General features: G+C 33.1%; 5 protein-coding genes across 9 annotated transcripts; 3 read left to right on the top strand and 2 right to left on the bottom strand.

The window, feature by feature from the left end:
- Positions 1–18,582: 18,582 nt before the first annotated feature.
- LOC114391786 (class V chitinase CHIT5-like) lies at positions 18,583–20,886 on the bottom strand. The gene is made up of 2 exons (XM_028352742.1): positions 19,605–20,886; positions 18,583–18,826 (listed from the first exon to the last, which is right to left on the bottom strand). Exons 1-2 carry the CDS (start codon positions 20,734–20,736, stop codon positions 18,804–18,806), a joined length of 1,155 nt encoding a protein of 384 aa, XP_028208543.1. The 5' UTR covers positions 20,737–20,886; the 3' UTR covers positions 18,583–18,803.
- A 4,486-nt stretch (positions 20,887–25,372) lies between these two features.
- Positions 25,373–34,847, top strand: LOC114391716 (vacuolar protein sorting-associated protein 32 homolog 2-like). The gene is made up of 3 exons (XM_028352681.1): positions 25,373–25,430; positions 34,411–34,517; positions 34,656–34,847. Exons 1-3 carry the CDS (start codon positions 25,373–25,375, stop codon positions 34,845–34,847), a joined length of 357 nt encoding a protein of 118 aa, XP_028208482.1.
- Positions 34,848–49,494: 14,647 nt separating this feature from the next.
- Positions 49,495–51,143, top strand: LOC114392028 (zinc finger protein 3-like). Its single transcript, XM_028353068.1, has one exon. The coding sequence runs from the start codon at positions 49,635–49,637 to the stop codon at positions 50,619–50,621; it is 987 nt and encodes a 328-aa protein (XP_028208869.1). The 5' UTR covers positions 49,495–49,634; the 3' UTR covers positions 50,622–51,143.
- A 4,475-nt stretch (positions 51,144–55,618) lies between these two features.
- On the bottom strand, positions 55,619–64,546 carry LOC114394080 (uncharacterized protein At2g39795, mitochondrial-like). Of its 5 annotated transcripts, none has more exons than XM_028355643.1 (4): positions 64,253–64,546; positions 63,790–64,118; positions 57,668–57,831; positions 55,619–56,019 (listed from the first exon to the last, which is right to left on the bottom strand). In XM_028355643.1, the coding sequence occupies exons 1-3, from the start codon at positions 64,466–64,468 to the stop codon at positions 57,672–57,674; spliced, it is 705 nt and encodes a 234-aa protein (XP_028211444.1). In that variant the 5' UTR covers positions 64,469–64,546; the 3' UTR covers positions 55,619–56,019; positions 57,668–57,671. The 5 variants fall into 5 exon arrangements, 4 of the variants coding, with proteins under 4 accessions (XP_028211444.1, XP_028211446.1, XP_028211445.1 ...); XM_028355645.1 differs by lacking the exon at positions 55,619–56,019 and adding an exon at positions 56,465–56,785; XM_028355644.1 differs by lacking the exon at positions 55,619–56,019 and adding an exon at positions 56,852–56,870.
- Positions 64,547–68,150: 3,604 nt separating this feature from the next.
- LOC114393814 (deSI-like protein At4g17486) lies at positions 68,151–71,306 on the top strand. The gene is made up of 3 exons (XM_028355271.1): positions 68,151–68,734; positions 69,293–69,580; positions 70,238–71,306. Exons 1-3 carry the CDS (start codon positions 68,596–68,598, stop codon positions 70,459–70,461), a joined length of 651 nt encoding a protein of 216 aa, XP_028211072.1. The 5' UTR covers positions 68,151–68,595; the 3' UTR covers positions 70,462–71,306.
- Positions 71,307–72,089: the final 783 nt, after the last annotated feature.

The following is a 72,089-nucleotide window of genomic DNA, read 5'->3' as shown; positions in this document are numbered from 1 at the left end:
TTCTACTAATGATTGAAACATAATAATAGTTATTTAGTTCTAAAAGCCTAAACAGCAAAGTAAAAACAAAAGACTTTATAGCTAATGCAACAATCTTTGCTCCATTTTCCAACTAGTAAGTTCACTTTACCCTTGGTCAATTTTCTATTCTCTTTTAGTCCATTAGTAAAAACGTAAGTACCACATCTAGTGTCTAATACTTATGATGCTAAAGTGAATGTACAAATTAACCTCAATAACATAAATACCTAAATTGAGAGAAAGATTCACCTCCATTTTTTTGCTTACTCTTTTATAGCCATTTTGGGAAATTCTTCTTCCAATGTCTGATCTCACCTAAATGGAAGCATCCTTAGCCACCCCTGCATGTAGCCTTTAGGCCAAAAAAATTGGGCTTGAATTTTAGCTTTCTACCCTTGTGCCCTCTCCCCCTCCCCCCCCCCCCCCCCCCCCCCCATGATGTGTCAAACCTTGTACCCCTTTCGAGGTGTTTGATCATATCAAACGTCTCCATATTCTCATGTTGTTTCTACAGCTATGAGCTTATGGTAGTAATCATGAGATATACCACCGAAATATCAAGGATCACGCTAGAAGGGGGTTTGAATAGTGTGTTAGCAAATATGATAACTTTTTTACAAAGAAATGATTTTCACAAACAGATATGCAAAACACAGATACTAACTATGTCGTCCTATGAATGAAAATTAATAGAGTTTTCACAAAGGTTTTTCAAATAACACTTGTATGATCAAGTGTCAAGCAAGCTTAAGAGAATACTAATCAGTTAGCTTAAGAGAAAAGTAGAAATACTTGATTTATGTTGGTTCACTCAAACAAAACTTCATATAGTTTTCCTTTACACACTTGTAAAGGTTTCCACTAATCAAACCTGATTACAAACAAGTATTCTATCATGTCACTCCTGGCTACAATAGTATTCTCTAGGTCACTATTAGTACACCTTTAGACTTCCCTTAAATCTAAGACACCCAAGTATTGTTAACACTAAGCCCCTCATAAATTTCACAAACAAATGTTTGAATGAATACAATGATTAATCAAACCACTCAATAGAGTGGATAAACAATTAAACTCGAATACAAAGAATAACTTTGTTGGGCAAAGGATGAACTAATTAAGTGCAGAATGTATCATTCAATGACTTGACAAATTTCGCTTCACATGCTTTTGCTCGTTTTCTCTTAGAATGTTCCATTATTGAATATAAGATATCGAATTACCTTTTATAGACTTATGAAAAGTATCTGTTATGAGATTAGTGCTAGCCTGTGATATGATTGTTGTCTCATAGCTGGAGGCAGTGCACTGTGTCATGCTTTTGGTTCGAAAAAGAAAGAATAAAAGTACAAACAACATCATGTGCTTCTTCTCGTTGGCGAAAATGACCCATGAGTAATATCCTTTTCAATCCTTTTATTCCCTTATATTCTTTCATTTCATACATGAAATTTAAATGTTATCAATTTAAAATAAAAGACACAAACATGAAATCGCAAAAGATAAGCTTGTGCACTTCCCTTTTCAGCTAACATGAATTTCAGTACAACGCATAACATCACTAGTACTTAATATGAAATAAAATGTGTAAGTGATTAAGTCCATTGGATGTGAATAATAACAACACAGTGTATGAATATTGGTTTTCACAAAGAGTGGACGTTGGTTAATTAACAGTGCATTGAACATTGGATAATAACTCTTTAATAAGATAAGTTCCATTTTTGATTGCATATGTACTAATGAGAGCTTGTAGGGTAAGAAATAATACCAAGAGTGTTCATATGTAGTAAGTACTTTTCACTTAAGAATCACCCATTAGTCCATCAATAATTTATATCTTTATAATCATCAAAATTATGGGTAAAGGTGGATCATCCAGTGATGGACCATCCAGTCTCAACAATCTCCCTTTTTTTATGATGACAAACCATATAAATTTTGATCAAGATAAAACATAATTCTGATAAGATAGAATGATCATGCATGATTATGAGTTATGTTTTATAACAAATAAATCATAGCACATATATGTATGAAGGCTTGTTAGAAACTCTCCTTGAGTTCAACAACCTTTATGCATGTTGCAGATAATCAATATTAAAGCAAAACATATATGTAACAACGGGTAACACCAAAACCACACTTGTATTATTTAATAGAGTGCCTTTACATATAAAAATTCCATTAACCTTTTCCATTCTTTTGTCATTAACAAAAAGACATAGGGTTCAAAGAAAGAAATGATGATTATACATCATTGTCACTCTTGGGTTGGTGTTAGTAGAGGTGGTTGTTGTTAGTGATGGTGGTGTTGGTTCAGCAGGGATAGACTGTAACATCCCATTTTTTGTAAATAAATTAAAAAGGTTTTTTAGTTTTAAAAAAAGAAATAGAGTTTTAGAAAATGGTGAGGTTTTTATAATTAAATAAATAAGGAGAAATAACTGTATTAAAATAATGGTTTGAAGGAAAAAAAATTGATTTATTCATTTGATAGGAAATAAAATAGAGTTCCTTTTTATAAAATATAAAAATAAATAAATAGAGTAAATAATAGGTCATGAGTACCCTAACTATAAATACAAACATGTTAGGTCAGTTTTCAGATTGATAATAGACTTTATGCCTCATCTTCTTCTTAATTTCGTTTTCTTTTTTCCCCTCCTAAAACCCTTTCTTTTTCTCGCATACACTCAAATTTGTCTTAGTAAAACGTCAATCTCAGACTTTTTAACCGTTGGATCGTCGTGAATGTCAGGGCTAAGAGAAATATCCTTCGCATTGTAGCTTTCTCTTTTCCTGCAAAGACTTAAAACTTGTCTAGTAAAACTATGATCTCGGATTGGTTAATCGTTGGATCGTCATGAAATAATATTCATAGAGAGAGAAAAGTGAATCACAAGAACACAATACAAAATGAAAGCTTTAATCTTTTTTCCTTCTCTCTAACGCTTGGAAACCCTGTCAGAGCAAACCAGGGGAAAAGCTTGAGAAATCTCATGAAATTGCTAGAGATGCCGCTATTGCTGTCAAAATATACACGTGAGCCCCCTTAGAGGTAAGGGATGAGTTTATCGCAATTGGGGTTATAATGAACATGTGTAGGGATCCTTAGAGGATTAAATTGAGATTTATTTGGGGATATTTATTGAATTACAATTTTCCTTTACGATTATAAATACAATATTGTTGTGTTCAATGGACCAATTGATGTTCTGATGTGAATTGATAGATAAACTTTAGTTCTCTTGATGTTTTCGTATTTTTGACTTATGATTTTGATTCATTGATTTTAACATGACTGTGTGGAATTGTTTAAAGGGTTTTACTCCCCATATTGTGAGAAACATTTTGTATAAATTGTTATATTGAAATTATGAGATGGTGATTCAAATAGTGAGTAAGTGACAAATTGAATCTGCGATGAATGATGAGATACATGTGTATTGAGATGTTGTATGTATTGAGTTGTGAGCTATGAACTATGCAATAACACAATTGTAAGACCCTTTAAGGGCGACGAGTTTTTGCGCAATGAGTATTGTGATGGGATCCACTGTGGAAACCCGACGAGTTGAGTCACTTTGAGGCGTAACGAGTTAAAATGATTTTGAAAACAATTGAGTAGTTGTGTATATTGTATAGTTCATACGTAAAGTGTATATGATTCATGAGGTGTGATAACATGTTACTTTGGGATTATACCATTGTGATTGAGACCAAGTGTATGTGATAAATTGAGTATGTATTAACTTGCAATATATATATGTGTGCATTGAGATATTGTGTGCATTGAGTTGTGAGCTATGAATTGTATAATCACACGACTATAAGACCCTTTAAGGGCGATGAGTTAATGCGCAATGAGTATTATGATGGGAACCACTGTGGGGACCTAACGAGTTTAATCACAAGTGCGACGAGATAAAATTATTTTGAGAACAGTTGAGGAGTCATGTGTTTTATACAGTTCATAGATAGAGTCTGTGTGCTAAAATATTTTCTGTGTTGGACCTGAATCAGGAGGGAGAGGCCCTAATGGACTCTTTGGAGTCTAGGCCTTGGGGGTAAATACACCAGTTTAAGTGCTCCTTTAAGTCTGTGCCGATCCCACATGGTTGGAGCATTCTCGCAAAACAGCGTGACCCTGACTGGTCTTCCTATGATTTTACCTAGTGAGAGTGACCTGACTTACTAGTGTGTGGTTTGTCTTGTAATGTATTCCTAGGCGCCCGATGAGGTTTTTCACTGACATGGTACAACATTGCATATAGGATTGAGTCTTAGTGTATTTGTTGCATAATGCTTATGTATTTATTGATATTGATTGATTTAGTGATATTGTGTTTTGATCTTTTACTACGTGAATCATGTGAAAATGAATGAGACATGTTGTGATGTGATGTGATGTTACGCGACAAAGTGGTGGAATTATGTGAGCTATGTTTAAGTAATTTGTATCTCATTTACATGATATGTATATCTAGTTGTCTCGTTTCTCTCTATTAGTTAGGAATGTGATAACCCACTCCCCGTGTGCTATTTGCGTTTGGATCCTGTGATGATCTCAAACTTTGTGTTCGTGGGAGAAAATGGTTAGGTAAATGGCTATGGAGAACCTCATGCTAGAGGACGCAGGAACACAATGCTCTAATAGGATGTTACATTGGGGTATAGCTTTCTATATTAATTGCATGAAGTCTTGGACAACCTTGTTTGAGCCGAGATGATTTTATTATTTATTTGGACAAGTTTTATTATGATGCAAAAAAAATGAATGTGAGTCTTTTACCCTTTTGAAAGGATTTTATTTAGATGTGTTTTAAGAACTTTTAATTAATTTCGATTTCTTTTCCTTTTATTATTAGTACATATATGTATAAGGTAGAGGGTGTCACATAAATAATATACTTGCTAGTGGTGGCTGTTCTGATTGCAGTTTGACGAGATGAGGTGGTTGGACAAACGAAGCAACATAAACTCCCATCATATTCATTTGAACTTGTTGAAGATTTTGCAATAACATATTAACATCAATGTGCCAAACATGAAAATAAGCTTTGGAATGACATACTTTCAGTTTAAACAAAAACAAAATGGAGTATATACAATGCATGTTTAGCAAGACAAACTAGCACTTACTTGGAGGTAAAAATTAGAGATCATACCTTGTCACATGTAACATAGTTCAAGTATCTTGATATGAGGAAGCTCAAATTTTAGTCTCTCCATTCGTGTCCACTGCTTGGGTTGCAACAAGCAAAAAAAAGTATCATTCCTTCTTCCTCTTTGGTTGTTGCCTGAAAAAAGATAGCTTTCCCATGATTGCATTGAATAGACTTAATTCGAGGAAGCGTTGGATTTGCAACTACATCCTACAACTCTTGAGTACCCTCTCTAATAGACTGATGTATCTCATTCCTAATTAAACACACAAAAGTTATCAACAACCTCTTGAACAACAACATACAACTAGTCAAACAAGTATCAATACAAGTTGCATATGTAGTGTACCTTCCAGTTTAACCTCATTGCATGTGCAACCTAACTACTAGTTAAGAAACCTTTAACCAAAAGGAAAAGCTAATAATTATATCCAGAAGATCTATGGCAAAGAATTTGGCAAAAAGATGTTAATGCTCAAGACATTCCATTTTCCTGAAAATCAATTCAAATTACTGCATGTCTGTCTTTTCCTTACTAGGTATGGAAGGATGCCTTCAGGGTAAGTGGTCGTGGAACCAAATATTACCTCTTCAAATTAGCTATAAATATATGCAAAAGCAAAATAGATTGAATTAACCAATCAAAATATTACCTTTGCAAACTCCTCTAGCTTGGAATCCTTGGATCCAAATATGTAGAATATAAAGGCATGCACATGCATATTTGACATCTAATTGTTTGTCTTTTATATATTTATGAACTTTGCTTAAGAAAACCTTCTTAGCTTGAGGGAAGCTAATTTGCAAGACCCAAAAGCAAACAAAGAAACAGTTATTCTACATTGAAATGAAAATTTCAACTAATTAATTTCAGTCTACACATATGTAAAAAGTTTTGTTGCGTCTTGGTAACATGGTGAACAAATCCTAAATGCTGAAAAATAAATTAAGTATACAGAAAGAGGAACACACCTCTGTTGCTCTTATCAACTGAGCTTCAAGAGGGCATAAACGAGTACATAGTATTTGAACCTCATAACCAATTTGAAATGAAAAGAGAGAAACTGACAATTTTCTGATTAATCAATTAAAAAATGTAGCTTTGTGAAGCTGATATACCTTGATTGAAAGTCCTTTGATATTTCACCATAAGATAACATGTTTATCAGGATATTCAAAAGACCATCTATACCAGGACAAACATGAGCATCTTTGATTGGCAAGTAGCTTTTCACTATGGTTTTGATGCCATATATCTGCAGCAAAATAAGAAAAAGAAAGACAAAGAGAGAAAATAAAAAGAAAAGTCAAAATGGCAAACTTACAACTTGCAAGCATTATCCAATGTGTCAAATTATAGAATATCAGTACTATCCAAAGTATGTCAACATGGAATAGAATATCTTCCTACCTTCAAAACAAAAAGATCACCTCAATGCCACTAACACGATATGAAAAAAAAACAAGCAATTATCTGCATTCCGTCATAAATTAACCAAAAAGTTAGAAAGGGGGAGTCCAATATTTAAAATTTCCTATCCAAAATGACTGAAAACATGCCACTAATTGATAACAAAATCATAGAAGCATATGAAATAATTGAAATGGGCACTACAAAAATACTAGCATATCCTAACTCACACAACACTATTTTAAGATACTGATAAACCATTATTGGGCCTTCTCCTAACAACTTAAATATAAGAGATGCTTCAGACATGGTATTGATTCCTCCTTTAATAAAAATCACAATTCCTGCCTCCCCATTCCCTCAATCTAAATTCAAATCATATTATTGGCAGGACTAAGTTTTCTCTACATTTTGAGCTTAAAGGGGTTATTGGCCTTCTTGGTGACTCCTAAAACCTAAGTTTTTGGGATGAATTAACCATCAGGTAGCCAAAGACATAAAAAGGCTTTGCAATCTAAACAAGCTACAGAAAAGTTTAGGAAATCTAGAGTGTTAAGTGAGAAATTTATTTAACCCATTGTGAACAAGCTTGATGGGTTGCATCTTCATTTCATGTTAATTTTCACCTATAGCACATAAATATATACCCGTTGTTGTTTAATTTAGTCATCCTTATTGGCTCCTTTTTCTTACACTACTAGAAAAACAGTTTTCTACGACACAGTATCTACGACGGTTGTATAAGAACTGGCTTAAAAAGTAGTATGGTGGCATTTTTGTAATTATTATAAGGTTTGGAGCATTTTATGAAATACATTCTAAGACGGTTATTAAAAACCGCCTTAGAATGTTATATGAAATTAAATTTACTGCGGGTTTTAGTAAAAAACCGTAATAATTCAGAAAAAAAAGAAATAAAACGCGTCCTCCCACCTTCCTTTCGCGAACCCTAATTCTTGAAGCTGGCCTCCACTCAGCCTCCCTCTCACTCTCACGCTCTCATACTCTCTCTTCTCTTTCACCGCTGAGACTGTTTCTTCCACCATGAGTTTTGCGGCGTACAAGATGATGCAGTGCCCCACCGGCATCGACAATTGCGCCGCCGGGTTCCTCACCCACTCCCGCTCTAACTTCGTCCTTCTCCAGCCCGACGACATCGACGCCGAGTGGCCCTCCCGCCCTCGCCACCACGTCGGCTCCCTCCCTAACCTCGTTGTCACCGTCCTCGAAGTCTATGTTGTCCGCCTCGAGGAGGACCAACCGCCCAAGGCCGCCGTCGACTCCCGCTGCGGTGCCCTCCTCGACGGCATCGTCGAGGCCTCCCTCGAACTCGTGTGCCACTACAGGTTCCTCTTCTGTCCACTTACTAGTTCTGGAATTTGAATTGTGCTTAGAATGCGTAGTAACGATAGGGGTTGGGTCTAGCATAAGGGGTTAATCTCGATAATGCGACGAACAACTAACGAGGTTCCAATTCCCGTTGAGAGAGGTGCACACATTTGTATCTGTGCACTTGCTTTGGAATCTGGATTGTGATTAGATTAGCTTATTTTAAAGAAATAGTAAAAATAGTGATTACTTTCTCAGAGATGATCTCAACTAGACCTTTTAGCTATGGTAGATGTGTGGATTTGCTGGAATTTAGAATGTGTAGTACCAACAAGGGTTGGATCTTGCGTAAAGGGTTACTCCTATGAATGTGGCAAACCAAGGTTTAATTTTCAAAAGAGAAAGATGCTCACATTTAGTGTGCCATTGTGCTTCAAACATGATTGTCTCCATAGGAGTATACCTGTGAGAAATTAAAAATAATAAAGTGTAGCAGAGAGTTTTTATTTTAAATTCTTTTTTGCAATTGATGGTACATTGTGGGTTGAGTAGTGTTCATTTAGTTAGTGATAATTGTATGTGTTTGGTTAATGGTGCTGGGATGTAGATTTGGTTGTTTTCAGCTTTGTTAGTTTTTTTTATTGTGGTTGTTCCATGTAGCCAACCATCTGGTTGTTCTGGTACAGGACATTAAGTTGCATTATAGAGCTGTGGTTTCTAAGTCAATAAAAAGATTGTTGCTATGAGGATCTTGTATGCTCTTATTGTGCTTGTTTTGAACTTGTAAAATTCTGATTAAACCATAATTATATGTTTGGTGCCCATAGATATTCAATGTTGTTACAAAGTACCTAGAATCCTCACTTATCCCAAACAGGTATTGTTGCATTATATGTTTGTTGCTATATATCTAGTGCTTCTGAAATGCCTGGAATAGTATAGTTCATGTACAAATTTTTTAGAATAAGTCTTATTCACAAAATAAAAAATTGAAAAAGATCTAGATATGAGAGTAGTTTGACTTTGATTCCCCATAATCCCCCTCGCGAACAAAATGTAAGGTTTTTATGCACTATGTTTTGAAACATTGATCGTCACCAACCAGTGCATTATAGTTCAAGAGGGGCCCATTTTTGGGGACGTGCAAGATGTGGGGCCTAGTTTGTTTTTGGGCCATGGCCCACCAACTTTATAGCCTAATTGGATATGCATCTATCTGAATTGTGAATATTAGAAGGGTACGTATCTAAACAATAGAATGCAAGTTTGTGAATATTGGAAGGGTACGTATCTAAACAATAGAAAGTTTTGTTTATGTGATCATTTTCTATTTCATTTCATTTTTATTTTAATTAATATCATCATCTAGATCATTCATTTTGTTCGCGATATGAGTGCTGAGGTTGAAGCAAAATTGAGACAGAAAATTGTAGAGCAACAACAAACCATTGATCACATAAATAATATCCTTGCACAACTTTATTTGCTAAACATGCAAACATTGATCTAGATGCAATGAACTTGGATGAAGATGATGCTGTAATGGGTGATGCTACTGCTAGAAGTGACGCTACAAGTGATGTTGATCATTAATGATCACGTTTTATTATGTTTTACATTATATTCGTTCTAAGTTATTAGAACTTGACTTTTGGGTTGTATTAATGGAACTTCTATTTTGATACAACTTAAATATGCTTATGTTCAAGTTATTATATATAGAATTGCATTGGACAAATTTCAAATGGATAAATTCAGTGATATTTGATTAGTATTTATAAATTGCAGTTGTTTATTATGTCTACCTAATAGGTTTTCAATTAAATTTCCTGACACTGATATCATTATCTAATTTTTATTTTTGCATAAATTAACTTTTCCTCCTGTTTCCTTTCTCATACCTGTACCAAACGTATTGAAAAAGCTTGATATATATACATGCACATTATGTTCTTTTCTTCTTACATAATGGTATCTGTAGGCCCATCAATACATAAGAGTTTGACTTCCTTAAGGTTAAGCTCAGTTTTTTTTTTGAGGATAAAGAACTCGGGCTTTTTTTATGGTAAAGAACCCGGGCATTTTTTACAACTTCATTTTCTCATTCATTCTTTAGAATTCATAAATACAAATGGAAAAACAACACTACTTTGTTATTGTCTACCTCTTGAGTAAATCTATTGATATTGTATTGTGATCTGATAGTGTTTGCTTTATATGGGACCTTGAAGGCTATTGCTGGAGAAGCTGGTGTTCCATTTTTCTATCAGGCAGGATTAGAATTTGAGGAGATGTAAGTCTTCCTTTTGCATTTTATAGCTTAATTTTTCTGTGTTTAGAATACATTATATATTGTCTTAATTTTTGAAACAGGATATTAGGATCTATTTTTCTAGAATGTAATAACTAATAAGGATACATTATATATTGTCCTGGAAAGTTTGTTAACGAGGGTACATTAATGTCCTCTGTAATACATGTATTATGTTTCTTTATCTTTTCTAATATCCATATACATACAGTAGTGCTAAATCCCTTTATATATATAGTAGTTAAATACTAATACAATTTAAGATAGTAATTAGCTCTAGTAAGTTAAATTAGCACGTAGTTTGTGATTTTTCTATTACTAGCTCAAATATGTGTATTTTTACATATTTGAAGGGGAAATTATAAATTTCGCACAAATAATAAAAAAAAATCATTATTCTACATCGGTTGAGTGATAAACGATGTAGAAACCCTTCAAATTCTACATCGGTTGACTTATAACCGATGTAGAAACCTTGTCATTCCTACCCATTCTACATCGGTTCAGTAATAAACGATGTAGAAAACCTTCAAATTCTATATCGGTTGACTTATAACCGATGTAGAAACCTTACCATTAGTACTCATTCTACATCGGTTATCAGTCAACCGATGTAGAAACCCTACCATTCAACATCAGTTTCAACCTTAGAACTGATGTAGAAAGCTCACATTCTACATCGGTTGAGCTACACAACCGATGTAGAAAGGTCGCCCTTCAAAGACGGTCCTCCAACCGATGTTGGTATTCAACGACACTGTGTTACCACCACGCGTCATAACCGATGTAGAAAGGTCATTAGAACTGATATAGAAGGCTTTTTTTTTAGTAGTGTTACGCAAAAAATTTAAGACTCTGACAATTTGTTTGATAAAAAGTAGAGAACATGTTCTTGGAAATTTCAATGTACACTCCTTAATTTCGAAGACATAAAATAAAGAATAAAAATGATTACTTTCAAACTAAAATTACCTTTAAATTATGCCAATTGACATCTAAACATAAAGAAAATGGACAATCCCTATGACAATTATATATTTTTTTATTTTACATTATTGTTAGTTTCAATTTTGTAGCAATTTTAAAGGATTTGAATTTAATGCAATTAAGATGGAGGTCAAAAGGGTTAAAAAATAATAATTATAGAGACCAAAAAATGATATGTTTTAAACTATAAGGACTAAAGGAAAAGTTGTTACAATTATAGGACAAAAGGGGTAAATTAACTTAATAAAAAAATAGGTAAAAAAACTTAGTTTATTTTTTCTTTTTATTTTATGAAACGACCTAAGATATAATAGGATTGTTAAAACTATGTTTGATAAAACTAGTTGAAAAGTTAGCTGGAAGCTGGAAACTTAGCTAAAAGTTGAAAAGCTTGTTGGTAATTAGAAGCTAAAAAACTAACTTATTAAATTATAATTGTTGAACAAAACTAGTTGTTGAAATAGTTGAAAAGTATAAAGTGATAGAAAAATAATAAAATCATGATTTATTTAAAAAATATAATAAGAAAAATGAATAAATATATCGTGGAGAAAAGTGAAAGAAAATATAAAAAGTTAGAAATTAACGTTTTTAAAAATATTACTTTAATTAGTGTTTCAAAAAAAATACAAAAAGCTACTAACAAAACTTCTTTACCAAACATCCAAATGAGTTTTCCCGTTACTAAAAAAAAATCTAGAAGCTAGTTAAAATGTCTTATCCAATATAGCCTAACTTTCATCCTAATCTTAAAATAAACTACTTATTAACTTCATTAGTAATTTATAATAAGTCCATAAATTCATAGATTCAAATTATCTATGTTAGGTGACTTTCAAAAGGTTAACTAATGAGTCTAAGTACTCCTATCAATTATTAAAAAAATAAAAGTCTATTCTATCCATTTATTTGACAAATTTTGACAATAACTTTTACAATTATGCAACCAGTTTGCATTGGATGATTGTTAATCTCAATGTCTTAGGTAATGTTTAGTTTAATTACATTTAAGTACATTTGAGATGAAAGTTTCAAAATTTGGTGAGTCTCACTTTCACTCTCTTTAATGGAGCATTCTAGGTGGACCGTGTAGCAAGTGGTCCATGGGTGGAATTGAAATTTTGCAGTGAATAGTAAATGAAAATAATATTAAAATAAGATAAATAGTTAAATTACATTTAAAATGTGTTTGGATAGAGAATTTTAATCGAGGAAATTAATTTATCGGAGAATTTAAATTTCTTTAATCTAAAATTTATTGTTTGGATGTATTTTTATGAAGAATTTAAATTTTTGAAATTTTAAAACAAAATTTTAAACAACTAAAAATATGAAATTTTAATTTCCTTCTAGAAGGTGGGAAATTGAAATTCTCTTCTTGATAGAAGAACCTTCCAAAACATTTGCACATTTCCTTTATAACCTTCATCCTCTCTTCCACCTGAAAGTTCCTCTGAAATCTCGTTCTCGAACTCGCGACTCTTCCCTCACATCCATGATTATCTTCTTCAAGAAATATCATCTGAGCTCGCGGAGTATCGATTTGGTGCAGACATAGGGGGACATGTAGAACTGCACACGCCAGTCAGGGGAGCAGTCGTCGCGGCGGAGGTGCTCATTGGCGCGAAGGGCCTGAGTCATGCCTTACGTCGTTGACTAAATGTTATGGTCAGGTGCGGTGATATACGTCGCCGTTTTCCAATTCCCCTGTGACTCTCATGCCGCATCAATACCCTTCTCTTTGGATGCACATCAATCATATCTTTTCTTCTTTTTGCATTTATTTTCTTTCACCCTCACAATTTTAAATTTTTATTCAAATACAAAATTTTGAAAATAAAAGAATTTGAATTGAAGTATTTGAAATTTTTAAAATTTAAAATTTCTCAGAAATTTAAATTCCCTTATCCAAACACACTCTTAATGATTTGTTCACGAGGTTAGATTTTAAAAGTAGTTGGACCAAATCTATCCTGATATTTGTAAACCCGATTATGTCTGGGTTGGGCAATGGGTAATGAATTTACCACCCATGATCCAATCCCACCCGGTCATATATAATAATAAAAATAATATTATTAATAAGAAATAAGAAATATATGAAATAATGAAATAGAAATTAGAAAAATAGAAAGTTAGAAACAACAAAAGAGTGAAAGTCTAAAACCACCTAGGCTTCTCCTCCTACATTCTCGATCCCAACTCTCTCTCGCTCCCCATCGACTTGCCTCTCACACCGGCCACCTCCCCCCATTATACATTATCTTCTTCAATCATCCCTTTGTCTCAGTCTCACATCAGCCATACTCCGCACTATCGCCTAAATTTTATAGTGCAGCAAAGCTAGCGGCACCCACCGGACAGAAGCAGAATATGGCTCTAATACCATATTAAATTTTATAGTGCAGCAAAGGCATCCGAAAGGTCCCCTTAAAAACCGGTTCATAAGGGGGTGGTCTACCCAGCTATATAAGCACTTATCATGTTCATGAATTACCCGATGTGGGACTATTCTTAACAGCTAGAAAGTCCAATTCTCATCGCGACGGCGCTCACGCGTTGGTCAATCGTTGTCATCGTTTCCTCCAATGACATTGGAGGTTCCTTTAAGAACGAAAAGTATGTTAATGTTGAAAAATTTGATAAATTGTTGCAGTTGCCCTACTGCTTAATGCTTATAGAGTTTCTCTATGCAATCTACATATTTTGTGGATATTTCGTTATTAGTTATTTAGTTTGTCTGTGTTTGTAAATTGTGAGTAATTTGTTGACTGCTATGATTGGAAAGGTGCAAGGGTTCTACCTGGTAAGATCATTGGATGGTAGTGTGAATTTGTCTGCTTCCAACCATCTTCTGGTAGCCACTTGCTGATGATGATAATGATAATATTCACCAAAAATATCTTCTGGGACTAAAATGGCATTGTCATGCCTTGCTGTTAATATTATTCTACAATTATGACTTTATGAGGTTATGGCTATATTGGTTTAATTTTATTTCCGTTCTAGTGACTCGCTATAATTTTATTTTTGTTTGCACATATTTGCCATGATAGTAGTGCCCTAACATAGAAGACATTATAATATTTTGTGGTTTGCACTTATATGATAATTTTCCTTTATATTTGTTGTACGGGTTGTCTTAAAAGTCTATAAATTAGACAAATGACAAATAGAAGTTGTACTGGAAGTGTTAATGCCTCAATTCCTCTGTCGTCGGTTACTCCCTCTCAATGTCCTATTGAACTAGCAGGAGCTCCTTTACTATCAGAACGAGTGTCAGAGATTCCTAAAGAAGTAACACAACAAGGGACAGAAGCTCCATCTCCATTTGGACAAGCAAAGGTACAAAATAGAAAAGCTACTAGAGCCTTTTCTAATGTCTGGATGCAATACAATAGGGTAAATAATGATGCTTTTTGCAAGTATTGTGGTAAATCATATAAGGCTAACAATTCTAAATATGGAACCACTAACTTGATAAGGCATGCGAGAGATTATATGAATAACCCTAATAGGGAGGTTGATAAGAAACAAAAGACAATTAATGTTGGAAAGAAATCTAAGGATGACCCTAATGTTGTTAGTATGAAACTTGTTGAATTCAATCAAGGGCGGATTCTTATAGCACTTGCAAAGATTATTTTAGATGAAATTTCTCTTAAATTTGTTGAAAATGAAGGGTTTAGGAAGTTTATGGAAGAGGCTGAACCCTATTTTAAAATTCCTTCTCGTTCGATTATTGCTAGATGTTGAATTCAAGTGTTTAATGATGAAAAAAAGAAGTTGAAATGTGTGTTTTCTGCAAATAAATAATTGGTTTCACTCACAACTAATACATGGACATCAATCCAAAACATCAATTACATGTGTGTGATAGCTCATTATATTGATGAGGCATTTAGGTTGCATAAGAAGATATTGAAATTTTGTTTGGTAGCCAACCACAAAGGTGAAACCATAAGGATAACCCTATAGAATTGCTTGAAAGAATGTGGGATTGAAAAAATTTGTTGTGTAACAGTGGATAATGCAAGTGCTAATAATGTAGCCATTTCATATTTAGTTAGAGGTCTAAGTGTTTGGAATGATCATACTTTGTTGAATGGAGAGTTTATGCATATGCGATGTTCTGCTCACATTTTGAATTTGATTGTTAGTGATGGGTTGAAGGAAATTGACTCCTCAATTAGTAAAGTAAGGGTTGTATGCAAGTCTGTGAGGTCTTCTCCTAGTAGGTTGACAACTTTTAAGAGCTGTACGGAGGAATTTAGTGTAAATTCTAAAGCAATGTTAACACTTGGTGTACCAACTAGGTGGAAATCCACTTATTTGATGTTAGATGTTGCTGAAAAATTTGAACAAGCTTCTTATTGCTTTGAGTATGTTGAGGCTGCATATGTGCTCAATCTTCTTACTAGTGAAGGAGGATATCCTAAAGATGTTGATTGGAAACGTGCTCGTGTTTTTGTGAGTTTTTTTTGAAGGTTTTCTATGATGCAACTCTTTCTTTTTCTGTGTCATTGCATGTTATAGCTAACAATTTCTTCGAGAGGTTTGTTAGTATTGAAAAATCCCTAAATAAGTGGATGCGCGACGATGATCCAATGATACAAAAGATGGAAACTAATATGCAGCTGAAATTCAACAAGTATTCGGAGAGTTGTGAGATCAACTATCTTTTATTTGTGGTTGTTTTTCTTGATACACGTTACAAGTTTGAGTAAATTGAATTTTGTTTTAAGGAAATGTATGATGTTGAGAAAAGCAAAGAGATGGTGAAAAAGTTTGATGATCTCATCATAAAATTGTTTGCGTATTATGCAATACAACATCCCATTTCCATTGAAAGTAGTACTTTGGCTTCAAACATTGACTCGCAATTGAATTCAGACCAAGGTGATGAGGATAAGGATTGAGATTGTCAATTTAGAAAGAAAAAGAAGAAAAAACAGGGTGATGAGCAAAGGAATGAGTTGGAGAGGTATTTTGAGGATGAAGTTGAAGATGACAACCTTGGATTTGACATTTTGGCATGGTGGAAAATGAAAGCTACCAAATATCATGTTCTTTCTTTCATGGTTAGAGATATATAGGTCATTTCTATGTCTACTATGTCATCTGATTTCGTATTCAACACAGGAAGTCAAGTACTTGATCCATTTCGTAGCTCATTCAGTCCCACTACGATTGAAGCTTTGATTTGTGTCCAAAATTGACTCAAAGTTGATAAGCAAAATGTCAATGATTTGAGTTGAATTAGATGAAACAAAAAAGATTGAAACAGGTATGAAAACTCCCAATTTTTTTCAATTGTTTACAATATCAATATGAATTAATATTCTATTCTAATGAGATTTTGTTTGAATTCTTGAGCTATATGACTTGGCTTTAAATTCTGCTACTGGGACTGCTAGTATTAGCAGGACCACTAGTTCTTAAGGTAATATTTTCAACTTAGTTTATAATGTCACTTAATTTTTCTACATATTTCTTTTTTCTACACATCATGCATTAATTGATTTTGTTCTTTTGCTTGCAGTGTTTGAGCAACTGCCCAGCATTGCCGCATTGGATCTTATGACTCTCCAACAAACTGCACCGTTGTTTTCACTTTTAGACTTTTAGTTTGTATTAGTGTTTGTTTTTTGGGTTGATAATATTATCGTTTATAAAATTTATTTTGTTCAAGTGTTTGCTTTATGGGTGCAAGCCAGCAACACATTAGACAACAACTTTTTATTTTGTCAGTGCTTGACACTTTGACTATTTTTTATTTTCAATTTTTGTTGGTGTTTTAATTGTTGTTAGACAACAAAATTAACAAATTTGTATTCGGTTTTATTCAGTGGTGGTTTGAATTTTGGTGTTAAACTTCTTTTATGCAAAAAAAAATATTCTAAATTTTTTTTAAAAAGATTTCATGACCCGATTGACCTAACCCAGATTGACCTAACCCAACTTAACCTGTTTACGACTAGGTTTGGTTGGGTTGGGTTTAATGATAATGTAGGGAAAGTCAATTAGACCCCTATTTAATACAAGTCTAATAAGTTAAATTGTTTAATAGTAAAAAAAGGTACTCGTCTATTCCAAGAATACTTTAGGCAGTGACCAATATTGTATTTGTCTAGAAGGACAAAGTAGAAAGGATTTTCCATCATCGGCGTGTGAATCCTAGCAGGAGGTGTCTCAAATTGACATTTAATTGTTTGTCCGACAATGTTGCACTGAGCTTAATTTATCAATGTCAATAACTATTTTCTTCACAAAATCTTACATTTGTTCATGTGCACCCGATACAGTGAAACTCTAACTTATAAAAATTCTCCTTTAATTAACTATTCTTTTCAATTTACACTCTACAATTTAACAGTAGACTCACAGGAGATGAATTCTACATTAGAATCTAATTCAATCCACTCTTGTATAAACAAATCAATATGTTCGAACACATAATCGTTGATTCCCTGTCATGGAAAAATATATTATCACCTACGCAATTCAACTTTCAAATGTTCTACTGATGAATGCAACCAAATCAGGAATCACAAATCAAAACGAGATCAACAAAACTTGAAACCAAAACACGTCCAAATTAAATGTGTAAACTTGCAACAAAGGATCTTCAATTCAATGATCTCCGACGGTGAGAAACGGATCTTCAATTCATAGATCCTTCTGCTATAAAAAAATTACAAATCCTTATTTCTCTTTTCTTTCATTCTCTTCCACCACCGCAACAACCATCATTCTCACATTCTCTCACCTTTGTTGTCAACAAGGAAGACGAAAAGGGCCATAGACAAGAAAGATAAAGAGGGAGAAAATTATGTTTTTTCATGTGAGAGTCGATGGTGGCATAGATTTGGAGCACGAAGGTAGCGTCGTCGACGCGCTGGGCAATGAGGTGAATAGGAACACAGGTTGAGGTTTAAGGGAGTTGGACAAAAGTGAGATATGAGAGTCAAAGTTAAAATGGTCTACTCAACATATAATTTATAAACAATTCATTGTATAATCAAACTAATATTCTCATTGCCCCTCACAAATCTCAACCATCCAATTACTTAAAGTAAGATCCAATGGTTATAAAAGAGGGTAAAAATGAAAGTTCCAATTTAGAAAATAGTGATGCTTGGGTGAACCACCTATTTAGGAATTCACAGTAGAATTTGTCATCTTTAATTCAAATATTTCATCTTTTTATCTTAATTACTTTCATACATTTTTTATACTTGTGAATCAAATGCACTCTTAACGACTCATGCATAATATCATTAATTTGGTTTTATATATATATATATATATATATATATATATATATATATATATATATATATATATATATAATCTTTTGATGGAATTCGAAATATTTTTTTTTTATTCATTATTGGTACATAATCAAAGTATTCAAGTATGTTACAGTCCTATTTATGTTGTGGCACCACAACTCCGAATATGAGGATTCTGTATCATCAATTAAGGCTTGAGGATTACATGAAATTCTGACTTACGTAAAATCCTAGCAAGTCGAACAACAATATGAATAAAAATAACTCGGCGTAGCTAGCCGTCAGTGTCTCCATGCATTTGAAGCTGGAAAAAAATGAAATAAAAAAAAGACAGATCAGACGTTATGGATAAAATTAATCATCATTCATGCACGGTGACACAAAGCTACCAAAATCAAAATCAAAACAAAAATTAGAAAACAAAGAAGCTGAAAAGTATGACAACAAGCAGAACGAGGAGTAAATAATTTATTTTGTTCATAGAAGATAGCGTCGCTAAGATTTGTTTATAGTTTATTTTGTTCATTAAAAAATTACACTCAAGACTTCTGATTGTGCACTTCTATCAAATTAGTTCCCATCTCACGAATCTCAAGAAATGATTTAATGACTTATACATATTAAATCACATTATTCAGAAATTAAAATTAAATGTTTTAGTTATTATAAATACGAGACTTCATTAATCATTTGATTGTGATATATTAAAAAATTCATTAATTTTGATTTTCATAAAGTTTTTAATTTTTAAGAATATCTCTATCACCACATAAGTACGTAACAATGGCATATGCCATACATTTGACCATATCATATGTTGATAATCATTTTCAGGTGGCATATATGTAGTGTAATAACTAATTAATCTATATTAAATCATTATTAAGTTGTGAAACTATTTTTTTTAATTAATAAAACCAAAATCAACACACATAAAAAATTAAAACTAAAACCACATAAATTATAATTCCAAAAACTTGCTAGAAACATATTTTATTTTAAAAAATAATTTTATACTTATATTTTTAAGGAATTATTTTGACTAGTAACAAAAAGTACAAGAGTATATATGAGTGGTATACCTTGTCTTGAGATGGTCCAATCCTTATCCTTCCCAACAGCCCAAAAGAAATAGCCCTTCAAGCCCGTAAACCTTGCAAACTGAACCTTTTTCTTTATGGATGGCCCATCATCGTACCCAATCCAAGTTGTACCCGCATAAGAGTAGAAAGCCACAGCTACATCATCATACACCACAGTGGCACCATTCTCTTTGTTAAACACCAAAATTTCATCATAGTCCATAGTACCATCTGTATCCGTGGCTTTCCCAACTGCTTCTGCCTCAACCCCATTAACGTTCGGGTCTCGGAGCGCCCATGCCCGACCATATAACGGTAAACCCATAACCAACTTTTGGGTGGGCACACCCGATTCGATCCAAGATCCGATCCCATATTGGGTACTTATGTTGGACTTTGGATCATATAATGCTGCATTAAAGCCTGTAAAATTGTCCCAAGTCCCATGGTAATCAAAGCACATAGGACTTGCCCAATCCAAGTAGTTCCGAATGGCTTGGGCTGGATATGATCTTGGTCCATCACCGATGAGTTTGATGGTGGAAGCATAGTAAACTGCGGCTGTCAAAAGCAACCGCGGTTTTCTACTTATTTTTGCTTCCACCACCAAAGCTTGGTGCCACTCTTGAAACAAAACACCAAGGTTCGACATATCGTGTTCATCATCTGGGAACTCCCAATCTAAATCGAGACCATTGAACCCGTATTGGCGCGCCACGTGGATGGTGGAGTTTATGAACACTTGTCGTGTGTGTTTGTTGCTAGCCATGAGGGAGAATGCGGTTGAGTTGCTACCACCTCCTCCAATCGACAAGAGAGTTTTCACCGGCGGGTAACGGTAGCGGAGTCCATCGATGAATTTTGGTATCCATTTTTCATCAAATTCGGTGACACTAAGGTGAAAAAGTTGAGGGTCTTGTTGGATAAAGGCATAGTAGATATGAGTGAAGTATTTTGTGTCAATGGAAGAGGGCGAAAGGTCATCACCCGCAGGCCAATACGCAGCTCTAACACTTCCAATGTTTGGTGCATATTTCCAATTAGAAGACTCAACACTAGCTTGAGAATGGAGACTCATGAATAGAACCAAAAGGAGTGTGATGCTAAGTCTTTGGAGGGCCATGTTTATCATAAGAAGTGGTTTATTGAACGTGTATTTATATTTAAGCTTGTGGGCTTTATGGACATAATGGTATTGTATGGTGGGTATTTATATTTTCGGTGGCGTTGGAATGTTGCGTTCAAACTCTTATGAGGAGTAGATTTGTTGAAGTTTAATTGAATCTTACGCCTAGGTATATTTAATATGGGGAATAAATCAAGCACAAGGAAACAAAATTGGACAAGGTAACCAATATAATAAAGGTCAACCCGTCTAGAATCATATAGGTGTGCACCCCACGAGGTTTGTTTCGATAATGTCAATCTTGTTCAAGTCGTTGGCTATTGCATTCGAGGAATTAAGTGTGTATGTACCAGAAATTGCTTCCTCCTGTGTGTGAAAGGGGCCCTGCTCATGACATATAATTGACAAAATTTACATATAAAATTATATTTTATTGGTATTAATTACTTTTCATTGTAGTCATCATGCCAACTGTAAACTTTAGTCATGAGAATCAAATTAATTATTGTCAAGATTAAAATATAAAATAATAATTTTTACTGAAAAATATTATATATAATGACTTATTGATATTTTGTAACCAAATACATATTCTTCGCATAAATATATTCGCCATTTTCCACTCTAAGAAACGTCAAACCCACTTACTCATTCATTGGACAGTAATTGGTTCGCAAGAATACATGGGTTTTTTTATGGTGTAAGCTTCAGTTAGTGCATTTGTTGAGTGGCCACTGATGTTGCAGTCCGGAGACAGATTCATAGTGTCTAAAATATACTAAATAAATTTTGTTTTTCTTGAGTGGAATTCGTCAAACGAAAACAGTGACGCTACTGTAGTACGGTACCCAAATTAAAGAAAGCAATAATATCTCCAACAAACTGACCCTACTCTGTTATCAAAATAATTAAGTACAATAAAATAAATAAATGGAAGAGAGACAAACACATAGACATGACAATGAGAAAAAAACAATGAAGAATGGTAACTAAAAAAAGAAACATAAAGACAAGCTATGAAGAAAAAATTAGAAACCTAATACACATATGTTCGAAATTTAAACTAGATGGAGACACTTTACTAATTGATTATTCATGAATCCACGGAATTATTTATGGCGCTCAAGAAATATTCATATTTATGAGTGGAAGTTATTTGGACTTGGTTGGGGACATATATATGGATTTAAGCCAAAACGTTCTATGCTGCATTTCAGGCATTTTGTCATGAGTGGATTTCCTGGTTCTCTTGTATTTATCTTTTATAAGTGCTCCTTTTTTATTGGTAAGTACAAGTTTGTGCTGATGAGTACAGAAGCTTAAATTTAAACAATAGCCCATATATTGTGGGGCATAGTGGATATTAATTAGAATAATAAGGCATAAGCAGAAGTGGTCAATATGGAAAGATGTTTTTCACTTAAGACTTGTAGAGATTGGTCTTTGGAAAGTTGGAGTCACTTCACTCCACCCATTAGGTTGAATATTACTCATCTTTAATAAATCTCCAAAAGCACGCACACACACATTATTCACATGTATATACTACTGACATATACTTTTAATTTTTATACTAAAAATATTTCTCTATTCTTGCTGTTATATATGAGATTTATTTTCAGCATTTACCTCTTTTATGCACACTTTCAATATAATCTCTATTTTTATCACATCATTTTATTTTCTTTCTTTTCATAGGAACTTGATTGAGAGACATTTCACAAGTTTAATGAAACAAACAAAAACATAGCCCTAATCCATAACAATTCGAAATCTAATAAGAAAAAGGAATTATTGAAGAATTGGTTAACCTGTGATATTCACAAAGGAAGAAGAAGAGAGGATGAAGGGTGATCGGAAGATGACCAAGAATGATCAGAAGCACGGGAGAGGAAGGCACAACGAGAGAGGAAGGAACAACAAGTTGAGGAAGAAGAGAGAGAAATTTTGAGGGTTTAGAAAATGAGGAGGACATGTTTTATCATTTTGAAATTTTTTGAGGACATAATTGTCCAAGCATTATTTAGGGAATAGATTCCCGAAAAGGCAATTTCAAAAGCTGAAAATTTAAACTTCAAGAAAAGATCTGTAGCTTTCACTTTTCCAAAAGCTAAAATAAAATTAATAACCAAACATTCTTAAAAAATAAAAAAGATCTTTTTCTAGTAGATAAGATGCTAAAAGATCTTTTGGATGCAATCCAAATGGGCTATATCTCACCCATAAAATTTAAATTATAGTAAATTATTACATATTTAATACTATAATATAAATTTATCTCATTTTTTAATATGGATAATAATATTTTAGATTTAATTAAATAATATTTGATTAGATAAATTCTCTTTTTATGATTATTTTTTATTTTTTAAAAATTAATTTAAAATATTTAAAAGTGTGTGTCTACAATTTTAAACAAAAAATATAAAATTAATATTACATATTTAATACTATAATATAAATTTACTCTTTTTCTGAAGCTTTAACTTGTTAATTTACTCTTATTTTATTTGGACACACAAGTTATGAAAAATTGTTTTTGAAAAAACTGTTTTAAAGGATCCTTTGGATGATCTCTGCAACTAAACAGATTTATGTGAAATTATATTTTCTTTGTTAGACGATCTTTTGGTCATTTTTTTTCAAGAGTATTGTGAAATTTGCATAAGAAAAGGCTAAATATGTGTAAAAACGTTTTAAGTTTATATTAAACACACTATCCAATCCCTTTTAGTGTGTTCCGTTTATTTCAAAAGTGACATAAATAAATTGCCCCAAATTCATATATCTAAAATATAGTGACAATAATTTTAATAATACAGTAAATATTTTCATCCAAATTCACCAAACTTATTCAGTAATTTCATCATAGATTAAACTAAAATAATAATTCAATCTCTTGTTTGAAGTAAAACATCAATTAATAGCACAAATATAAATTTAGTTAAACCTAAACAACATTAACTCGATCTTTCACTATTTTAATTTTCAAGATGAACATTATTTATACAATTTATAAACAAATATCCTTAAAATGTTTTATCTCAAGAATACATGTAAAACAAACATAGCATATTCTATGGCTGACCTTATTATCAATAACAAGTCACCGAAAAGCAACCAATAAGTTAGAGAACATAACTGTTTTTTAAGCTCTTTTTTATTTTTTTTCTTTAATTCAAATTTACATAATCTTTTTTTAATCCCTCATGACTAACTTTTGACCGTTTGAATGTACAATTTATAACGATTTTTTTTTTTTTTATCACAAGAGATACTAAAAAACATTTTGCAAATTTAAGCACTAAAAAAATACAATTAAGTTGATAAAAAAAAGTCAAACTCCAACATTAAGGGACTAATTAAAAACATATTTTAGCCTTTTAATTTAAAGATTTTTTGTGAAAAAAATATATGATCTAACTTCTTAAAAAGATCCAACACTATCTAGTTGTAATATTTTTTGGAAAGCTCATTTTCTTTTCTTATCAATTAATTATGATGAATCAGGAGGGCTAAAAGCGAAAAAAATGCTACTCTTACTTATTTTATTGCAAATTTAAGATATTGGACGTGGATTAAGGTTAACATGCACTAGTTTTGATATTTGAACGTTAATATGCAAACATAAAAAATAAATAACATAGCATTCAAATGTAAACTTTTCCTGGCTTAAGCAGCCCATTGACCAACCATGTGCTTAGAACTAACCACCCTTAGTTTTTAACTAATTAATCTTATAAATTATTGTTATGTTCCTCGCCTCGTTTGTTATTTATGTATTTATTATGATATTGTTATGATTTACTGAGTTGTTTGCCATTTTGATAATTGGATTGATCAATCTAATAGTTTTGCGAAACATTAAAGTTGATATGGATCATTTAGTGGTGGGCATAGGGAGGAAATGTGTGATTACTTATAGTGTTTGCCTGAATGCTACTAGATACGGTTAAGGGTACAAGGGAGGAAAGGCTTCCCCACTAAAATCCTTTGGATGAGGAGAATGCATGTGCTCAGACACTTTCTTCGCAAGTATAGGGAATCTAAGAAGATTGACAAATATGTCTAAAAGTTGGTATAGATAGCACTATTTAGGAGTGTTCATCGTTTTGGTTATTTAAATAATCATAATTAATAAATAACTGAATTATAAGTGGTTATAATAACTATAACCATAACTAGTTTTGCATCGTTATAATTTGGCATAACTGGCTATTGATTTTAAAAATCGGTTATATAATCATTTATGAATATAACTAGTTATATAACTAATTATATCTAAAATCAGTTATATAACCTGTTATTAAAATTAAAATAATTAGTAGTATTATGTTTTTGACAAGTTCTGGTTTTATGCTCTATGATTATATGAATCATGAAAAGTTAGTTGGTCCATGAATCATCATAAATTAAAAAGTTGAAATTATTGGAGTGTTATTGCTGAGAAAACTGGAAATTAAAAACTTCTTAAAGATAGATCAAAGTTAATTACAGGTAGAAGATGATGTTTCCTTTGCCACTTAGTTCATTAGTAAGGTTAGAATGAGTGATATTATGAATGGAGAAAGCAGAAAGCTTGTTAAGACATTAAGACCAAGACATGTGCAGTAGTACTGACCTGTTGTAGCATGTTCCAGACATGGTGATGGGAGCTGCCGGATGGCAATCCAAAATGGTCTTCCACATAAGGCCATCAGGTGCTTTCAGGCCTGTCGATTTCTGCAAGTTCTGCTTCCAAACAAACCATCCATCCATCCAATTTTTCTACTGTTACAAGTTTCATTTTAGTGTTCATTCCTTAAGTGGTCAAATACTATATGGATTTTGTTATTTTATCATGTCTTCATTGTGTGGATTATTTTATTTTATTTTTCAGGTTATGTCGTATCTGTTGATTCCTATATGAACTTGCATGTATATATCTCAATATTTAGGTGTTTTGCCTTATAATGATTATTGTTTGGGGCTTGGCTTAAGTCGCGCCTTATAATATTATTTTTTAATATCTATGAATATCTCTGTAGCTGGCCAACACTAATTAAAGAGTACATTGAGGGACAATTTACTGAAAATTAATTTAGGAGAGATTTTAATAAGGTAACTTGGATATTGACTACTCTATATGTTAGTAGCTTTTGTGTTTTGTGAAACATTAACTCTGGGCCGGTCCAAACATTTTAAAGAGGGTCCCTATTTGTATACAAATTTTAATATGTAAACATATAACCCAAAAAAAAAAAACACAAATAATTTCATTTAAAATAACAAGTATTTTAAAAAGAGGTCTCATAATTTTTCTTCAATCAACTCCTACACCATCCTTCATCATTGATACCTTTGACGTCTCGCCTATCAACTACAAGACAAAATACACACAAATCATTGTAAAAAATTCATATATTTGAACATTTCGAGATGCAAAATCATTAATAATAACATTAATATTAATATTTTTCAACATATCATTTTCAATAGATAGCATTGTCAAACTAGTCAATTTTTCTTGTGACATTGATTACCTCAAGTATATTTTTATTAATTTTAATTTTAATTTAGAAAAACTTACTTCAACTGATGTTACAGTCACATACAAAGTTAAAGAATTTCAATGGCTGACAATAAGTTATCAAGCAAAGTCAATTCAATTCGAAGAAAAAATCTTCTGAATCAATATCTCTGATAAACTGCATTTAGAAAAGGTTGAGTGGACACAAGCACAATGTTCCCTCAATTTATTATCATCATCATCTAAAAACTTTAACTTATTTGAATTAAATAAAAATCCAAAAATACTTTCAAATGTTTTTAATTGCTCAAATATATTCTTTAAAGAAGTAATTGTCATGTCTATAACAACTAAAAAATAATTAACTCTAAATGACTTGGCAACTGATTGAATTTCTTCATCCTGATTATTCTTATCAAATTGATTTTTCCTAATAACAAGATATTTTGTTGAAAGAATTGGCTCTACATCCATCTCAAGTGCAACACTTTTAGTGACATCCATACTAGATGTGAAACCTTCATTTCTATATTTTTCAAAAAACAACAAAATACTTTATATTTGCTTTTTGATATTGTAAATGCACATAGACTTAGATTGCAATTTCTTGCTCACCATATTAATAGAAAATAAGATGTCATACCAAATAATCATACCAAACAAAAACTTAAAACTCTCAATTACATTAACTGAATTCCCCGCTTCACTCTTTAACTTGACATCATCACAGATTTAAACAATTCCAACAAAGCAAATCTTAATTGAGGACCTTGAAATCTAATAGCTTTATCACTCTTAATTCGACTCTCCCAACGAGTATTAGACAAATATTTTACAGTTAACCCAAGAACATTATCAAACAAAAATTTTCATCTTTTTGGAGAACTAAAAAATAATGAGTATATGCATTGAACAACTCCAAAAAAAGAAACAACTTTAACACAAGAATGAGCCATATCACTAAGAGTAAGATTAAAATTATGACAAGCACAAGGCATATATAATGCTCTAGGATTTATTTCAAAAAAACTTTTTTAAACTCCTTGGTGTTTTCCTTTCATATTACAACCATGATCATAATTCTAACCCTTTACATCATCAACATTTTAAGATCAAGAGACTTCAACATATTTTGCAATTCATTAAAAAACCCTAATCCAGATTTGTCATCCACTTTTAAATATTCTAAAAAGTACTCTTCAATTTTTATTTTATTATTTGACTTATTTTCACATCGTATTATCAAAGTCATTTGTTCTTGATGATTCACATCAGGGGTACAATCAAGAATTACAAAAAAAATGTTTTGCTTCTTTAATGATTTTTATGATAGAACTTCTAACACTAGGCCAAAAAAGATATGACTCATTTTGAATTTTATGCCCAATATAATAATAATGAATTTGACTATTACGAATGCGTCTAATACGATCTTGCGTTATCAAATCAAATTTGGCAATCATTTCAATTAATCCTAAAAAATTACCATTATTATCTTTATATAATTTTTTATTTGATCCTCAAAAAGTCAAATTATGTTTAACAAGACATTTTATAATTATATAAATTCCAAATAAAATTTTTCTACAACGCTCTTTCTCTTTCATAACTTCTTGTTGCAAGTTTTATCAATTGTTTGATTCGTATCCAATCTTTCTCTCAATTCATTCCAAATATTCATATGCTCAAAACTATTCTCATATTGTTTAAGTCTCTCACTAATATGTCTCCAATCTATAAAGCCCTCATTCGCAAGCAAACTTTTGTTATTTTCATATTTGAACAACTTATAACAAAAACAATATATTTTGTCAACATATTTTTGAGTAAACCAACCATTTTCTATAACTAGTCTCATAGTTGCTCAACTTTTTTATAATAATAAGCATAAGAAGATGCCTAGAAGTGTTATCCTTAGGAAAAACAACATGTGCTTATCTTATAGGCCATTTTTTCAACTAAAGTGTCTTTTCCTTTGTTATCGGTTATCCCATTTTCTAGGATCATAAATATCTAAAGGAGAAATGAATTCTTCTTCATCAGTGCCAAAATTTTCCTTATTTGATGCATTTGGCAAATCATTAGACTCAATTAAATCATTAACTCTCACTTAAATCATTAACTCATTCTCACCCTCACTCACAGGATTTTTATTATTCAAATTTTCATTTAATTGATCTAAATTTTCATGAGAACCTATATTTTTAAAAACAAATTTATCAATGGCCCCTCTTTGTAATTTTATTAAATCTTCCTCTAGTTTTGGTTTTTGTCTTTCTTCACTTCCACATAAATGCTTTTTAGATAGGATCTTATAAAAGATAAATCAACTAGTTAACTAACAAAAAAAAATTGCACTTGGAGGTAAAAGTTAGTTGAATATTTGCTCATACGTTTACCAATTCCAAAAGCTAATGTGTAACACCGTAAACATGACAAAAATAATTTGACAAAAATTTAGTCATAAAAATTAATCATATAATGTGGAAGAAATTATAAAAAAATTTAAAAGAACAAAATTTTGAAAAACCATTTTCATAAGAAAAAATATTTATTGGCTTTCACCCAATTCTTAATTATTCTCATAAAATATAAGCAGGCTTCCTTCTTTTCACAAACAAAAAGTACTATTAATATTAGAATTTAGTACAGGATGTGACAAATAAGATGACCGATAGTGATACACGAATTTATAAATATTACCCCACCTAAAAGAGCTTCCCAACAACAAAAGTCACATTAGCAACAATAAAAAAAAAAACACATCGTAACACTATTTATTATGTTAGAATTAATGTTTTATGTGAGAGATATGTAACTTATGTAAGGATTAATAAATAAATAATTAATAATTAAGAACTAAATTATAATTGGGGTTAATAAGAGAAATTTATAGAGTTAACTGCTACGTGATGGGAGTAGTGGTTATAAAAGGGATTAATACCCACTAACGTAAAATAAGATCCCCTTTCTGACAGAAAAGTGTTCTCTCTCACTCACAGTTACGAATGGAGAGAGAGGCAGAAAGAAGAAAAGTCTAAGGAAGTGAAAATCTTATTTCTCTCCTCTTCCAAGGAAATCAAAGTGCACCGGAGAAAACTGCCTATGGAGAAAGGTACAAGTCTTCCTATGGAGAAAGGTACACATCATTATCTATTGTTTATTGATTATTTGTGAGAATCATAGGTTTCAAGATCCTGTTGTTTCCTATAATTGATAGTCTAGGAAACCCCTTAAGATTTTACATGTGATATCAGAGCAACGGTTATGAAATTTATGATTTTTCAAGAATGATTTAATATGTATGAATCCTAATTATGAAATGTAGAGATAATTTAATTTCTTCCAATTATGCATCAACCCTAATTATGAAATTTAGAGGTTTTTTTTTCCATTGCAAGTATGAAATCTTATATTGAAAAGGATATAAATTAAGTTGTTTTTCAAATCACAAGTATGAATGCATAAAATTATATTATTCTGATCGTGTTCAATAAAAAAAAAACTTGTAATATTAATATATAGTAAATACTTTGAATTATATATATTAAATTTGAAGAAAGATTTCAAATTTATATTTTGTGCAATCTGATTTGATTGGATGATAATGGTGGCTGGTATTGGTAATTTATTTTGTAATGTGAGAAAGTCAATTCTTCTTCGGCCCCTATATGCTCGGTGCATGAATTGTTTTAAAAAGCATCTACAGGTTCCTTTTAATTCAAACTTTTGAAAAGCTGCGCCACACGAGTACGTTGGTTGTAGAGAAGTAAGGAAATTTTGGAAATTTCTATTTGCAACCTTTGTTTGCTATTTCCAATCCCAGTAGCCCTTTTTTTTTCCGAATGTTATTGTTGAATGTTATTGAAGGATTGAAAGTTTATATCTTAGAATTAAATTAATGTGAATGTTTTGAAATTATTGGTAGCAATAAATATGTATATGTTACATATTCCTTTGAATGTGTTTGAATGCAAAACACAAATAAATGCAAATATTATTTTATGGCCTGGAATAAAATTAATAGAATGACTATGAATTGTTAATAGCAATAAGTATGTGCAGATCATATATATTTGGTTGGAATTAAATGTATGTTGAATTTGTTAGTCACCAAAGTGGCCAAATTTGTAAGGTTATTTAATTCCAAATTAATGATTATTTCAATTATACTTGGTTGGAATTAAATGTCTGTTGAATTTGTTAGTCACCAAAGTGGTCAAATCTGTAAGGTTATTTAATTTCAAATTAATGATTATTTTAATTATATTTGGTTGGAGTTAAATGTATGTTGAATTTTTTAGTCACCAAAGTGGCCAAATTTGTAAGGTTATTTAATTTCAAATTAATGATTATTTCAATTACTCATAGAATAATGGATATTAAATTATATGATTATTGGTTTATGGGTAATTGAAATTCATTGTTATAAGGCATTTATGGATCACCCAAAGCTTGATTAGTTGTTCTTATAATTAATGAATATAATTGTAGGCGATTTGTGTGTATCATTAGTTTTATTTATATGCCCAAAGGAAATAGATACTACTAATTGGTGCATATTTAATTGCCAAATAATGTTAAGAATTTTTATTAGCATCACTATGTTTATATGTTGTGTGTTGGTGTATCACCCAAAGAAGAACATCAATATACATTGACCGTTATTTGAATGAATCATATGTATGACATGTATTTTATGTCTCAAAACACTTATGTGAATTTTATTATGTAATACTTGTTTTGAATTCATTGGATTCTTATGTATCATCTTTGCCAATTTTAATGGGCTTAACTTCTCTGACAGAAATAAGCAAGTCCAATTTCACCTCAGTGTTTTGGATCATGGTCTTGCTATGTTGGAAGAGAAGCTTGTTACTATTATTGATGCTAGTAGCAATGAAGAGAAACCCACTACAAAGATTGGGAAAGATCGGATAGACTCAACCTAATGTAAATGAGAATGACTGTTGCAAACAATATTAAGATAACTCTCCCTAAAATCGAAAGTGTTAAAAAGTTTATGTGATTAGTGGGAGAGCGCTCTCAAACAGCTGATAAGTCTGTTGCTGGGATATTAATGAGTATATTGGCCACCATGAAGTTTGATGGTTCACGTACTATGTATGAACATGTCATTGAGATGACAAATATTGCAGCAAGACTTAAGGCCTTGGGAATATAATGGCCATGAATGAGAACTTTCTTGTTCAGTTTATTTTAAACTCATTATTGTCTAAGTTTGGCCCGTTCTAAATGAGCTATAATACCATGAAAGATAAATGGAATGTGCATGAATTGCACAGTATGTTAGTTCAGGAAGAAATGAGGCTTAAGAATCAAGGAAGTCACTCAGTCCATTATGTAAGCCACCAAGGGAATCAAGGAGCTGGAAAGAAATTTATGAAGAAGCATGATAAAGGCAGAGGGTAATTAAAGATCAATACTCTTTACAAATCCAGAGGAAGGTATCAAAGGGAAATAATTGTCAATTTTGTAGGAAATCAGGACATTTCTAGAAGGATTACCTAAAGTGCAAGTCTTGGTTTGAAAAGAAAAGTGAGCTTAATGCTCATGTATGTTTTGAATCAAACTTAACTGAAGTTTCCCATGATACATGATGGATTAATTCTGGATGTATGACTCATGTTTCTAATGCTATGTAGAGATTACTTACAATCCAAACCATAAGCCCAAATGAGAAGTTTGTCTTCATGGGGAATAAAGTGAAAGCTCCAGTATAAGTAGTTAAGACTTATTATTTAAAACTTGACACTGGAGATCATTTAGATTTACTGGAAACTCTTTACGTACCTAGTTTATCTAGAAATTTAGTTTCATTATCTAAACTTGATGTTACTGGATACTCTTTTAATTTTGGTAATGGCTATTTCAGTTTAATTAAGCATAATCATGTCATTGGTACTAACGTTCTTTGTGTTGAGTGCTTAAACTGCCATATGGATTCATTCCATCACTAGCTATTCCAAGCCTAAGATTTCTTGCCTCTTTACCGAAATCCAGATACAAATGATCAATCTTCTTCCACTAGGTGAAATCAGTTGGATGACGAAGCACTCCATCACAGTTTCTCCCATTTGCATGTCATATAAGGTCTTTTGCGTCGTCTCCATTAGCAAATAGACGCTTAAACCTTGGAATGATGGGAAGATACTACAACACCTTCACTGGGGGGCCCTTCTTTGAGTTTTCGTCACTACTACAGTCGTCATCATCCTTCACTTTGTATTGTGATACCCCACACCTAGGGCATTTCTTGCAATTCATGTCTGTACAGTATGCAATCATTTGGGCAAGCATGAATCTTCTGATACTCCATACCCATTGGACACAGTATCTTTTTTGGCCTGATAGTAACTTTTAGGCAACGTGTTTTCCTCTAGAAGCATATCGTGCACTACTTGAAGTAGTGAACTAAAGCTTTTGTCACTCCACCCATATCTAGTCTTCACATTAACCAGACTTAACACCACTGACAACAACGTCAAGGAATTCTTGCACCCCGAATACAAAGGCTTCTTTGAATTAGTTTGCAATGTATCATACATAAGGGCATGTGCTTGCTAAAAAGACTCTTGTCTAAATGGTTAAGATTGAGACCCTCTTTACATGTCTGTTAATTCACCATGCCATATCCACGTGGTGTAATTCTTCTTAATCCCATCACACAACAGATTCTCCTGTATGTCGTCCAGCATTTGTCGTCTCCTGTTGAAACAATTGATGCAAGGAAAAAAATATTTCTCGTCCTCATCTAGTCGACTTCTTTCGGAAGAAAACTGCAAGAACTGATCAACGCCTTCCTCATATGCAGGGCTCATGCGACGTTCGTTCATCCAACTTCGATCCATCTAAATAATAACTCTGTGATACTCACAAAGTTATTTGATGCATGAAAATCTCACTTTTTTATTATAGGTGTGGCCCTATCTCATTCAGGACGACATTTTTTTATGGTAGCTTCATACGTCAAGGTTAATTTTATTTTGTTAAATTTGACAAAATTTCGGCAACATTTCGCATTGGTCTCTAAGTACACTACATGAAATCGGTGAGATTAATTCCCCGATAATCCAGTATGCACTCAGAGAATAACTAGAAATTCTTTGTAATGAAATTTCATCAAATTAAACAAAATAATGTTAACCTCAACGCATGAATCTACCATAAAAATATCAGTCTCCCCAAACTATCCAAACGGACAATTCAAGATTGAATACAATGATTAATGCAAATTGTCTGCAAGAATCATTGCATTCAATCTCAAACAGGAATCTAAGGTTCACTCATCATGAACATAATTTACATAACATATATCAATTGTCATTAATGACAGTGAACAAGTAATAAAAACATTGGTAACAAATATTTATACTTGTGATGATCAGCAGCACAGTCCAAAATCAAAGCAACAATCCAATAAATAACTGAAAGACCACCTACATCAATCATCATTCCCAAAAACATTAGATATGAATTTGAGTCATACAATATCATATTTCAAAGTATCCTATTGTTACTTCTACTAGGTGCCTTGCACCTCCTCTCGTAAACCTTCCTAATAGGTTTATTTCTATCAGAATTTGAGTCATACAATATCATATTTCAAAGACCTATAAGTACAAGGGGTGCAATTAAAAAAAGAGTTGTATATTAGTTACAGAGAGCAGTGGTCAACTGATTGACAACACACCTATAAATACCACAACCTCCCTTTGCACCCCTCATCATCAACACATCCAAACAAAGCCTAAAACAAACACCTTAAACTACCACCTATTCTTTCTTTGTTGTCTTTAAGATATAAATTGGGAACTAAATAATCAAATGATATAAAGAAAGTTTTTAAAAATTTTCAAAAGAAAATAAAAGGGACCTGTTCTATCTGTCCCGTGAGCCATGACTAGTTCACATGGGTCAACTTGTTCAGGATTGGTGTTTCCATTTTTTATCTATTTTTTTATATTTTATTTTTGAGGATTGGATGGATCAGTTCCTGGGTTTTCTAGTTCTAGCAGCCATTCTACTCTAGTTCTGGCAAATGAGTATGATAATGAGTAACGGATATACAGTTGTGATGTTTAATGCATCTTAATGAGCTGCTGATTGTGACATTGTTGAGTTTCGGTATTTAATTTTGAGGAATATAGATGATGTTGAGAAGACTGTGGACGAGATCAACGAACAAACAGAGAACATGAAACAAATTCAGGTAGCATTGTCTACTCCAATTGGTGCAACTACTTACTTTAATGAGGTCATTTTCTCAAATTTTAACTTTATTTGTACTTTATGAAAATGAGAAATTTTTTATCTTTTTAGTTATTGAGCATAACTACAAAGTATGTGACATATCTGGGCATCATTCTAAAATCTGAATTTGGTTGCTATTCAGGATAAATTGGAAGTAGAACTTGAAGACCTAGAGGGTGTTGAATTGGAAGAACAGCTTCTTCAGCCTGCAACTACAGCTCCAACTGCTACAGTGCATGTTCCAGCTGGGCTACAACCCACTCGCTCTGTGTCTTCGAAGCCCACTACCGAGGAAGATGAATTGGCAGCTTTGCAGGATAAGATGGCACTTTGAGCAAGTCCCTTTTCTCAGCTGCGACACTATTAATTTATGTTATCTATTCATTAATCTGTTCTAGTTTGTTGGTATTGCAATTAAGGTGGCAGTTGAGTGAATTTGTGTGTGCACCAGTTTCATGTTAAATATCAACCTTTGCACAGTTGAGTCCACTTGTATAATAATAGTTTGGAATGAATTCCCTAAGGTTGCTTGTCTGGAAAAGTTTGACGATCTTATTTTATGCAATTTTTATTGATTTTGTAGCTGGCTTTGATTAGGCCAGAATTTTATAGGCATTAATGTTCATTATAAGTGGCCTCTTTTAAAATCAAAAGGTGACACAGAGAATTTTGCCCCCTTTCTTTCTTGCTTACCTATGAAATTATTAAACAGACAAGAGGATGTATATAAAGGTTATAAAAATTCAATAGCCCTTCAAAACTTATACTTTCTACTGAAATGTTTTAGTTTAAATGTTATTCAGATTGATAAGTGGATAATCATAGACTTAAGTCACAATGGAGAGTAACGAATTAAAAATGATTGATCTAGGAGAGGCAATGCTTGAGTTGTATTATTTTATTTAGATTATGTCGGAAGAGACAGTAATAATAAGTTACTATTGTATTGTATAGTTGATGTAACAACTATATACATAAAAGACAGTAGTAATTTAATAATTGAAGGCAAAAATGGCCTTGCAATTTTGTCTAGTGGGTATTCAACTAGAGAGACAGAGCACCAACCATTGCAGATAAGCACATCCCTACCAAACCACATAACACGTGTATATTGGGAGGAAGAAAGGATGTGATTAGCATATAAGTAACTTATTGTACTAATGTTTATGGGCTGGTTAATCTTATATTTTTAAGTGGACAGGTATATTGGGAGGAAGAAAGTATGTGATTAGCAGGGTTGAAGGTAAGAATGTCACCTTGTCTACAGAATGCTATTGGGACTACTTTATTTAAAATTATTTGTTGCTTTTTCCTGTTTTGTTTTTAGAATCCATAAGGCTTGATTAGAAGCACTAGAATTTCTTTGCAAGGAATGTTAAGGGGAAGCAATGCTAATACATTACAAATTGGAACAAGTTCCACGCATCGGGAAATTGTTTTAGGCAATAATTGCAAAATAATATGATGATTAGCAATAGCCTAACAAGTTCCTTATCGTTAAATCAGGATGCACCTAGGGAACATGGAAAATTTTCATGATATGAAGTTGTAAACCATGTGAGTTGAGGGCTTTGGTTGTTAGAGCAGCTCCTCATCCTGTTGATTATAGAAACTGCTATCATTTTGAGTACCCTTTTATGGTTTCTCCATCAATATTTAGCACCCATTTACGTAGGTAGGAACTTGTTGGGTTTTATATTAGTGTAGATGACAGTCTTCTGAGTATCTAATCATATAAATTAGATATTAGTTATGGTATAAAAGGCTTCCTTGGTTTGTTCATAGCAGCCTCTTCCAAAATGTTCGTTTTTATTCCCTAAAGAGAGGAGCTCCTTATATCAGTTTTCTATCAGCTGACCATTGCTGGTCTGTGTAACGAATTAATTTAACTTCTATCACTTGGACCTCCTTAAGTTTTCTAAGAAAACAAAAATATATAATGAAATAAAATAAAGCATACCATAACATTATCTCCAAATGAGATCTCATGAGAAATCCATCAATTATGACTTATGAAAAGAATTCAATTCATTTTACATTCTTATTTTCTTCTCCTATAAATATTTATAGAAAAGTTTATCTGAATAGAGCCTAACTTGCATTTTTCACTCACCAATTTAGAATTCAATCTTCAATTTTGACCACCCAAATGTTGTAGGTTAAATGAATGAAACTAGAGCCAAGGGTATAAGGTTCGTCCAGAGTAACGACACCTTCGATGAAACCTATGAAGCATACATAAACAACACCAAGAATTCAAGTTCAAAGGGTGATGCCATTTTGGTAGCAGGTGCATTAGGTAGCCCTCAAGTTATGATGCTAAGTGGCATATGTTGGATCAAGTGGCCTCAGAATAATTAAGAAGGGGGGTTGAATTAATTATTCATAAACCTTTACTAGTTAAAAATTTACACTTCCAAGGCTTTTACTATGTTGTTAAGTGAATAAGGAGTAGAAGATAAAAAAGTAAAAGCGGAAATTAAAATGCTCAGCGGAAATTAAAAGAGTAGGGAAGAAGAAGACAAACACACAAGAGTTTTATACTGGTTCGGCAAAAACCTGTGCCTACATCCAGTCCCCAAGCGACCTGCGGTCCTTGAGATTTCTTTTCAACCTTATAAAATTTCTTTACAAGCAAAGATCCACAGGGGATGTACCCTCCCTTGTTCTCTTTGAACAACCTAGTGGATGTACCCTCCACTAGAACTGATCCACAAGAGATGTACCCTCTCTTTTTCTCAGTCAAACCCAAGTAGATGTACCATCTACTTGTACCACAAAGGATGTATCCTCCAATGTGTTAAGACAAAGATCTCAGGCGGTTAAACCTTTGAAACTTTGTGAATGGGGATACAAAAGAATTCTCAGGCGGTTAGTCCTTTGAAATCTTTTGTATATGGGAAAGGGAAGAATCAAAAGAATTCTCAGACCGTGTCGTTTTGAATTCTTTGACAAGGGAGAAGGGAGACACAAAAGAATTCAGGCGGTTAGTCCTTCGTTCTTTTGGAAAAGAAAGAAGAGAGACACAAGAAGAATTCAGACGGTTAGTCCTTGGCGAATTCTTTTTGGCAAAGGGAGAAGAGATGAAAAGAATGAATAGCACAAGTTTTCAAGGTTTAGAAAACCAGAAAATTTTGGAAAGCTTTTGGCACAAGAAAGAAGAAGAAGAAGTTCAAAGAGACTCATAAATCAATGTGGAAAAATTGCTTGTGTAAAGAATGAATTGGAAAAAATAGATGTGTAGAATGATTGATTTTAAGTGCAAAACAAAGTCTTGCTTTTATAGACTCTTCATGTCTGGTCAAGAGAACCATTAGAAGAGTTATGACTTTTAGAAAAAACTTAAAACCAATTTGAAAAAGTCAAAAACTATTTGAAGAGTTACATTTTTTGATTTGTTCAGAAACTATCACTGGTAATCGATTACCAAATCAGTGTAATCGATTACACAAAGCTTTTTTTTGTGAAAGAATGTGACTCTTCACATTTGAATTTGAATTTCAACATTCAAGCACACTGGTAATCAATTACCAAAACATTGTAATCGATTACAACATTTTGAAATCAATTGGAACGTTGTAAATTCAGTTGAAAACTTTTTCAAAAACATTTTGCTACTGGTAATCGATTACAACAATATGGTAATCGATTACCAGAGAGTAAAAACTCTTTGGTAAACAAGTTTTGAGAAAAATCCATGTGCTACTCAGTTTTTGAAAAAAAAAATTCATACTTATCTTGATTAAGTCTTCTCTTGATTCTTGTTTCTTGAAATCAAATTTCCTCTTGAACCTTGAAGTGTTCTTGATTCAATCTTGAACTTATTCTTTGATTGTTGAGATCATCATCTTTGTTATCATGAAGTGTTCTTGACCTTTGAGCTTTTTGTCATCACCTTTGTTATCATCAAAACTTCTTTGAATCAATCTTGATTAATCATGAAGCTTGCTTCTACAGCATAGGGCCAAAAGAACAGTTGAGAAGGTTCAACATTTCAATAGTGCATGAAATGCAAGATAACCCTTGGCAAGCAGTTTTGGTGGACTCAAAGCCACAAAATAGGCTCCCTGATCCACCCCAAATTATTGGCATAACTGATGACTTCAAGATCATAGTTGAAGCATCAATACTTCCCCTAACTTCCAACTCATCAAGGCTTAATGTTGTTGCCAAGATAGCAATGCCTACTTCAAAAGGGATGCTTGAACTGAAGAACACTAACCCTAGGTAGTTGAGATGTTGCGTGTAACGAGGAATTTAAGTTCAAGGTTCCATTGATTGCCCAAAAACCATAGGTTGGAGCGAAGGAATTAGGAAATGCTTTTTAGTAAATGCCTATTAAACAGAGTTTTTGCTAACTGGGCTAATAATTAGTAAATGCTTTTTAATTAAAATGTATGGTAAATAGAGTACCAAAAATACATATCAAAGACTACAATTTGAAACTACTAATCAAGGTGAAACAACTCTACATCAGTACTTCTTGGTAATAATCTAGTTTGGGTGAAATATTGATGGTTCAATTGAAAATAGATGTTAGGAAAAGTTGCTATTGTTAAATAGTGTATAATGTTAGTAATTATCCAATAGCACACAATGGCAAATTGTTTAGCAGCACTAATTAAAAGAAAAGGAACTAAGAACCACTAATTAATTTGATTTTTAAGTAGCACTAATAAAAAGAAAAGGAACTAAGCAGCACTAATTCTGGTATTGGTCCAATAACAACCTTGCCGATATCAACTAGGCATTAATCTTCAACTAATAACTTAAGCTTCTAGCTGAGTTGGTTTGGTCCTTTGATGGTTTTCGTGTATATTGACTGACTGCCCTAAGATGTTGAACATGGTTAGTATAGATACATTTCCATTTGATATGACCCTACCTACTTCAAATTAAAGGGATTACCATCGAATCTTTTCACTGCCTATTAAACCTTAACTTGTAAATTAACATAGAGAAATATGATAATAATAACTGCTACACATGTTTCTTTCTTCATACCTAACTAACCGTGTGACCTAAGAGTAAGTAGTACCCAAATGAAGCTCCAGATCCAAATCATAACCTGTAGGCAAACCTATCTCCAAGTCTATCCTAAGAATCTCACCCTTCTTCAACATTTTGCACCCATCAAGATGAGGCTGAGTTATTGTTAGGATCAAGATTAAGGTTGAGCCTTATAGGGCCAGCAGCTTGACCTTGAACTTCATGAATTAGGGGTGATGACTGCCTCAACCTTGGCCTATCCCTCCTATGAACATTCATGTGTCCACCAAGTGCCTAAGCAGACTTAAACTCCTTTCTGCAGAAGCTGTAAGTGTATGATCTTGGTGGCCATGGGAAGCCATTCACATAGTCTTGATCTGCAATATTATGTTTCCCAATTCAGAATTATCATTTATCATCCATTCTTGAAAGGGCTCATGAGATCTTGTCTTTCAGGACTAGGTTTATACACAACTTCAAACTAGTGCCTCAAAAGCTTGGACAACCAATATTGTCGATCAATTATGGTAATTCTTTGGTGGAGCAGGTGCTTCGAGCCAATTTTCCATAGTCTTTATCCATTAAGGCAAAGGAAGCTTCTTACTCCTTTAACATCCTAAGAAATTGACCATTCTAGGAAAAAAAGAGTGATGCTTATGAAGGATATGCTTTAGTTCTTGTCCTCTATAGGAAGAACCTTGGTTGCATTATCATTGACAAGAACAAGGTGTTCTCACCAACTATTCCATGTCTCATATTATTTGACGCGAAGCTGCAGTTTGGTTTATATCTAGAACTTAATACCCCTTAAGTGTAAAAGTACTGTGACCATTATCCAAAAAACTTGTCCTCTTCTTTCTCCAATTTTTGTAGTCTTGCATAAGGTCTCCAACAACTCAACCTCTAGAATGATAGTCACTCCTCCCAAATACAATACATATGCATCTACCACTATATTGTGCCTCGCTCCTAACCTTGTCCTCAATAGCTTCAAATACCCCTGACTCTACCTTCTTCCTTATATAACAGACAAAAATCTTATTCTCTCTATATAACTAACTCCCCCTTTCTGTCAGTACTTCTTATAGTGAATTATGGGCCCTGGTTAGCAAGTTGAAACTCCAATCACTAAACCGGCCATGAGATTCATGGCCTTGTTAAAGCCACCATCTACAAACATTTTTTTATGATAGTAACAATGACGATTCTCATGCATTTATCCTAATCTATTACTACTAAGTTGATCCTAGTGGGTTTACACTTCAATTCTATAGTGGGTTTACACTTCAATTTTAGTGACTTCCCTGGGAAAAGAAAACATAAGTTTAATGTAAATTTCTTTTTATGCCTATATGTTATTAAACAATATATATATATATATATATATATATATATATATATATATATATATATATATATATCAATTTCTATTAAAGAGACACAGAACAGAACCATGCTATATGTTAGTCGCTTTATACGACTAACTTTTTTATAGAAATCATTTTCCAAAGCTTGTATAGATCCCCAATTTATGGTCATTTTGGAGTAAATTTTGTAAATAAATCTTGTTTTATGGTTAACGCTGTCTCTAGAATATTTCCATTGAATTTAATGATGAAATCTGTGCATTTTCAGGTGAAAAAGAGGCTAAGTTTTGAATTGCAAAAAGTAGCAGTTGGGCTAAGAGTTTATCCACTGCTAAGCGCAGCTTCAGCGCGCTTAGCGCAAAGGAGAATTTGGCAAAGCATCAGCAACAAAGCCGTGCGCTAAGCGCGAGATCGGTGCGCTAAGCGCAGCAGGTGCCTTCAGCCAGGCTAAGCTCGAGACTGGCGCTAAGCCCAATTTCACTTACTCGTGCTAAGCGCGAGGGTGGCGCTAAGAGCAATGTCGCGATTTCAAAGCCTATTTAAAGCCTGTTTTGTGCATAATTAGGGTATCACCTTTACCATCTTTATGACACTTTTATGACAGCTTCTACAGACGGTCAGGGCACAGAAATTCCAGAGCAGCCAAAGGCCTATTTGGGGAAAAGAGCCCTAGAAGCAGAAAGGAGGAGCAGCTTGTGCATTGAAGCCTAGGTTTTGTCATTTGAGAGAGATTATTTGAGTAGAGAATAAGTGTGAGATGCTGAGAAGAAGAGGAGGAATCCCCCTTCTTGTGTAAGGAACTATCATTCTCTGCTTTTAATCTCAATTATTGTTAGGGTTTCTTTGTAATGGCTGGCTAAACACCTTAGTTGGGGATTTCTAATAAACAACTGATGTAAATACCTAATATCTAATTGATTATGTTTTCTGTGTTCAATGCTTCCTTCAATGCTTAATGTTTGTATGCTTTTGGTCTGATCACCCACTTGTGTGCATAGTTAGGTGACTTTAGCATTGGGAAATGTACTGTTGCCTTAGAACTTGATTGAAGCAGGATTGAAACTTAGCCTTACATGAGGGATCTGCGGGTTAAGTTTTGGTTTTAATTATGCTGTACAATAATGTTGTTTAGTTTAGGCCTAGTCTTACATGAGGGATCTGCGGATGAAGCTTAGGTTAAATTAGGCTAAACTTTAGTAAGCTACTTGAGCTGAGTCTAGTCTTACATGAAGGATCTGCGAATGAAACTCAGTTTAAGTTAGTCTAAACCTAAGAGGGTTGTCTAAATCGAGTGTAGTCTTACATGAGGGATCTACGGACGAAGCTTGGATATTCCGCCTAACGAGGGATCGAGGGTTTAGTAATTTAGGCAACAACATAAAACACAAGAGCATGATTGATTAGAGAAATATATTTCTATGCATCAGCTTGTTTGTTAGAAAGACCGAACATATCTACCTACTGTTGTCATTTTATTTACCTTGCATTTTATAGTTTTTAGCATACAAGTTTAGTTTACATTTTGTTTGAAATTATCACTTATACATGTTCTCTCAACAATGCTTCGATTCTGAACTTAATTCAGGCTAACATTAGTTCCCTGTGTTCGATACTCGGATTCATCCGTTTAAATTTTAAATACTTGACGACCCGGTGCGCTTTCCGGTAAACCCCTATTGAAATTTCCTCGAGACATAAATGCATAAAAAGTAACTGCAATGGGGGGCGATCACTATACAGCCACATAACCAAGATTTCAATGGATCCTCTAAAAAACCAATAACAGCACTTGTTAAGGGAATTAACAAATAGCAGAATTTTTATTTAAAAAATATAGAGAGCAAGTATAGAACAGAGCCATGCTATACTGCCATATGTTTAGTGAAATGTTAGAGAAGAAAAGAATAATTTTACCCGCAATGTTCCTTCTGTAGATGAAAGAAATAACAAGTACAACTCCTAAAGTTGCAACAACGGAGGTTCCAATAATTATTTTGGAGCTCTTCTTGCTCTTGACAGATTCTTCACAGTTGAATTTGATCAAAGAAAACAAAAATGGTTAAAGTCCACATTGAAGGATCAAGATTAAATTCTCAAAGATTATATATTTTGGTTTACATTTAAGTTTAACACAAGGCTTACCTTTGGTGAAGGAGCAGAGACTGGCTGTGGCTTGGGTTCTACTGATGGTGGCGGTGTAATTGGGGTTGCAGGCTCACTTGGTTGTTCTTAGGAATTCAACAGACGAAGTAAGATCAAAGGAAAATTATTCTCCAAAAAATTCACCTTTACATTGAAATCCTATTGCAATCCATTAAAATTCAGACTAGATAGTGCTTCATAAACAACAACACAAATAATAATCACTAAGAACAAAGGGTCATTGCCAATAGGCTCACTCACCTCTAATATAGCGCAAATCAAAGGGCCTAAGCCTAGTCTCAGGGTATCTGAAGCTTGAAACAGTCAAAGTACAACTTTCCTAAATAGATCACATGCTGGTTGCGACCAACTAAGGAAAGTTAAAAGCTTAGTTTAAGGGAAGTTATAATTAAGGCAAGTTAACATAATGGCAAGCACAAGCAAAACTTACCCTATGATTGCGAGTACAAAGAAGAGCAAAGAGTGCTTTGGTGCCAATGGAATGGATGCAAGGAAAGCAACGAACGTCGTTCAAAGACAATAGCAGTGACAACATGAATTTTTTTTGAAGCAAGAAAACTTACCAAGACATGGCGGTAAGCGTCACAGCAGACACAACCAGATCGTGATGACAGCTTGAGGGTGGCTTTGCGAGACTCAGTGTGGGGGGTCAGGGACAATGGCAATGACGAGGGTGGGTTTGCGAGATTGAGCGTGAGCAGAGAAAAGGGTTTTGAGTTTTAGTTTAAGTAAAAACACAACATCGATTTTTTTTTAAAAATCGATGTTAACATAACCTCGTTAACATCGATTTCGACAAAACTGATGTTACCTAGGTCATGTTAACATCAGTTTTGTCAAAATCGATGTTAATAAACTCGTCTTATTTATAAGTATGTCACCGCATTTGTGTTAACATCAATTTTGTCTAAAACTGATGTTAACCTAGCGATGTTAAATGTATAATTTCTAGTAGTGTCATAGTCATTCCTCGAAAATACTAAATCCTTTCCTATTGCTCACTTGTCCGAATCAACATCTCCAAGCTACATCCTCTTAGTATCACAAAATTTATTAGTGAACTAAACAACACAATTACATTCATCAATTAATTGCAACACATAAATCAAATTTCTAGTTAAAGTTGGGATATAATGAACATTAGACAACTTCAATTTATCACTAATCAACATTGTTCCTCCTTTGTAGCATTGGCTTATTTTCAATTATAGAAAGATTCTATGTATATTTCCTATGCCTAATAAAAGGAATTGTAGATAGGCTTGTCATATTTGTAAATACCCAGGGGAGGAGAAAAAGAAAAGAAAATGAGCTAAGACACCAATAATATCTCACAATTAAATAAAAGCAAGTGGATGCCACCGACTCACATGAGCCAAATTCATTGTGGTTTTGGTTTAATTTTAGGGTGTCAACCAGTTGACTAGACCATAATTCATCACTGACATCATCAACCACCAGCATAAATTTGTCGTTTCCAGTTTCCATGAATAGTGGTGTTTCGCTGTCGTATACTCAAAGATAGTGGACAACTTTTTTTATATAGCAATTTTTGGGCTGCAAAATATTTAGGAATTAGGGTGTGAAAAGATGGTTGTCGCAGTCCATGTTAGAGCATGGTCTATCAACAAATATTTACGTACAAAGAAAGATAACCCCCCAGCAAGAAATCATTGAACTCAAATAACCATATGTGCTTGTAGTTGTCACAAGCTAAAAGGCAAGTAAGGGACAACGTAGTCTATGAAATATAGGGAAATATATGGGGGAATATCTTCTAGTCCCATTCGTTGGAGACCTAGTGCAAGTACACTTTGTAACTCACTCATGCACTTAGATATTCAAAATTAAGATAAGAATCAAATCAAAAGTTTAACTTATTTTGATTAAACAATATATATGAATTATTATAAATTTTTTGGTATCTAAGTTCAGCCATATGAATATAAAAGATAAGAATGAGACAGATTATATTTTATTTTAATAAACTAAATTTGAGACATCCATTTAAAACATGAATTATTCAATTTTCATCTACAGTTATAAATGTGTTATATAATTATATATTCGAATGTGCTAAAAAAGTGACTACGCCAAATCTGGTTCTTTATCTAAACATATGTCTCCAAGCTTGATTCATTTTAGAAAACTTACTTTAGATCCATTCATATGGTCATAAGTAGCACACACAACTTGCATGCATAGAAAAGCAAACTGGGCTTTGGGAAAACGACTTTTAGGATGCGTGTGAAAGAGAGCTGTGTATCAGATAAGATGAAACACGAAATTAAACAAATTAAGGTTTAGAAAGAGAAAAAAAAAAGTAACTCAGACTGACAAAGTGAACGTACACCATGTTAGGATTATCTATAACTCGTATACGTGACAATCAAGGCCCAGCCAACCATGTTTCGATTTGTCATTATCAGCATTATGTTTGTGTCGAGAGAAAGAGAAAAACATTTAAAACATCATTCATTATTTGATTTTATGAAGTACTTAGTACAAATGAGTGTGTTTTTATTGTTAATTTATTATATTATAAATGTGAATGATGTATTAATTTTATTTATGGTTAATCTTTATTATTTATCTTTAGTTGAAATTTTTCACTTAATTTTATTTTTTTATTTACAATATTCGAATATAATATCTTATTTGAACAATCCAAATCGAGTTTCACTTTGACAAACATAAGATTGGTAGAAATATCATTATTTATATAAACTCATTGAATTTAATATAAATTATAAAGTTTGAATGGAAATATTATTTTTTTATAAGAGTGACTTGAACTTTGGATTTAATTTAAATTAAACTTATACATATGTATGTATAATTTTATTTGTGAAAATTTTAGATAGATAGTTAAATATATAAATATGAAATTAATCATTAATTTTTATTTTCTCTGTAATTTTATTTTCTAAATTGCACATGATAAATTTAGTTAAGTTTAAGTTTTTTTTTTAATTTTCTTTTATCTCTCACGTTCTCTTTGTTATATAATTTGAATTCGATGTCTTACACTAAATATATAAAGAATGTATAGAATAAATGAAATATATACAAAAGGATATTCTTTTTAAAGCCTTAAAAATTAATAAGTATTTTTTTAATTTGTGTTCGTAGGCACATGTTAAAAAGTATTAAATATATTTTACTAAATAGTATTATTTATTTTAAAAATACTAAATAATTTCTATATATAGTTATAGTATAATTAAGGTTTTTTTTTATTTTTGACTCCCTAGCTAGTACGCATAGGCACATATTAAAGAAACTAAATAAAATACAACAAAGCAAATTAGTTGATTGATTGTTTAGAACTATCCTGGTTATGATGTGTGCATGTAGGTCCTCTTTTAGCAGTATATGAAATAAATTATATATGTTTATCTTTTGTTTCAACAATTAATTCACGGTATGATCGAGATATTGGATACTTTAAATCATCGATCTGTATTCTTTATTTCATAAATTTCAAGGTTGTCTTTTTAATATATATATATATATATATATATATATATATATATATATATATATATATATATATATATATATATATATATATATATATATATATATATATATAAAACAAAGCAAAATAAGAAAATGAAAATCAAATTTTGATTGAATCCAAACACATATTTGAATTTAAAATTAAATCGAAAGAATGATTAAATTTAGTCAAATGACCTTTTTACCGAAAAATATATCGAATCCAAATAAGAAGAGAAGATTGGAGAAGAGAAAGAAGCATTATAGTTGTCTTCTTTCCGGTACTTTCACGTGGATTTCAAATGTGGACCTGATTAGAGAGACAGAGAGATCTCTTAAAGAGATTTGGTTCTATGCATTGATTAGACAACTAATTAACAATATACTAACATGAAGTCATTGAGTTGTTTGCCCAATGGGATTAATCACTTTTAAATTCAAAAACTCACTCATGGCTCTTTAAGGTGGGGTTAGGACTTTTGCTAATCACAGTGCCAAAAATGACTTGCGAATATGGTAACAATAATTAGTATTATATATGTGCAAAAGCCAAAGTTATATAACTAATCCAATAGTTTAACTTGGAGATTTGATCCACTATAATAATGTAACTTTATACGAAATATAATACCACTATCAAGGGCATTAGAGGAACTCCACATCTACTTCCTCTTTTAATTGTCGGCCATTTGTCTCTTCTGCCACTATAGGACACGTCAAATAGGATTTTTTTTCCCCTTATATTTTCTTTTACACCGTCTTCAATATTTTATTAGCTGTGGACCATTTTAATTTATAGTTTCTTCAGCATTGGTTGCAAACTAAGAGAGGAACAACGTTGGAAGGAAAGCAAAAGAGTACTAGATTGTGTTAAAATTTATTTACTAGTCCTATATAAGTATTAGAATGTTAGTTCTCATAAGTAGCTAGTCAATAATTCACAAGGATAAAAAAAAATAAACATGGCAGAAATAAAATATTTTAGAATCAATTTCGTGGAAAGACTTGGATGCATGAGCATGTGTCCATCTTTAACATATATGTAAGCAACAATGATTTTGAGCAAAAGGGAAAGATATGTATTTCACAACTTAATTACAGGTAACGATTTTATCTAATTTTCCGTTTATAATAAAATTACAAAGTTTAATTTTTATATATTATTAATGTAAAAAATATTAATAGAAATATTATTAATGTGATTTTTAGAATAATTATTAATTATTAGATGTTAATAAATCAATCATATATAAGTGTGGAGAAAAAAGTTATATATTAATAATGTAAAATTGTTTTAAAATATTATTTAATTAAAAATAAATTTATTTACTTTTATAATAATTATCTAAAAAAATCATATTTGTGATTGAATGATTGTAAAACTGTTGTGATTGTATTACTACTTGACTCATAGCAATTTATTATTAGATAACAATATAAAAACTCTTTACAATATCAATAGATAAACTATTTAGTCGTTGTATTACATGTACTAAAAATGAAAAGGGGAGGAGCATCTAAAAACAAAGTCGGCCAAACAAAAAAAGAAAAAAGAGGAATAATAAGAAGCGAAAGTCTTCAAAATCAGAGATATGCAAAGGGACAATCTTGCAACAACTGGGGACACGGTGGCTTTGTTGATGGACTTTCAAGTACTAACGAAAGTTTGTTTGGTGACTTTGGTATACAAGGACAATGTTTGGCTTTGTCTCCTATGTGAACGTGAATATGATCGAGTAGTATTATGATATGGTATGATTAAGGTACTTTTTAAGGCCGCGTGATCCTATCACTCCATAATTTCTCTTCTTTGTCCTTGTTGTGCAGTTGTGCCCCAATGCCAACTCCAAACGGTACCTTATCGCTGGTTTTCCAATAGCCTACAAATTGCAATGTTCCCACACATGAAGGTGTCATTGCAACGATAAATAAGACTTAAAAGTAAATCTTGAGAAAAAAATATATAACATAAAATAAAATTTATGTGTTAAACTTTTTTATCGTAATTATTTTATTAACATGTGATTTTTTTGTTTTATAAAAACAAAAATAAATCATTTTTCATTTATTGAATCTAATTAATTAAATTTAAATTTTAATTGTTTTTATTCTTTTTGAAGCAATTATGTTTCCAAATGCGTGTCGATACATGAGCATATAAACAGTCACATGGGTTCACTCCAAACCATACAGTTCATGCAGATATAATTCTCTCACACATATGACCCACTGTATTAGAGTACAAAACAATTAGATGTGAGTCTACACATCCAGCCACATGGGTTGTGGTACGGGACTTTCAAAACAAAGTCAAATAAAAAAAACCCATAAATCCCATCAATTTTCCTCCTGAAACGCTTCTATAACTACTATATTGAGAAATAATGTAATTATATAGTTCTTCCTTTTTCTATTTAATTAGTATTATTCGTATGTTTATAAATTTTCTTAAATTTCAATTAATAATAAGAAATATGCTCAAAAAATTATATTAGTATTCTCATATACTCTTTTAACGATATATGTTTAGAAAAAATGATATTTGTAGACTCTAATTTTTTAGTGCAGGAGGTAAGGATAAGATAAGTAAAAAGAAAACAAAAAAGTGCAAGATGTATTAAATAACATGATATGCTAAAAAAAATAGAAGGAAAGAGATATGAATATATATATATATATATATATATATATATATATATATATATATATATATATAGATGTAGAAACATCATTATTGTTTGTTGTAATGCTTATTCCACATCCATATATTGGATAATTAATAATCAAAATGAAGCATTTGTCTATTTTTAGACATTAGTTGATTTTCTTTAAATAAAGTTTTTAATTTTGAGGCTTATGAGAAGAAGGAAAAAAAAATCTATATTGATAGAATCAATTATCCCATTATAGTATAAATATTTCTAACCTAAATAGGGTTACCTAGCTAGTGTGCATGATAGTGTAGACATACAAATAAAATAAAAGCAAAAAACAAGTGTCTCTCTCCAATATATATCCTACTTTTATCCATTTAAAATGTGAAGAATCAACAAATTAAAATTCCTTAACCTAACAAACAAGAAAGTACTCTGCAGCTAGCAATGGAAGGACTAAGCATGAAGGAGCCATGCTTTTGTGACAGACCGACAAGTTCAAGCATCTTCTCTTCTTCTGCTCCTCCACCAGAGGCTCCCCCAAGTCCAAGTACCCCACTTCAGCATCCACATGAAAAGAAGAAACAGCTATGTGTTGAGGAATTAGAAGAGGAATTAGAAAATAAGGAGCCAAAAAAGCAGCATGTTAGTGTTACCCTTTTGGATCTGAATATTATCTCAGGTGGTGAAGATGAATCATGCACTCTAGAAGAAGGACCAGAACTCAACCTTATCACTTGTTTGGATGCGGGGTCATCATCCGATAATGCAAATTCTTCATCAGAAACAACAACAACAACAACAACAAACCCTCTTGGTAATTCTGATGCTACTGAGCCTAGAGTGTTCTCTTGCAACTACTGCCACAGAAAGTTCTACAGTTCACAAGCACTAGGTGGCCACCAAAATGCACACAAGAGAGAGAGGTCAATTGCAAAGAGAGGACACAGGTTTGGATCTCAGATTATGGCCTTTGGCCTTCCCCTTTTGCATCATAACAACAACAACAACAACAACAATCGTTTTGCAAGCATGGCTTCTCTACCTCTTTATCATAGCAATAGAGGAACTCTTGGAATTCAGGCACACTCCTTGATCCAGAAGCCTTCTTCTTCTTCTCATCATCATCATGTGAATGGTTTTGGAGGCTCTTATGCACACCATCATGGTTGGTCAAGGCCAATCATTGATCAACAACCCGGAATAGCAAAGCTTGCTGTGCCAGATTTTCATCACAGAACAAAATCAGCATTATCAGCATCACAAAGCAGTGTTGGTAGGTTTGAAATAATAGTTAATAGTAGTAATACCATGTTGAATTCTGCAGCCAGTAATAAAGAAATCGGTGGATGTGTGGCTAGTGGTGGAACTTGTTTGAAGACTACTACTAATCAAGAAGAAATGAAGCACCTTGATTTGTCCCTCAAGCTCTGAAGTCTGAACCAAAGCCGCGATTTCAGCTCGAACCGTCAAGGTTTTTGGACTCTCAGAGACCACATCGTGATCACAATTGTGACTGCAATTTCCCACGATGTCAAGGATCGCGATGAAACTGCATGACCGCAACTCTTAACATTAGATGGTCTTGGCCTTATTTATATAGTCTTTGCATCGATGATATGAGTAATTGTAGATTAATTAGTATAGTTAAGATTTTGCCAAACTTATTTTTCCCAGTGTGAAATAACATTTGTGTAAATTTGATTATGGGAGGATCCAAGTTCTTTAATTTTCTTGTAAATGACTACTTCAGAATCATTCAACTCCTGTTAGGTCGGGTGCTTTATTGAGTTGAAATCTTAAAGTTGTTGATGAGTCCTTTTCTTCCTCATATCACTTTTTCCCCTATTCTGTCAATAGATACAAGTAAATCTAATGAAGGGTTTCGTTTCGAGCTCCAAAAACTCTTGTCGACCAATCTCAAGACTGAATTAGAATGTGTCACGGTTATTTCCATTTTCATGTAGCTCAATTTTAAAATTTTATCTGTAAAATAATTGAAAAGGGAATGGATTGCTACCCTTTTGTGAATACTTCATGCTCCATGGGTGTGTGTACAGATCTCTGTTACATAATCATTTTTTTAATATCACATGTATTTTTCACTTTCACTAGACGTAATCCTATTCGAATCGGATAGAATTGTTATGGCTAATAAAAAAATTTCTCTAAGTATTTTTTGTAATTACATATTCACGATTTGAACCTTAAATATTATGTTAAGCTGAAATAATCTATCAGTTGATTCATATGTTTGATGCTAATTTGTTGCATAATTTTATATGTTGTTTCAAAACATGACACAATAAATAGCATTTATGATGATTAATTTATAAAGCACAATTCATCGTTCCACATATTTCATAATGCATGCAGAAATAATGCATTTCAAGTGGGTATTACAATATCTTCAAAAAAAAAAATTTAAAAATATAAAAAAAATTAAAATGGGGTTATTCCTCTTCACGGAGTGGGACAATAAGATTTGATAAAATGTACTTATTGGAAGGGCAATGCAATTAAGAACCAATAATGGCAAAGTGAGTACATATTAATAAATACTTAAATTCTCTCATTACAACAAAGACCTAACTGGTGGGTTTGGGAACCGGATAACATTATGAACATAAAATATCGGGATAAAATAAACCACACGGTTTGTCTGTCCATACATGGAGCAGCAGAATAAGACTTGCAATAATATATTGGTTTTAGAATACGAAGGTATTTTTATCCTACATGGGGTTCATGTACTAGGTCTCTATCATCAAGAGTGGCCTCAAATCTAGGAAAGATTCGTGTGTTTTATATTTTAAAGTATAAATAACATGTCTAGTGACCCCAATGTAGGAAGGACAAAAGCCTTTGGGTTTAACTAATAATTAGCAAACGTGGCTGTTAGTCATCAATTAAAACCCTAGGCCTGCCGTCCCATTCGAACAGTTGTGTGCAAAGTAGTTAGTACAAACTTGTTTTCAGATGGCTCATTTCCGAGAACATTTATTATGCATCCCCTAAGTTGTTTTTAGAGACAACCAATATTTTTAATAAGAGAAAATATTGTTTAAACTGAATAAGATTATTATAAATAATATTTTTTTTGAATACTTAAAAAAATAATTTTACCATTTATAAGAATTATATTTGACTCAAACATAATTATTTATAATAAAAAATATATATGATTTTAAAAAAAAACAAACTCACTTGTTAAGTTAGAATAACATTAAGTTTGATAGTGTTAAGAGGTTTTATTTTGAAGTTTAATTTTTATGCAATTAATTAAAAATTATGTTGAGTATAAATTTTAAAATAATTATTATTAAGATTAATAAATTTATCACATATATATTTAGATGAAAATTTAAAATATCATATACTGCAGGAGCAGCATGAACTAATTACTCTTTATTTTATCTGCTTCTGTTCCCACACGAAACTTAACTTTTTGTCTTTTTAGTTCGATTTACAAGTGCACATGTTAATGATATTATTACTACTTCTTTAATTTTTTTTTAGTATCTAACCAATTAAATGAAAACACCTAGTTTTGTCATGGATTCGTACAGCTGGCTTTTCGTATGGAACGTTCATATATATATTTTTATCCAAACAATATAATATTGACAAAATAGATTACATATTATCGGTAAAAAAGTTTCACATTATTAATTTTATATTATCATTTAATAATAAAATAATATATATATATATATAATAATTTTATATATTAATTTTTATAATAACTTTTAAAAATAATATTAATGATTATTTTTAATTGATTGACTATAAGAAAAATTTACAAATTTATACATGAAAAATAATTCAGCTCGAATCAATAATAATTTTTACACTTAGTCAAACTCTTTCTTTAAATATCAGTTACATACTCAAGACGTCGAGCTTAAAATCATTGATTAAGTTGACACAATTGTATACTAATTAATCACACACTTAGTGTTACGGTGTATATAGTTTTAAACATAAGAAAAATTTAGAGAAATATATATTAAAAAAAAGTTTAGAGAAATATATTCTTAATTATATTATAACTTTGAGTAGAAACAACGATGCAACACTAATCCGTGTGGTTTATGGTGCATCACATTTTATCTTATACCCTTCATACTAGATTATTCCTCACCTAACCCTCTCCACAATAACCTTTGTATTTGGCCACTATGCGCCTCCATCAGAGGCAATTGTTTACGGTTTACCAATTTCTTTTGTATTCTTTCCGGCATTAGTTTCTCTCCAACCTATCATGGGTCTTGTTGAATGGTCTACCAATAAAATTTGAAGCATAGTTCATAAGAAAGGTACAAGCTTTCCAAGTTTGAAGGAGAAGGTAAGTGAAGGGTATTATGACCCAATTCACTGTGCTAGTTCTTCAATAGGAGGGCATGTCTTCTATTTTGGAGCATAAGGATCATTTTCTCTAAAATTTCACATCAGTTCAAACTCATAAGCGAAGAATAATCAGTATCAACACCTACATTTTTTGCACTCCAACATCGAACAACCCTCAGATCGCTTATGAGTTTAAACTCCTGGAGGTCAATGATTATTCTTTGCTTATGAGTTTAAAGTCATCGACACCGAACAACCATTTTCTGATTACACAGTGTTTTCAAACTTGAAGAAAAATTATCAAAATATAGAAAGAAAAGAAAAAGACAAAAAAAATACTCGTAGAAGACGGTAAAAACTTGAACAGTGTTCTAAAAACCTATCCACATTTTAGAAAGAAGTTATGTAAGTAATATTTTTAAGTAAATAATAGAAATTTAATTGATATCAATAATTTTAGAATCTAACAATTAATTTAGATAAGTAACATAATTATTTGAATAAAATAATATAAAATTAATAGAATAAGTATATATAAAATAAATTTATAAAATTAGAATAAAACTTTTGTACTACTTTTTTATATGGGCTGAATGAAATTACAGCCCAAAACGTACCTATAGTTAGCCCAAACACAATTAGATATAGATAAACATATAATTAAATAAAAAAATCAATGGATATAGCAAAGAAACATTTTTATATACCATGAGTCATTAATTGCTAGGTTCAAGTCGTGGAAGGAACCTTCCTTCATGTACATAAATAAATGCAAATAGATAAGACTTGATTATATATTTGATTCTTTAATTATAATTTAAAGTTTAATTAATTTCTTAATCATTAAAATATATAATCAGGACTCTTAATTTTTTAAAACAAAATTATTAGGGATATTCAAAATCAAACCAAATGGAACATAAAATTAAAAATCAACCCAAAAAATCATAAATTGCAGAAAAATTGAAGGACGCCAGATGGTTTGGTTTATTTTTGTTTTCCCCAAAACAAAGCGGTTTGGTTCAATTTTCGATTCAATATGCAAAAATCGAACCACACTTATTAGTTTAATTATTATAGGACTCTAATACGACATGTAGTTTAAGTTTAAACTTCTATGAAAAAGACACTTACATACCATCTTACACTAAGACTAAAACGATAAACTTAACACTTAACACTCAGCCTCTCACTCTCTCCTTTAACGCCTAAAATTGAAACCCTAAAACTAACGCCTAAAATCACTCTCCCCGGGCCCTCTTTGTGTTTGCAGTGGCGCTCTCTCTGACGTGGGCCTCTCGACGTTTGTGGCAGCGCCTCTCTCCCACACATGTCTCGAGTCTCTATTTTATTGATTTCTTTTTAAAGTTTAGTCATTTCAAGGACTATTTATTATTCAAGTTTAGTCATTCTAAACAATTAAGCGACCTAATTGAATATTTTCTAATTGAATATTTTAATAATTAAATAAATATGAAAAACATATTAATCAAATCACCATTAAATGTTAGCTTATCTAAAACTAAATTTCTACATAAAAAAATCAAAATCAAAATTTCCTCCAAGTAAAATAAAAACTAAATCTCCTTCATTTTCTTTTACTGCCGTGATCTACTAGCCACACTCTCTCCACTCTTTCTTCCATACTTGCTTGAGTGAGAAATACAAGGTTCAAGGCTTAATAGATCAAGGAGTGATTGTCTTAACATATTTAAAAGTGGAAATCTTTTCCAAGATCAAGGCTCTAACAAGTTACAACCACCACATAGGAAATGGCATCCTTTGTTTGAACAGACATAAATTATTCTTGTGCGTGTTAGTTCCTTGTATGATAAATATTGTTAGTTATGGGCCTATAGCACTATAAACAAGCCATTGGTATAAAACCATATAGAAACAAAGGACTACTTATGAAATGAGGTCCCTGCTTCACCTTCCCTAAAGCTTTTCCTTATGTAACTTTTTTTTTCTTATAATGGAATCTGGAAGCTCTGGTATTTATGTTCTGAAAGCACAGAGCCGTAATGGGGTTGAAGAACACCACCAACATAATAAGCACAGATAAAAAAGATACCAAAAAATTAAAAGCTAAAACAATGGCTAATCTCATCAATTTCAAACCATGGTCAAATGAGTTGCTGTCTTTTCTCACCACCACTCTCCGAAACCACTCTGCTCCAAACTCTTTTGCCTTGTCAAACACCTATCCAAAGCTTTTCAGGTCTTTAAGTGAAATAATGGCTACACATTTGAAATTCTGGTTCGTGAGAAAAATCTCAATTTTAGCTAGGAATTTCCTATTTCCATTTAGAAAGAATCCAATGAGTGATGAACCTTGACAATTGGTTCTTCAACAGCTTAATTACAAGTTATGGTGAAGTTTGGTTGTTCAAATAGTCTGACCATTGGTGTTTCACCATTTGTTTTTACACTCAACAAGGGATCCAACCAATATGCCAAAAGGTGTGTACGCTGAAATGCTCTGCATTTTCCAAAATGAAGACATTGTTGGAGCATCTCTCATACAAAGAACATTGTAAATTTTTCAAGCTCAGAAGTAGATGTTCTTGAAAGAACATCTTGGGGTATGCTTTCATGAGATTTCTTCATACAAAGCACATCTCTCATCCATTGCCCTAAAAGCTAAAGAATCACTAGATGATTTTAAAAATGAAGATGGTGAAATTGATGAACTTTCCATCAGAACCAGAAGCTTAAACAAGATGTAAAACAAAAGGGAAATCACTACACCAGAAATGCATTCATATAACACAATCAAGATAGTGCTTCTGGAAGAAAGCGTTACTGGAAAAAAAGAAAACACTAGTCTTTTAGATAGCGCTGCTTTAGAAAGGCATTATCCAAGTTTAAGCATTGCATATGCTTTCTCTGGAAAGTGCTATGCTTGAATTATTGTCATTTAAAAGAAAGTTACACAAATAGGCACAACGCTTGATTAAAAAGCACTATCTAGTTTCTTTATTAACATAATGCATCCATAGGAAAGCACTATCTGATTTCTCCTTCAAATAGTGCTTTATATGGAAAGTGCTATCTAAAATGAAGAGTTATGGAAACACATGTTAAACAATATCCCAACAAATCATGACTTAAGGCTAAGACATCAAGCAATTACAAGTCCTACCAAAATGGGATGCTACAAGATGCAGAAGACACCAAGAATTAAATAATGTCAAGGTGGACACAGCCCGATCTGAAGTTACCAACCACTTCCACCATAAAGCATCCTTCATTCCACAAATTAGCAAACTTAGAAAAAACATCACTTAGTTTAGGCCTCACACGTGCACAAAGACACGAATGGCGCAAAACCTAAAAGATATGTCGTCTAATGAGTGTATGACCAATCACAACACATTATATGCTCGTCAATCACCAAATAAAGCACAATGAAGAATGGAAAACAGATTGTGAATACCGAACATAAATGCAAGGGCATTACAAAATAGAAAAAACAAAATAGGTTATTACTCCTGAGGATAGGAGACATTAGGCTTGTCTTACCTTACTCATAACACCATGTCAGGCGAAAGCTCTACATTTATGACACTAATTTACAGTGTATTTAGCATCACTAGTACAACCACTTCTAAACCTAAAATACAAATTCACAATTTTATCTGTTATTGCTAAATTTTCTGATAATTTTCTAAACTTTGTCCACTAAAAGCTCCAAAAATATGTATGAAAACCACAATGCACATATAAGACTCGTATTGCTCAACATTCTTATATTATTTTACATGATTGTAACAAAGAAGGAAAACGATGCAAACATTATAAATCCAATGAATTTCTACAGAAATTAATTCCTACATTGGCAAAACTTGGAAATGTTTACATCAACTCTCAGTTTCAAGATTTACCTGTCTACTTTTCAAAAGACTTGAAACAATTCATCCACTCTAGAAGTTTAATTCTATCATTGTTCATCATTTATTCATCATACAACCACAAAAGGAAACAGAGCCTCTATTATTTCCTATCCTTGCCTCCTAATGCACAGCATTCTTAAGGTGCATTCCAATCAAATAAATAAATTGATACCAAATGCTAATGTCAAAACTTAGTGTTCACATCAATTCCTAATTGCCAAATGCAAAGCTTACCAATCTATCTTTCCATAAAAGACTTGAGACTATCCATCCACCGCAGAAGCTCAATTCTATCCTTGTTCATCATATATTCATGCAAGAAAACTGCAAGCTCATTATTCACTCCCCTCACATCCAAGTACTCGTAAAACTTCTCCTGAACTTTAGCCTTCAAATCCCTGAAATCGAAAACCAAAACACACAAGAATCAATAGCAAACCAACTTCAAGTAACCAAATAACTTCAAAATATCTAGGTCTTTCACACAAGTTCTCATTAATTCAAAGTCACATTACTGACAGGTTTTAAAATATGGTTCACAACCGCAACTATGGCTGCAACATGAACGTTTATGTGCCTCCACCAAGGTTTTAAACTACAGTTTGCAACCGCAACTTTGGCTACAAAGTCAAGGATTTTTGGCTCTCACCAACCGCATCACAACCACAATTTTGTAACCGCCGCATTTGTCTACAATTTCCCACAATATTACTACGGATCACAACAAAACCACAACTGCAACCACAATTTAAAATGTTATGGTTCTAAGCTAATAACTAAGGAAATTAACAAAGATGAATAAGAGTAATTTGGATTCTGCCTGCCTCATTTCATTGATGTTGATTGTTATTTATACTGAATTACGGGGATAAAGCCCATTACAGAGCAAGGGCCAGCTGTAATCATCAACAATTGCCACTAACAGATTTGTCAGCTAAATATTCTAACAGAATCGCTAATGCTATAACAGAATGGCAAAATGCAGCAGCAAGAGGGACAGCAATCTGGTGTAGTGCTAGCGGATGATTCTGTGCCTTGTCACTATCTGGCTGGGAGAAATTACACGAAGTCACTGAGGTATTTGGACCTCGTGGAGTATATCTTGGGTCTATTGAGCTCAAGATTGTTCACATCACCTCCATCCGGGAGAAAGACCTTGTCCTCAAGGTCGTAGGAAGTCCAGAGTTGTTCCCAGTCTTCCCAGGTGGTATCCTCGGGTGCAGCGCCTTCCCATCGGACCAACACCAGCTTCGTTGGAGGGGAGGTAGAAAAATCCCATTTCCAATCCACTATGGACATTGGTTGGATGACGGGGTCATTTCCCACGGTAAGCAACGGTAGTGATCCAGAAGAGTTTTTTTTTTTATCAGCAAAGATAAATATATATTGATCTAAGTACCAGAGGTACAAAGTGTACAGATTAATAAAGCAGACAATTGGTTTCAAAACAGACTTAATGTAGTCTTGGTAGAAACCAAAAGCTGGATACAAAAATGAATATATTTTCTACTGCTGTTATATTGTGCTATCCTCAACTAATACATAAACCCTGATCTAAGATTACTCGACCAGTGGTTGTAGTTTATCCCAAAATCATTTTCCCAACTTCTTAACCATGTCCGGAAGAGTTGGTGTGGGGCCACAGTGATGTTATAGTTTTGAGACGTGAAAAACGGGATGAATCTTTGAAGATTCAGGTAACTTCAGTCAATAAGCTACGGAACCAATTCATTCCGATGCGAAAAGGCCCAAAGAAATGTTTGGAGAGCTTGTTGTAGGTGGGCGCTACTGAAGTTTGACGATGGGGACGGAGGCAAACATAAACCCATTCGTTGACCCAGAACTGAACATTGCGCCAATGAGCGTCCGCTGCCTGCTTAATGGATGCCTAGGCCTTGTGTAAGCGGCGGCGTAAGGTAGCATGAAGTTTGGTGCGGGTAGTTAAGATGTCATCGACGACGGCAACTCGAGAAGTGCCCTGGAGATACTGTGGTATGGACGGTGGTGGCTTCCCGTAGGTAGCTTCAAAAGGTGAAATGCCGGTTCCTGAATGTATAGAGGTGTTGTAGGACCACTCTGTGAGGGCAAGGTGCTTGAACCATTGAGAAGGGCGGTCATGGACAAAGGAACGGAGGTATTGCTCTAGGACGCAGTTGAGCACCTCCGCTTGGCCGTCTATTTGGGGATGATAAGTCGTGCTCATTCGGAGCTGTGTGCCGCATAGGCGAAAGAGTTCCCGCCAGAAAGCGCTAATAAAAAAGTGGGTCACGATCCGAGATGAGATTGCGAGAGAATCCATGCAACTTGCAGACTGTCTAGAAACAGGGATGCGACTTTGAAGGCAGTGTACTGTGAGGGTAAGGCACCGAAATGGACGCCCTTGGTGCATCTGTCAACAACCACCAAAATAACCATGTAATTTTGTGAGGATGGAAGACCCGTGATAAAGTCCAAAGATAAATCCTCTCATATTGCAGAAGGGACAGGGAGAGGTTGGAGCAAACCAGCGGGGCGCTTGGTCTCATATTTCATTTGTTGGCAAGTGTGGCATTGCGATATCAACTTACGAACGTCGGAACGCATTCCTAGCCAAATGAAATTTTCCTGAAGATGATGGATGGTTTTAGAAACCCCCATATGACCACCTAGGGGGGTGGCATGAAATTCTTAGAGTAAAACCTTGGAAAAAGGAAAATTGGGAGGGAGCCAGATTTAGCCACCAGAAAAGAGAAGGTCCCTGTGAATGGTGAACTCGGGTTGAGAGGAGGGGTCATTGTGGATCCTCTGAAATAGCTCTTTATATTCAACATTGTCATGCAGGGATTGTTGAAGTTTGTCCAGAAAATCGAAGTTTGGGACCGACAAAGACAACAATTGATCTGCAGAGGGTGAAGGGATGCGTGAAAGAGCATCAACAACAATGTTGGCAGGGCCGGATTTGTATTGAATGGAGTAATCATACCCAGGAAGTTTATATAGGTACTGTTTGCTCTGGGATTTGAATAACCTGAGCCATGAGATCTTTCAAGCTACGATGATCAGTAAGAATGATGAAGTGGTGGCCGAGGAGATAGTGCTACCATTTGCGGACCGCGGCTGTAATTGCGATAAGTTCCCTAACATAAGCGGAGGCTCGTTGGAGTCTGGGACAAAACAATTTACTAAAAAAGGCTATGGGGTGTGAACGTTGGATGAGGACAGCGCCCATGGCCTGAGTTGAAGAGTCCGATTCCACGACAAAGGGGACAATGAAGTCCGGAGTGGCTAAAACAGAGGTCGTGGTCATGAGTTGCTTCAACAAGTTGAAAACCTGTTGGGCATTTGGATTCCAACAGAATTGGTCCTCACGTAGCAAAGCCGTCAGCGGGCCAGCGACCTAAGCATAGCCTCTGATAAATTTGCGGTAAAATCCTATTAGCCCGAGGAATCCGTGCAATGTCGTGGACGATGTTGGTAAAGGCCAGTTGAGCATGATTTGAATTTTATCAGGGTCAAGTGCAACCCCTTGAGCCGATACAATATGTCCGAGATAGTGAATGCGTTCTTGTGAGAAAAGACATTTTGAGCGGCTGAGGAAAAACTTGCTCTGTGATAATGTCGCGAATATGGTCTTGAGGTGATCAAGGTGTAAGACAAGGGAAGTGCTATAGACGAGAATGTCGTCAAAGAAGACGGCAGCGAATTTCCATAGAAATGGCTGAAAGAGGCCATTCATGGTGGCCTGAAAGGTTGACGGAGCGTTGCAGAGGCCAAAGGGCATCACCTTGAACTCATAGTGACCCTCGTGAGTCCTGAAAGCTGTCTTATGCACATCCGCAAGAGCTACCCGAATTTGGTGGAACCCTTGTCATAAATCGAGCTTAGAGAACCACGATGCCTGGCCAATTCATCAAGGAGTTCATCAATGGTGGGCATGGAGAAGCGATCCTTTACAGTGATGTCGTTGAGTGCTCTGTAGTCTACAAAGCACCGCCAGCAACCGTCCTTCTTTTTCACGAGGAGAATCGGCGAAGAGAATGGACTCTGGCTCGGTTGTATCAAACTGGCCTCAAGCATAGAAGTGACTTGCTTTTCGAGCTCAGACTTTTGATAATAAGGGTAGCGGTAGGGTTTGATGTTTACTGGGTTTGTGTTTGGGAGAAGGTGTATGTGATGAGTGATGTTTCGAGGTGGTGGTAGGGTGGTGGGTTCGTGAAAGAGATGGTCAAACAAAGAGAGGAGAGTGTGTAGTTCTGGTGAGGAAGAAGAGGCATCAGGTACTTGGGTTGGTACTAGTTGGGCTGGGGGTGTGAGTGGGATTAGGTGGAAGAGGACAACAATGCTCTGGGTTTGCGCATTACAGCGCAGTTGTTGGGCCGACGCTGGTGTAATTAGCAAAGGGACATCAGCATTAAGGGTAACAGGTTGGCCCAAATATGAGAAGGTCATTGTTAAATGCGAATAATCAGCAGTGACTGGTCCAAGGGCTTTTAACCATTGAATCCCTAGGACAATATCGGCACCAGTGATAGGGAGGTTGAAGAGATCCGCTGGAAAGAGGTGACCCTGAACGGCGAGAGAAAATGAAGGGCAAACGGAATCACATTCAAGGACGTTTCCATTTCCAACCATAACCCGTAATGGGTTGGTGGGTGAGTGCTTGAGGTTCAGAAATCTAGCAACCCTAGTTTGAATAAAGTTATGGGTGTTGCCGCTGTCCACCAAAATGACAACCCTGTGATGGTTCACGGCACCGTAAATCCGAAAAGTTTTTGGCGCCAAGAGCCCTGCTAAAGCATTCATGCTAACATGAGGAAGTAATTGGTCAGGCAAATCGTCAGGAAGAGAAGAAGGAGTTGGGGTATCGCCTTCGTCATCGACAATAAGGAGATGAAGGGATGGCTTGCAACGGTGGCCCGCAACCCACTTGTCATCGTAGTGGTATAGCACAAGCCCTTATCGCAGCGAACAGCCATTTCTTTCGATGAGAGACGTTTAAAAGGGAGCTTGGTCGAAGGTAAGGGATAGGGGTTTGTGGGTAATGTGACTGTTTGGGACGGAAGGGAGAAAGGACGAGGGCCACAACGGCGATCGTGGAGCTTGTCCTCCTGGAGTCTAGCCAAGGCTATTGCCTGAGGGAGAGATAAGGGTTGAAGGGCTTGGACCTCGTGTCGTAGTTCCGAAAGTAAGCCTAAGATGAAGCAACTGAGAAGGAACGGAGGAGCTAGACCGACGGTGCGGTTTGCTAGGCGTTCAAACTCCGTCAAGTACTCCTTGACAGTGCCACGTTGTTGAAGCTTGAAGAGGGCGCCGTGAGGGTCATCATAAAAAGAAAGCGCGAAATGGGATTCAAGTGCCTGGAGCAAGGCAGGCCAAGTGGTGAGGAAGCCGTTACGGTACATCCATTGGTACCAAGTGAGAGCGGCACCTTCCATGTAAAAGCCGGCAACGATAAGTTTCTCTTGATCTAGAATGTTCTGATAATCAAAAAACCGAGTTATTTTGAATATCCATCCCATAGGATCACTACCGTCAAAACGAGGGACTTCTAGTTTCATATGTGGCCGTGAGCTACTGGGTGGGGTTGGAGATGAGGGTATCGGGGTAAGGGCAACAAGAGGTTCTAGTAGGGAATCCATCTTGGCGTTCATGTCGTGTTGGGCTTGGGAGAGGGCAGTTTGGTTCTGCGAGAGTGAGTGGTGGCTCTGTGTGAGTTTGGCTATGGCCTCGTCGAGCCGTTCAATGGTGGCTTGCCATGTGTTATGTTCCGACATGACGGTGGTAGCAGGTCGGACCAGTTGTTATGGTTCTAAGCTAATAACTAAGGAAATTAACAAAGATGAATAAGAGTAATTTGGATTCTGCCTGCCTCATTTCATTTCATTGATGTTGATTGTTATTTATACTGAATTACAGGGATAAAGGCCGTTACAGAGCAAGGGCCAGCTGTAATCATCAACAATTGCCACTAACAGACTTGTCGGCTAAATATTCTAACAGAATCGCTAATGCTATAACAGAATGGCAAAATGCTGCAGCAAGGAGGGACAGGAATCTGGTGTAGTGCTAGCGGATGATTCTGTTCCTTGTCACTATCTGGCTGGGAGAAATTACACGAAGTCGCTGAGGTATTTGGGCCTCGTGGAGTATCTCTTGGGTCTATTGGGCTTGAGATTGCTAACATAAAACCTTGGCTTCCACGACCACATTGCATCGTCAATCATGGCCTCATTTGTCCATAATATCAAGAATCACAACAAAATCATGACCGCAATTTAAAACCTTTTAACCGACATAGGACACAACACACTAAACACAAAACATTTGGCCAGTGAAGCAATGAACATAATCAAAACAGTTAATGCCATTTTCCAAACCTGAAATCAGGTCCAACGTAAGGCCTAGCCGCCATCCGGCCACGCCTTAACATGTAAACTTTCTCAACATTCAAACAATCCGGCCACGCCGAGCACACAAACTCTAACTCACTGTCACCATCCCCTTTTGCTATGTCCACAATTAAACTAAGGTGAAGACGCATATTTACCCCAGAACTATCATCTCCACACGCAGGAACATGCTCACACCAATCAAACATGGTAGCCTCAATTTTAACATCCTCAAATTCCCCAAATTTTCCCTTAATTGTGACCACTTGCTCCCCACGTCGCTCTTCAACCGTAAACGAATTGAATTGAGTCTCAGGCTGCAAAAATTACCAAATAAAAATTAAAACTTTTTTTTTTTGGGTATTCTAAAAATTAAAACTTTTGCTCTAATGAAAACATGGGTTCATATAAACGGTTAGATATTATAGAATGAAATAAGATTAGTGTTAACCTGGTGTGGAGGAGCGTATTCTTCTTGATACTCGATTTCGTTTCGGAGAATTCGTATGATGTTGGAATCAAAGGGCGATTTGGTCGCGGGTTCTGGTTCTGCTGCGTAGGTTCTGGCTCCGACACGCGACGTGGCAAAGCATGCGCTTGACACTCTCGGGGTTCGAATGAGCGATGTAGAAGCTCTTTGGAGCGTTCGAATGAGAGAAGAAGCCATTGTGAAGGCTGAAGAGTGGCGCCTCTATCGTTGCTCCCCAGCCAGTATCATCACATTCTATGTTCTGTTCTACTATTCAGAAGAGTGGGCCTCAGACCTTCCACATTTGCTATTCTCACTACCTATCGAGTGGATACAATTTTATGAAATTCCAGAAATATCCTCTCGACGGAAATATGATTACATTATACAATAAAACCGTATTTTCGTTATACTTTTTGAAATGCGAAAAAAATTACTATGAAATCATATTTCCATTATTGTAACATAAGGGTATAAAACTATATTCCATTTTATTGAATATGCACTGAATCGTGTTTTAGTTACATTTATTTTTACACCCCTATATTGCAATAACGGAAAGATGATTATGTGTATCTATCTATAATCTATTACTCTATAAGATAGACAAAGGCAATACAGGTATTGTAACTGTACATTGGTCTCCACTTTAACTTTCCACTTTTGCCCTTAATATGTACTTAATAATCTATATTTTTTTGTAACTACTTTGGTCTTCATTCTGCACTTTGTATAAAATCAATAGCATATTATAAAGAGTCAAATTTGATTAGTAACCGTTTCCACTACTTTAGCCTTCGACTATAACCACAACACCATCATTCTTCCAATTGGACAACACAGAGAGTCAAGCACGAGCAAAATTCATGTGTTCAATCTCTTTTTATCTCACTCTCCTACAACCATTTTATTGCAACAAGTTCTGTTTTGTTAAGGTTCATATTCAAACAAGTGGTAAATTTGACAGTTTTCAAATAATAGTAGTTCATTTAAGAAGTCAAGAGAGTAGTGGAATAGTTTGAAATACAAAAGTTAAAAAAAATATTTAGTAGTTTAGCGTTTTAAAATTTTAAAAAAAGAGAGAGAGAGAGGATTTTTCATATAGTAAGTTAGGGTGTGTTTGATTTGCATTTTCATTTTCTGTTTTTATTTTCTAAAAACTGTTTTCATTCTCAAAAGATTAGAATTTTCAAAACATGTTTGATTTAACTTCTTGTTTTCTGCTTTCAAGAAATAAAACACTGAAAATGCATTTTCAAAAGGAATTGTATTTTTAGATTTGCTTAAAATTACATTCATTGCCCGTGCGTTTTCATTTTATCCAAAATGAGCTTCCTGTTTCAACTGAAAACGCTCAAAACGAGATTTTATTATTTCTAGTTTTTGGTTCGTTTGGAAAAATATTTTCATTGAAAATGAAAACAGAAATCCAACCAAACACATTTTCATCACCAATTTCTATTTCCAGTGAAAATAAAAACAGAAAACAACTAAACCAAACACCTCCTTAAAATTTTAAAATAAAAAATGAAATTTTTTAAACAATAGTAGTTCAAAAATTTAAAATAAAAAAATGTCAGTTTTTAAATAAATAGAGGGTTTTTTAAAAAAAAAAGCCAAAAACAGATTAGTGGAGTAGTTTGAAATTTTTTTTTATAAAAAAGACAATTTTAAAATAGTGGTTTATTTAATTATTCATCATTAAAAATTTGAATAAACAACTTAATCCAATCAAATAATTAACAAATATCACCTGATTGTTTTAAAAGTAAACATCAACTAATATAACATAAAATAGATATTAGAAAAATATCATTGTGCATAAATTTCCATGAAAAAAATCAACAAAACCTCTTTTATGTTTTGAATGATTTAAGAATATAGGATTAAATACTTAAACAAACATCACTCATGTTCAATTTATCTCTATCCTTAACATTTATCATGAGTAAGTTAGTCATAAATCTATTTATCTATCATCTATATCAATAGATAAAGAGGATATAATTTTTTCTTACCATTTTGGTCTCCATTTTTACCAATCCCATTTTATCCTTTGTTAATTACATACTCTCTCACTTAAAGTAATAATATTTTTGGATTTAAAAACCTATCAATTTGCTAATTAAGCTCCCAAAGTATTTTGCTATCTTTTAAAAAAAACTTTTGTACCTTTCTAGATTATATATTATGTCTTAATTTGACGTGTCATCCATATGAGAAATTATATATTTTTTAATTTATAATATGACCTATATATTAATCTTAATTTATTTTTATTAAAAATACATGGCTATCACAATCACAACCATACACATATATAATAATTACAATAATACTTTAGTACAATAAAAATGCAAATACCTAAAAATTTACCGAATGCATTTTCTATTATATAAAATTAATTTGTACAATATATCAATGTTTATCTTCTGCATATACATATTATATAAAAATTTATTGAACATATGTTGTATATAACTACAAATTATCAAACTAAAATTAATATATACATTAATATAAATCAAATTTAGCACATTAAAAATGTAATAGGACAACAAAAATGTAGACACATAACCGTGGTAACGTTTGTATTTCCGCTAGTAGATAGAGGGAGACTATGATTAAACTTAAGATAAAATTGTGTTTTAAATAATTTTTAAAAAAATTAAATTTATTTATGTATATATATATATATATATATATATATATATATATATATTAAATTTTAGACAATTTGAATATTCATAAATGTATAAAATAATTATATAAATTTATTTGTTTTAAATAATATATTAGATATTAAATTATAAGATTAATTTCGTGGTTAAGATAAAAGCTTTAATATAATAATTGCATTAATAGAATTAATATATATATATATATATATATATATATATATATATATATATATACACACACATTTTTTTCTTTATTTACTAATATAACAAATTGCACAATTTATTAAAATTTAAGAATAATTATTTGTAAGAGACAGAAAGGAACAATTTACAATTGATTAAAATTTAAAATTTAACGCGTCGGAGTCAATAGCAATCAGAACACCACTCTAAATTTTAACAAAATAAGTCGTGCCTTTTCTTTACGGGTCAAAATAAATCAAGTCTATATACAATTTTCTATAAATATAATTGACATATAGCCAATCAATAGTAGTAATTATGACAAACAAGAATAATAACAAATAAAGTTATTTTAAACAGGTTAAGAGACATACATTATTTTTATATCATCAATTAATAAAAAATCACCACCAAGCACACATGTGGTCTAAAATAAATTTAATAAAAAATCATTTTAAAAATATTTTTAAGGTAATTGTTAAAAAATTATATATAATAATTTATGATTAGATTATTGATATAATATCTGTATTATTTATTTTATTTTAAGTGAATACAATATTCGTTTTTATATACATAATTAATTTAGTTAATAATATTAATTTTCTCATTACTTAATATAAAAAGAGAGAATAATGATTAAAGAGATATTTTCTCTAATTCACATAAGAGTATTTTAGTAAAAATAATTAATATAAGAAATAATTTATTTATTTTTTATTATCATATTATAAGCGTAAAGTATATAATAATTTTACTAATAATTAATTTTCATTAAAAATATTACTGATGATGTTTGATATGAGAAATTTCTTTTTAATTATGTATTTTAGAAAGAAAATCCTATTAAAAATGATAAGAGAAATCTTTCACTAGAAATTAATCATGAATAAAACATGAATGTTTAACCTATTTTAATGGTTATAAAAAGGGATATCTATACTTCTCAAATGATGGAAGTAGTATACATATCTCTAAATGAGAAAATGGATTATATACAGATTGAATAAAAAGCAAATACTACTTAAAATCTTTACTCGTGATGATTACTTTCCCGAAACAATAAATAATGCATAATGGGCACCACCAAGAGAAAAGAAAAATGAATAAAAGCTAAGGCATGGAGCAAAGCACACTGCAAGATTCTCTTCTTCTCCGTGTTCCGAAAGCGAAGGGGAAAAAAACACATAGCATCAATCATATAATGAGAAGAAGAAGAAGAAGCAAGAACAATTAGGTATTTAGGATCACCAAAGCAAAATCAGAGAAAATTTCAAGGGCCACTCTCTTTTCCTTCTTCCCATTTTGCCCTTGAATTTTCTCTAGATTTTCCTCATTTCCCTCCGAACATATCATATCACACACCCATATAGCCCAAAAGCCACAACCTGCGAAATCAAAAAAGAAAAAGAAAAAGAAAACAACAACAACAACAACAACAATATCGTATTCCATTCCATAATGTTGTGTAAACTGGTTCCGGTGCCGCGCAAGAAAAAACCCGGTTTGAACCCGGTTTACCTTAACGTCTACGACCTAACCCCAATTAACGGTTACGCTTATTGGCTTGGCCTCGGAGTTTACCATTCTGGTGTTCAAGGTAACCAACCCCGTTAGTTTTTTTTTTTTTTTGGTATTTTTTTTATCTTCAATTTCCTTTGCTATTGAATGAATTGAACAAAATTTCGGTGATTGGGCATAACCAATTTGAATTCAGATCCTTGGAATTGGTTAGTTTTTATAAAGTTTAAATATTTTTAATGAAATTTAAAATGGGCCGTGTAATGTTAATTAAAAAAATAGTAGTAATATGATGACGCCATTAACGATTTTTTACCTAACTCTAATGGAATAAAATGAAATTATCTATGTTTTTTTAAATCAATTGAATGCTATATAGTTTGTTGGGTTACTTGAATTTTAATTTAATTTCAATTTTGATGTAATTATTGAAATTCTGATTGAGCTAGATTTTGAGTTGGGGAAAATACTGAAACCACACTGATGTAGATTTTGTTGTTGTTTGATATGATGTGTGTTTCATTATGTTTATTCTAATGTACTATTAGTCTAATACTATGGTGCGGTGTATTTGTTGTTGTGATGGTTTTGGTGATTGGGAACTGGTTTAGTAACTTTGATTCTTTGTTTTTTGTAGTTCATGGGGTTGAATATGGATTTGGAGCACACGAACGCGACACGACTGGGATTTTTGAAGTGGAGCCTAGACACTGTCCTGGATTCACCTTCAGGAAATCAATTTTCATTGGATCAACGGATATGGGGCCGAAGGATGTTCGCGCGTTCATGGAGAGGCTGGCTGAAGAGTATTCTGGGAACACCTACCACCTTATCCAGAAAAATTGCAACCACTTCTGCGAAGATGTTTGTGTCAGATTAACGGGAAAGTCTATTCCTCGATGGGTGAATCGGCTTGCTAGACTCGGTAAAGGATATAGGAAAGTGTGTTGTGATTAGCTGTTTTCTTGATCATGTTTATATGAGTTGATTTTTCATTCAGTTGTTTATGAGATTTGCAAGAAGCTATGACAATTGTGGTAATGGATACTTCATCATGAATTTTTTCCTATCTGAAAAAGATGATGTTTTGAAGGATCCATGTGATACCTCACCTCTAGATTCTAGAGTGACACAAACCCTCTTCATCCTCGTTCAAAATTTAAGTAATATAAGCTCTGGACTAGAGAATTTGCTTGCTTCTTTTCGCATATCAACCATGACCAAGCAATATGTAGTTATGTGGCCATGACTGTTAAAATTTGAGTGTTATAAATAAAGGATTGAATACTTGTTTGTTCAGTTGGATATAAATATGAAAATCATATATTGAATAAGAATTCTTCACCACATGCATTAGGTGACAGTTTTGCCAGTAGGTTTAATGCTTAATGCCTACAACATTTAAATCTCTGGCTGTTTTACTACACTGCAGCTGTTCCCATTTAACATGTACTTGTTATGTCATAAATGGCACATGCAAATTTCTCATGTTCCTGCGCTGCATCTTGTGATAAAGAAAAAAGAAAACAACTACCAAGCATTTCATGATTTCTAATGGTAAGTTTTGTTTCTCAATATGAAGGTTTTCTCTGCAACTGTGTTCTTCCACCTAGCCTAAATGAAACAAAGGTTCGCCAAGTTACAATAGACAGGGTTCAAGAAGGAGGAGAAAAGAAGAAAATGAGAAGCCAGTCGAGCAGGTACGAGGCTTCACCCAATCCTACATTGTCCAGTAGCCAAAGACATTGCCTTCCTCCATCTTCTGTAATTAATGCTTCTCCGTCCTCAACCTTAACCGTAAAGTAAAGCTTTGACAGGAGTCGAAGTCCAAACTCCGAAATATATATAGGCTGTTAGAATCATGTAACCAACCAAAGAGGGGTAGAGAAGCAACTTTTTCATCTGCCCTGTCTTTCTGTTCTGTTGTATGTATACCTTTAGTTGTGAGGCAATGGCAAAAAAAAAAAAATGAAATGGTTGCATTGTCTCTTCTTTTTAAGCGGTTGCTTTCTTCGGTGAACAGAAAGGGTCTTCATTTCTAGATTTTTAGTCTGAATTGAGATTTATCCATGTTACCGCTGATGTAGAGCATATATAGTAATGTGTTCAATGTGTAAGGATAGTGTTACATTTGCTGAAGCTCAAAATAATGCAAGACAGGAAATAAAAGAGAGATGGTGTGTATGAGGGCAATAAAGAGTAGTTAGCTGAACCTAATCAGGGTTCTCTTTTCAACAGTGATATGCAAATGCAAAGTACGAAATGTTAAAAGAAACAGAAAATTTGGGGATGCTGTGTTTCAGAGACCAAATTAGCTTGAAATTGAGTTAACTTTGCTTTCTGGACACTCAAATCCAAATTAGTCCTTGGACCTTCTATTATTATGCAAGGGTTTATTATTATCTTTTCACGCAGTGGAGTTGGCATGGATTTGTTGCTTGATGGTTGCTGCTGCCAATGTATTATTAAATGCAAAGCAATATTATAGGTAGAGAAAGATGCAGCTAATAGAGTTAGCTGCCACCTCAATTAGGTAGAATTTGAGAGCTGTAATTTTATAAGCATCCGTGAGGAGGATGTGTATATGTAATCTCCTTAAGTTGGTATCAGTGTGTTTATTCTTTTTTATGTTAATTAGTTGAGTAATCACAGATGAGTTGGCATGACATAAATGGCTTACCAATTGGGGCACTTTATGCCTACCCGATCATATATCATGAGTTTGGATCTTCTCACATTATATGATCATATTAGAGAAAAAAAAGAGATAATCTGTATCAGATAAGGACTTGCCATGGTTAGTTGTAGGACCCACTAATTATATTATAATGACAAAGTTATATTTCATTAGATGAGGTTGGTTATATATAAATTACTCATAGATCACACAACGGCATTCAATTCAGCTAAAGACTAAAGTTTCAGAGATATTATTTATCATGAGGTTCCCTAATTATATTTGATAAAAAAAAAATCTTTTTTCAATATAATATTTTGTTACTTGACAACATAATAAGATCCAAATCCATATATTATCACGATCAGTCCTCCCTCTAACCAGTAATCCTCTCATTTGGATGTTGTCTCCTCTCTCCAACTATAAAGTACTTTGCTTATTTTTTTTATTGGTGGAGATAAGATGAAGTTTAATGAATCTAAAAGGAACAAAGTGAAATAGAACATAATGGAATGCAAACCTTTATTCCATTGTTCAGATACGTTATGATCACAAATTTAAAAAACAGATCGTAACTATGATTTTGGCCATAACGTTAAAGTTTTTGAAGTGTGATTGCATTGACTATATTTGTCAACCATCTTCCATGATATACAAAAGTGCAACGAAATCGTAGCTGCAATTGTAATTTAAAATCTTGATTACGATATAATAGAACAAAATTCATGTTCAATCTCATTCCCCCAAATTGGAGGGA

This window comes from Glycine soja, chromosome 17 (genome assembly GCF_004193775.1).
Source record: "Glycine soja cultivar W05 chromosome 17, ASM419377v2, whole genome shotgun sequence".
NCBI lineage: Eukaryota > Viridiplantae > Streptophyta > Magnoliopsida > Fabales > Fabaceae > Glycine > Glycine soja.
This window is presented reverse-complemented; position numbering and strand designations above follow the sequence as displayed.

Excerpts from the sequence above, each read along its gene's own strand:
- LOC114391786 (XM_028352742.1), bottom strand. The coding sequence starts at position 20,736 with ATGATAAACATGGCCCTCCAAAGACTTAGCATCACACTCCTTTTGGTT. Across the intron at positions 18,827-19,604 it reads TTGGACCATCTCAAGACAAG|CTTCAAATGCATGGAGACAC; the intron begins GTATACCACTCA and ends ATTTTTTTCCAG.
- LOC114391716 (XM_028352681.1), top strand. The coding sequence starts at position 25,373 with ATGGTGATGGGAGCTGCCGGATGGCAATCCAAAATGGTCTTCCACATA. Across the intron at positions 25,431-34,410 it reads CTTCCACATAAGGCCATCAG|ATGATGTTGAGAAGACTGTG; the intron begins GTGCTTTCAGGC and ends TGAGGAATATAG. Across the intron at positions 34,518-34,655 it reads CAACTACTTACTTTAATGAG|GATAAATTGGAAGTAGAACT; the intron begins GTCATTTTCTCA and ends GTTGCTATTCAG.
- LOC114392028 (XM_028353068.1), top strand. The coding sequence starts at position 49,635 with ATGGAAGGACTAAGCATGAAGGAGCCATGCTTTTGTGACAGACCGACA.
- LOC114394080 (XM_028355643.1), bottom strand. The coding sequence starts at position 64,468 with ATGGCTTCTTCTCTCATTCGAACGCTCCAAAGAGCTTCTACATCGCTC. Across the intron at positions 64,119-64,252 it reads AATACGCTCCTCCACACCAG|CCTGAGACTCAATTCAATTC; the intron begins GTTAACACTAAT and ends TAATTTTTGCAG. Across the intron at positions 57,832-63,789 it reads TACGTTGGACCTGATTTCAG|GGATTTGAAGGCTAAAGTTC; the intron begins GTTTGGAAAATG and ends TTTCGATTTCAG.
- LOC114393814 (XM_028355271.1), top strand. The coding sequence starts at position 68,596 with ATGTTGTGTAAACTGGTTCCGGTGCCGCGCAAGAAAAAACCCGGTTTG. Across the intron at positions 68,735-69,292 it reads TTACCATTCTGGTGTTCAAG|TTCATGGGGTTGAATATGGA; the intron begins GTAACCAACCCC and ends TGTTTTTTGTAG. Across the intron at positions 69,581-70,237 it reads GAATCGGCTTGCTAGACTCG|GTTTTCTCTGCAACTGTGTT; the intron begins GTAAAGGATATA and ends CTCAATATGAAG.